The 72089-nt window shown below is 45.3% G+C and overlaps 2 protein-coding genes and 1 pseudogene across 3 annotated transcripts; 1 reads left to right on the top strand and 2 right to left on the bottom strand.

Moving 5' to 3' along the window:
* Positions 1-14091: 14091 nt before the first annotated feature.
* On the top strand, positions 14092-18906 carry LOC123143649 (RNA-binding protein L). Of its 2 annotated transcripts, none has more exons than XM_044562598.1 (6): positions 14092-14454; positions 14967-15429; positions 17982-18031; positions 18121-18251; positions 18334-18436; positions 18517-18906. In XM_044562598.1, the coding sequence occupies exons 1-6, from the start codon at positions 14188-14190 to the stop codon at positions 18724-18726; spliced, it is 1224 nt and encodes a 407-aa protein (XP_044418533.1). In that variant the 5' UTR covers positions 14092-14187; the 3' UTR covers positions 18727-18906. The 2 variants fall into 2 exon arrangements, with proteins under 2 accessions (XP_044418533.1, XP_044418532.1); XM_044562597.1 differs by having other exon boundaries at positions 18508-18906.
* A 3968-nt stretch (positions 18907-22874) lies between these two features.
* LOC123141128 (geranylgeranyl pyrophosphate synthase 7, chloroplastic-like) lies at positions 22875-24798 on the bottom strand. Its single transcript, XM_044560354.1, has one exon. It carries the CDS (start codon positions 24588-24590, stop codon positions 23538-23540), a length of 1053 nt encoding a protein of 350 aa, XP_044416289.1. The 5' UTR covers positions 24591-24798; the 3' UTR covers positions 22875-23537.
* Positions 24799-48295: 23497 nt separating this feature from the next.
* Positions 48296-52147, bottom strand: LOC123144545 (BURP domain-containing protein 4-like; annotated as a pseudogene).
* Between the last annotated feature and the right edge of the window lie 19942 nt (positions 52148-72089).

Raw genomic sequence — 72089 nt, 5'->3', positions numbered from 1 at the left:
GGGCTGCAAATCTTACAAGACGAGGAGAGCTTTCATTCGGCTGGCCGAGAAAATGGCCCATCAGTAATGAGAAACGCGTTGTACATTTTTAAAACACATCAAACTGGCAATTAGTTTCAAATATCTTTTTTTTCATTTCAAGATTTTAAATTACATTAATTTTATGCGTGGAGAATTTGTTGGAGTTTATATTGATATACATTTATTTTTAAAATCAGTTTGAATGTGATTCGAAATTTCGGGATTAAAAATAGTTCGGACCGCACCGAAATATGCAAAATTTCGTATAATTTTTTAACCGTGGCCACAATATGGGCTGTAATGCTAACAAAAAGAATACGGGCTCCAAAAAAACCTTAAGAATTAGCAAATGGGCTGTAAATTATTAGAAATAATGGCAGATGGGATGTATGCTGTTTTCCAAAGATTTGAGGCTTTTCTAAAAAAAAGGTTGACGCACAAGCACTGACTGTTGGATGTCCATCCAACGGCCGTCGTGCTTCTTCAATCTCTGCTCTTCCTGCTCCAGCCGCTCAAACAAGCGCCGGCGGGACTGCCTGCTCCCTCCTCCCCGCGGCCGGCTGTGCTGCCGCGCAGGCCTCACCGCCCCACCGTACTCCCATCGCTGGCCTAGCCATCCCTCTACTCACCCACACCTGCTGTTATTCTCCGGCGACGGCAGACGAACCAGTAAACCCTCGTACAGTCGTACTCCCCTCCACGTGGGAAACAACTGTCGAGTCTTCCCTGCCTTCGTGTCGTCCCCTTCCTAGGCCTCGCCGTCGTCCACCGCCGTGGTGCTCTCGGCGCGGCATGGACAACGTGGTCAACGACCGACTTCCATTGGAAGAGTACTGTGCGTGGAGACGCTGACAGCTGGGCCCACGGCCGCAGCAAGGAAGTGCCTCCTTATTACGCGCAAAATAATTATTCCTCCACCTGACAGCGGGGACCCATCGGACGGGCCATCGTATTTCATGAAAAAAATGTTTCCCCCTGACTACTGGGACCCACCAGCTACACCTTCGCACGCAAGGAAGTGCGTCCGGGCAAAAAAAGCGATTCGCCCCCTGACTGCTGGGACCCACCAGCTACATCTTCGCACGCAAGGAAGTGTCTGACAGTCGGGACCCACCTGGTCGAAGCGGACGTAGCATTGTCATTCTGGTCGTGAACGGGTACGTACATATATACTGGTGGATGTAGAGGCGTGCACGTGTCGTAGTAGAGGCGCGCACGTAGCATGTACACGTACGTACAGCGGCCAGGGTGCAAGAAAGAAAATACGGCCACGTATGTGTACATACGGGCGGGGTCTCGAACGCCTACTCACGCATACGTACGGCGAGGGCTCGTTGACATGGCTGGGTCGGAACGGAGAAACAGCGTCGTCATCCTGTTCATGGGGAGGCAACGGAATGCGTCGTGTTCATGGGGAGGCAATGGAATGCGTCGTGTTCACCGAGAGGCAACGGAACGCGTGGGAGCCAACCGGCTGGGTCGGAACGGAATGCGTGGTCGTGTTCATCGGGAGGGCTTGGACGGAACAGGCGATGGAAACGAGGCCTGGCGTACCGCAGAACGGAGGAAACGGCCTTGTGTTCGACCGGCCACGTTCGAAACGGGATCCTGTTCATCGGGAGGGGTCTGGCGTACCGCAAAACGGACGAAACGGACCTCCTACGGTCGAAACGAGGGTCCTGTTGATCGGGAGGGGTGTGGCGTACCGCAAAACGGACGAAACATACCTCCTACGGTCGAAACGGGGGTCCTGTTGATCGGGAGGGGTGTGGCGTACCGCAAAACGGACGAAACGGACCTCCTACAGTCGAAACGGGGGTCCTGTTCATCGGGAGGGGTGTGGCGTACCGCAAAACGGGACTCCACGGGATACTGTTCATCTCCACCGTTGACCTCCTCCAGCCTCCACGGGCTACCGTCGACCTCCTCCAGCCTCCACGGGCTCCTGTTCATCCAGCCTCCACCGTGTGCTACTCCACCGGCTACTGTTCAACCACCCCTCCACGGGCACCCCTCCATCATCTACTGTTCATCCAGCCCTCCACACCACGGGGTCCTGTTCAACCACCCCTCCACGGGCACCCCTCCACCGTCTACTATTCATCCAGCCCTCCACACCACGAGGTCCTGTTCAACCACCCCTCCACGGGCACCCTTCCACCGTATACTGTTCATCCAGCCCTCCACACCACGGGGTCCTGTTCATCCAGAGGCAACGCCACCGCTCACTGTTCATCCAACCCCCCCCCCCCCCCCCCCCCGCAACGCTCACTATTCATCCAATCGATCGGCTTCAGTTAGCAGCAGTAGCGAAGGAATCGCTCGATCGGGTTCAGTTAACAGCCATCGATCGATCGCTCGGGTTCAGTAACGCGTAGCCTGCAGTGCAATCGCTCGGGTTCAGTTAGAGCCCAACGCCTCGCACACACGTGCGTACGTGTACGAGAGAAACGCGCATCGCTCGGCCCCCGACCTCCCACCGCAACCGGGAACTCCCCGAAATTTTCCTCCCCCTCGCTTCTACCATGGTTTTTTCTGTCATGGACGGCCCAAAGAATGTCATGCAGCTGCGTCTCCGGCCCGCCCAGGACGAAAAGCCCATTTTCTGTCATGATTTTTTGTCATAGAAGTAGGAGCCCACCACATCTATGATGATACCGGGTTTTGTCACAATTATCGTTATAGAAGTGTCATATGTATGACAGAAAAAAATTCGTTCGGCCCAAAATGTCACGGATGTGTCTTTTTTGTGTAGTGCTACTCCCAGTGGGAGTAGGACTCCTCCTAGGGCACGCCATAGAGAGGGCCGGCCCTCCCCCTCCTCCACTCCTTTATATACGGGGAGGGGCACCCCTTGGAGACACAACAATTGATCCTTTGGATCTCTTAGCCATGTGCGGTGCCCCCCACCACCATAGTCCACCTCGATAATATCGTAGCGGTGCTTAGGCGAAGCCCTGCGTCGGTAGAACATCGTCATCGTCACCACGCCGTCGTGCTGAAGGAACTCTCCCTCGAAGCTTTGCTGCATCGGAGCTCGCGGGACGTCATCGAGCTGAACGTGTGCTGAACTCGGAGGTGCCGTGCGTTCGGTACTTGGATCGGTCGGATCGTGAAGACGTACGACTACATCAACCGCGTTGTGCTAACGCTTCCGCTTTCGGTCTACAAGGGTACGTGGACACACTCTCCCCTCTCATTGCTATGCATCACCATGATCTTGCGTGTGCGTAGGAAATTTTTGAAATTACTACGTTCTCCAACAGTGGCATCCGAGCCAGGTTTTATGCGTTGATGTTATATGCACGAGTGGAACACAAGTGAGTTGTGGGCGATACAAGTCATACTGCTTACCAGCATGTCATACTTTGGTTCGGCGGTATTGTTGGATGAAGCGGCCCGGACCGACATTACACGTACGCTTACGCGAGACTGGTTTTACCGCCGTGCTTTGCACACAGGTGACTAGCGGGTGTCAGTTTCTCCAACTTTAGTTGAACCGAGTGTGGCTACGCCCGGTCCTTGTGAAGGTTAAAACAGCACTAACTTGATGAACTATCGTTGTGGTTTTGATGCGTAGGTAAGAACGGTTCTTGCTCAGCCCGTAGCAGCCACGTAAAACTTGCAACAACAAAGTAGAGGACGTCTAACTTGTTTTTGCAGGGCATGTTGTGATGTGATATGGTCAAGACGTGATGAGATATAAGTTGTTGTATAAGATGATCATGTTTTGTTGAAGTTATTGGCAACTGGCAGAAGCCTTATGGTTGTCTCTTTATTGCATAAGATGCAAGCGCCAAATAATTGCTTTACTTTATCGCTATGCGACAGCAATAGTTGCAAGAGCAATAGTTGGCGAGACGACCATGTGACGACACATTGATATAGATCAAGATGATGGAGATCATGGTGTCATGCCGGTGACGATGGAAATCATGACGATGCTTTGAAGATGGAGATCAAAGGCACAAGATGATGATGGCCATATCATGTCACATATTTTGATTGCATGTGATGTTTATCTTTTATACATCTTATTTTGCTTAGTTCGACGGTAGCTTTATAAGATGATCTCTCACTAATTATCAAGGTACAAGTGTTCTCCCTGAGTATGCACCGTTGCGGAAGTTCTTCGTGCTGAGACACCACGTGATGATCGGGTGTGATAGGCTCTACGTTCAAATACAACGGGTGCAAAACAGTTGCACACGCGGAATACTCAGGTTAAACTTGACGAGCCTAGCATATAACAGATATGGCCTCGGAACACTGAGACCAAAAGGTCGAGCGTGAATCATATAGTAGATATGATCAACATAGTGATGTTCACCATTGAAACTACTCCATCTCACGTGATGATCGGACATGGTTTAGTTGATATGGATCACGTGATCACTTAGAGGATTAGAGGGATGTCTATCTAAGTGGGAGTTCTTAAGTAATATGATTAATTGAACTTAAATTTATCATGAACTTAGTCCTGGTAGTATTAGCATATCTATGTTGTAGATCAATAGCTCGCGTTTAGCTCCCCTGTTTTATTTTTGATATGTTCCTAGAGAAAACTAAGTTGAAAGATGTTAGTAGCAATGGTGCGGATTGGATCCGTGATTTGAGGTTTATCCTCATTGCTGCCAGAAGAATTATGTCCTTGATGCACCGCTAGGTGACAAACCTATTGCAGGAGCAGATACAGATGTTATGAACGTTTGGCTAGCTCAATATGATGACTACTTGATAATTTAGTGCACCATGCTTAAACGGCTTAGAATCGGGACTTCAAAGACGTTTTGAACGTGATGTACCATATGAGATGTTTCAGGAGTTGAAGTTAATATTTCAAGCAAATACCCGAGTTGAGAGATATGAAGTCTCCAACAAGTTCTATAGCTAAAAGATGGAGGAGAATAGCTCAAGCAGTGAGCATGTGCTCAGATTGTCTGGGTACTACAATCGCTTGAATCAAGTGGGAGTTAATATTCCAGATAAAATAGTGATTGACAGAATTCTCTAGTCACCATCACCAAGTTAGTAGAACTTCATGATGAACTATAATATGCAAGGTATAACAGAAACGATTCCCAAGCTCTTCGTGATGCTGAATCGACGAAGGTAGAAATCAAGAAAAGCATCAAGTGTTGATGGTAAACAAAAACCACTAGTTTCAAGTAAAGGGACAAAGGGAAGAAAGGGGAACTTCAAGAAGAACGGCAAGCAAGTTGCTGCTCAAGTGAAAAAGCCCAAGTATAGACCTAAGCCTGAAACTGAGTGCTTCTACTGCAAAGGGACTGGTCACTGGAAGCGGAACTACCCCAAGTAATTGGCGGATAAGAAGGATGGCAAAGTGAACAGAGGTATATTTGATATACATGTTATTGATGTGTACTTTACTAGTGTTTATAGCAACCCCTCAGTATTTGATTCTAGTTCAGTTGCTAAGGATAGTAACTCGAAACGGGAGTTGCAGAATGAACAGAGACTAGTTAAGGGTGAAGTGACGATGTGTATTGGAAATGGTTCCAAGATTGATATGATCATCATCGCACACTCCCTATACTTTCGGGATTAGTGTTGAACCTAAAATAAATGTTATTTAGTGTTTGCATTGAGCATGAATATGATTGGATCATGTTTATTGCAATACGGTTATTCATGTAAGTTAGAGAATAATTGTTGTTCTGTTTACATGAATAAAACCTTCTATGGTCATACACCCAATGAAAATGGTTTGTTGGATCTCGATCGTGGTGATACACATTTTCATAATATTGAAGCCAAAAGATGCAAAGTTAATAATGATAGTGCAACTTATTCATGGCACTGTCGTTTAGGTCATATTGGTGTAAAGCGCATGAAGAAAATCCATGCTGATGGGCTTTTGGAATCACTTGATTATGAATCAGTTGATGCTTGCGAACCATGCCTTATGGGCAAGATGACTAAGACTCCGTTCTCCGGAACAATGGAGCGAGCAACTGACTTATTGGAAATAATACATATTGATGTATGCGATCCGATGAGTGTTGAGGCTCGCGGCGGGTATCGTTATTTTCTGAACTTCACAGATGATTTGAGCAGATATGGGTATATCTACTTGATGAAACATAAGTCTGAAACATTTGAAAAGTTCATATAATTTCAGAGTGAAGTGGAAAATCATCGTAACAAGAAAATAAAGTTTCTACGATCTGATCGCGGAGACGAATATTTGAGTTACGAGTTTGGCCTTCAGTTAAAACAATGTGAAATAGTTTCACTACTCACGCCACCTGGAGCACCACAGTGTAATGGTGTGTCCGAACGTCGTTACCGTACTTTATTAGATATGGTGCGATCTATGATGTCTCTTACCGATCTACCACTATCGTTTTGGGGTTATGCATTAGAGACAGCTACATTCACATTAAATAAGGCACCGTCTAAATCCGTTGAGACGACACCGTATGAACTATGTTTTGGCAAGAAACCTAAGCTGTCGTTTCTTAAAGTTTGAGGTTAAAATGCTTATGTGAAAAAGGTTTCAACCTGATAAGCTCAACCCAAATTGGAGAAGTGCGTCTTCATAGGATACCCAAAAGAAAATGTTGGGTACACCTTCTATCACAGATCCGAAGGCAAGATATTCGTTGCTGAGAATGGAACCTTTCTAGAGAAGGAGTTTCTCTCGGAAGAAGTGACTAGGAGGAAAGTAAAACTTGATGAGGTAATTGTACCTTCTCCCAAATTGGAGAATAGTTCATCACAGAAATCAGTTCCAGTGATGCGTACACCAATTAGTGAGGAAGTTAATGATGATGATCATAAAACTTCGGATCAAGTTACTACAGAACTTCGTAGATCAACCAGAGCACGATCCGCACCAGAGTGGTACAGTAATCATGTACTGGAAGTCATGTTACTAGACCATGATAAACCTACGAACTATGAGGAAGCGATGATGAGCCCAGATTCCGCGAAATGGCTTGAGGCCATGAAATCTGAGATGAGATCCATGTATGAGAACAAAGTATGGACATTGATTGACTTGCCCAATGATCGGCGAGCCATTGAGATTAAATGGATCTTCAAGAGGAAGACAGACGCTGATAGTAGTGTTACTATCTACAAAGCTAGAATTGTCGCAAAAGGTTTTCGACAAGTTCAAGGTGTTGACTACGATGAGAGTTTCTCACTCGTATCTATGCTTAAGTTTGTCCGAATCATGTTAGCAATTGCTGCATTTTATGAAATCTGGCAAATGGATAAACAAAACTGCATTCCTTAATGGATTTATTAAAGAAGAGTTGTATATGATGCAACCAGAAGGTTTTGTCGATCCTAAAGGTGCTAAAAAAATATGCAAGCTCCAGCGATCCATCTATGGACTGGTGCAAGCATCTCAAAGTTGGAATATACGCTTTGATAAGTTGATCAAAGGATATAGTTTTATACAGACTTGCGGTGAAGCCTGTATTTACAAGAAAGTGAGTGGGAGCACTACAACATTTCTGATAAGTATATGTGAATGACATATTGTTGATCGGAAATAATGTAGAATTATTCTGCAAAGCATAAAGGAGTGTTTGAAAGGAGTTTTTCAAAGAAAGACCTCGGTGAAGCTACTTACATATTGAGCATCAAGATCTATAGAGATAGATCAAGACGCTTGATAAGTTTTTCAATGAGTACATACCTTGACAAGATTTTGAAGTAGTTCAAAATGGAACAGTCAAAGAAAGAGTTCTTGCCTGTGTTACAAGGTGTGAAATTGAGTAAGACTCAAAGCCCGACCACGGCAGAAGATAGAAAGAGAATGAAAGTCATTCCCTATGCCTCAGCCATAGGTTCTATAAAGTATGCCATGCTGTGTACCAGATATATTGTATACCCTACACTGATTTTGGCAAGGAGTACAATAGTGATCTAGGAGTAGATCACTGGACAGCGGTCAAAATTATCCTTAGTGGAATAAGGATATGTTTCTCGATTATGGAGGTGACAAAAAGGTTCGTCGTAAAGGGTTATGTCGATGCAAATTTTGACACTGATCCAGATGACTCTAAGTCTCAATCTGGATACATATTGAAAGTGGGAGCAATTAGCTAGAGTAGCTCCGTGCAGAGCATTGTTGACATAGGAATTTGCAAAATACATACGGATCTGAATGTGGCAGACCCGTTGACTAAACTTCTCTCATAAGCAAAACATGATCACACCTTAGTACTCTTTGGGTGTTAATCACATAGCGATGTGAACTAGATTATTGACTCTAGTAAACCCTTTGGGTGTTGGTCACATGACGATGTGAACTATGGGTGTTAATCACATGGTGATGTGAACTATTGGTATTAAATCACATGGTGATGTGAACTAGATTATTGACTCTAGTGCAAGTGGGAGACTGAAGGAAATATGCCCTAGAGGCAATAATAAAGTTATTATTTATTTCCTTATATCATGATAAATGTTTATTATTCATGCTAGAATTGTATTAACCGGAAACATAATACATGTGTGAATACATAGACAAACAGAGTGTCACTAGTATGCCTCTACTTGACTAGCTCATTAATTAAAGATGGTTATGTTTCCTAACCATAGACATGAGTTGTCATTTGATTAACGGGATCACATCATTAGGAGAATGATGTGATTGACTTGACCCATTCCGTTAGCTTAGCACTTGATCGTTTAGTATGTTGCTATTGCTTTCTTCATGACTTATACATGTTCCTATGACTATGAGATTATGCAACTCCCGTTTACCGAAGGAACACTTTGTGTGCTACCAAACGTCACAACGTAACTGGGTGATTATAAAGGTGCTCGACAGGTGTCTCCGAAGGTACTTGTTGGGTTGGCGTATTTCGAGATTAGGATTTGTCACTCCGATTGTCAGAGAGGTATCTCTAGGCCCACTCAGTAATGCACATCACTATAAGCCTTGCAAGCATTGTAACTAATGAGTTAGTTGTGGGATGATGTATTACGGAATGAGTAAAGAGACTTGCCGGTAACGAGATTGAACTAGGTATTGAGATACCGATGATCGAATCTCGGGCAAGTAACATACCGATGACAAAGGGAACAACGTATGTTGTTATGCGGTTTGAGCGATAAAGATCTTCGTAGAATATGTGGGAGCCAATATGAGCATCCAGGTTCCGCTATTGGTTATTGACCGGAGACGTGTCTCGGTCATGTCTACATTGTTCTCAAACCCGTAGGGTCCGCACGCTTAAAGTTCGATGACGGTTATATTATGAGTTTATGTGTTTTGATGTACCGAAGGTAGTTCGGAGTCCCGGATGAGATCGGGGACATGACGAGGAGTCTCGAAATGGTCGAGACGTAAAGATCGATATATTGGACGACTATATTCGGACATCGGAAAGGTTCCGAGTGATTCAGGTATTTTTCGGAGTACCGGAGAGTTACGGGAATTCGCCGGGGAGTGTATGGGCCTTATTGGGCTTTAGGGGAAAGAGAGAGGAGAGGCTGCGCCCCCCCCCTAGGCCTAGTCCGAATTGGACTAGGGGGAGGGGCTGCGCCCCCTCCTTCCTTCTCTTCTCTTTCCCCTTTCCTTGACTTCTACTCCTACTACTTGGAAGGGGGGAATCCTACTCCTGGTGGGAGTAGGACTCCACCTAGGGCGCGCCATAGAGAGGGCCGGCCCTCCCCCTCCTCCACTCCTTTATATACGGGGAGGGGGGCACCCCTTGGAGACACAACAATTGATCCTTTGGATCTCTTAGCCGTGTGCAGTGCCCCCCTCCACCATAGTCCACCTCGATAATATCGTAGCGGTGCTTAGGCGAAGCCCTGCGTCGGTAGAACATCATCATCATCACCACGCCGTCGTGCTGACGGAACTCTCCCTCGAAGCTTTGCTGGATCGGAGCTCGCGGGACGTCATCGAGCTGAACGTGTGCTGAACTGGGAGGTGCCGTGCATTCGGTACTTGGATCGGTCGGATCGTGAAGACGTACGACTACATCAACCGCGTTGTGCTAACGCTTCCGCTTTCGGTGTACGAGGGTACGTGGACACACTCTCCCCTCTCGTTGCTATGCATCACCATGATCTTGCGTGTGCGTAGGAAATTTTTGAAATTACTATGTTCTCCAACAAGGCATCAAACCTGGACAACGTTGAAAAACATTAGTACTTTGAGTGCACTTCCTTGGCTCTGTGTTGGTGATTTCAACGAAGTGTTACGTCCAGATAAGCATCAAGGTGTCGGCCAGCGAAGCAATGCTCAGATTCAGGCTTTCCGTGAGGTTCTAGATGTATGCATGCTGATTGACTTGGGATACAAAGGCAATTTCTGGACCTTCGAGAAGAAGGTGACGGGAGGAACCTATACTAGATGCAGACTGGACAGAGCTTTAGCGAGTGCTCCATGGTTGGCTAGTTTCCCTTCGGCCTCAGTAATTCACTTGTTGGGCGTCACATCTGATCATGCTCCGCTGCTGATAGAACGAGACGCAGGGATTGCCGCTCGCTTTCAAAAACCTTTCAGGTATGAGACGATGTGGGAAACACATGAAAGCTTCCGGGACATAATACATGAAGGATGGGGCGCGGGCCCTCCCTGTACAACGGTGCACGAACTGAGGAGCAAGCTAATAGACATAGCTAAGGATTTGGGGAGGTGGAGTCGTGATACTTTTGGGAGTGTGAGGAAAGAGATAAAGAAGCTCAAACAAATGCTTGAAGAACTCAAGAACGATCCTTTGAGGTCGGGGCCTTCTCATATAGAGCTTAAAATTAACGAGCGGTTAATAGAGATGTATCACAGAGAGGAGATCATGTGGCGCCAGAGAGCTAGGGTGGAATGGCTGTCAGCTGGAGACAAAAACACACAAAAAAATTCACTTAAGAGCTAGCCTTCGACGGAAAAAGAACATGATCAAGGCGTTGCAGAACTCTCTAGGCGTGGAAATATCTGATCCAGATGAGCTTAAAGCGTTAACTGATGCTTTTTACCAGTCACTATATACATCAGAGGGAGTACAGAACATGGAAGCGGCATTAGCCCACGTGCCCCGCAAAGTTACAGATGAGATGAACGCAAGCTTTGTGCGTGCCATACACTAAGGAGGAAGTCAAGATTGCTCTGTTTCAGATGTTTCCTACAAAAGCACCGGGACCTGATGGTTTTCCAGCCCACTTTTATCAGCGTCACTGGGAGGTTTGTGGCGATGAAGTCACCAACATCGTACTCAGAATTGTCAGAGGCGAGGAGAGCCCAGCATCGATAAATGACACAGTGTTGGTTCTGATTCCCAAGGTAACTAACCCTACATTACTTGCTTAGTTTCGTCCCATAAGTTTATGCAACGTTCTGTACAAGATTGCTTTGAAGGTGATATCAAATAGATTGAAAGTAATTTTGCCTGACATAATTTCTGAAGAACAATTTGCTTTTGTCCCGGGAGAATGATCACAGACAACATCATATGTGCGTATGAGTGTTTGCACTTTATGAAGAGGTTGAGAGCAAAATCCAATAGTTTCTGTGCTTTAAAGTTGGATATGATGAAGGCTTATGATAGACTGGAGTGGACTTACTTGAGAGGTATAATGACAAAACTGGGCTTCGATCATCGCTGGATAGATATTGTTATGGGCATGGTATCCTCAGTCTCTTTCTCAGTCTGCTTTAATGGTGAAAAACTCGAATCTTTTAATCCTACACGAGGTATCCGGTAGGGAGATCCGATTTCCCCCTACTTATTCTTGATTGCAGCAGAGGGCCTTTCGTGCCTCCTTAAATCAAGTTCTCAGTCGTCTTTGACAGGTATTCAGGTGGCTCCTACGGCTCCAACTGTTAACCACCTCCTGTTTGCAGATGATAGCCTGTTGCTTTTCAAGGCCAGTGGGGAAGGATCAGTCGTTGTGTCAAACCTACTTGATACTTATTGTAGTGCTTCTGGACAAAGGATCAACAATGAGAAATCATCAATTTTCTTCAGTAAGGGTTGTCCTGTAGAAGTGAGAGGAACTGTAAAAAACAATCTGCATGTTCACAATGAATCATTGAGTGAGCGCTATTTGGGTATGCCGACTGATGTGGTCCACTCGAAGAATGGTACCTTTAAATATCTTCGGGACCGTGTTTGGGAAAAGATTAAAGGATGGATGGAAAAGCTACTCTCTTCGGCTGGTAAGGAAGTACTGATCAAATCTGTAGCACAAGCAATCCCAGTATATTCCATGTCTTGTTTCAGATTACCTCGAGGATTGTGTGAAAGTATCACATCTATTATACGACAGTTTTTTGGGGATCTAAGCAGGGACGGAGGAAGCCGAGTTGGGTGGCATGGGACATCTTAACCATGCCAAAGCACTTGGGAGGTTTAGGGTTCAGAGATTTGGAGATTTTTAACCTTGCCCTACTAGCAAGACAAGCATGGCGGACCTTGACGGATAACTTATCTCTCAGTGCGAGGATCCTTAAGGCAGATTATTTTCCGGAGTGCTCGTTGCTTCAAGCCGAACTGGGAGCTCATCCGTCCTAGATATGGCGGGCAATTCTGGACAGTCGCGATATATTGGCTCAGGGGCTTATTCGCAGAGTAGGCGATGGAGAAACTACGGATATATGGCGCCACAATTGGATTCCAAGGGATAGTTTTAAGCGGACAATCACATCACTGATCCCGAATCCTCCTGGAAGAGTGGCACAACTGATTGATGCTACCTCAGCAAGCTGGAACGAAGGCCTAGTCCGGACAGTTTTTACTCACTTCGATGCGGAGGCTATTCTTCAAATTCCATTATGTACTCGTCGAGTCGCAGACTTTTGGGCATGGCATGAGGAGACCCGAGGAAGGTTTAGCGTGCGGTCGGCTTACCGCATGATACTCAGAACTAAGCACAACCGAGAGGCATGGTTGAATGAGGAGGGCGGGACCTCATACGATCACAGCGACACCAGCAAATGGACCATGATTTGGCATCTACAAGTTCCATCAAAGCTCAAGATGTTTGTATGGCGATTAGCACGACAATCGATACCGATAGGAACTGTTTTGGAGCACCGCCATATGACTACAGAGAACACGTGCTTGTTATGTGGAGCAGTCGACACATGGAAACATGCGCTGATAACGTGCCCAACGGCGGCGAGTGTTTGGGCTTTGGCTCCGCATGAGTTGCTCGAGCACATGCTAGATCAGGAAGAAGAAAGCCCGAGGGAGTGGTTGTTCGCTTTGCATGGAATATTGAAGAAGGATCTATTTGACTGTATGGTGGTTACTCTCTGGGCGCTATGGAGCGTGAGGCGCAAGGCTATACACGAGAATATATTTCAATCTCCATACTCGGTTGACAGCTTCATAACCAGATTCTTGAGTGAACTTCATGTGCTGAAGGCCAAAGCTTCAGTGCAGGCGGAGGTCATCATGCTGGATTCCCCTTTTGCCAGGCAACGCCAAGATGAACATTGATGCTGTTGTTTCTAAACGAGGGTATGGCTCGGTGGGGGTGATTTGTAGGGATCAAGTTGGAGCTTTCTTGGGGCCTTCGGCCTTTTTGTTTCAGGAACATCGTGGACCCTCCGACCCTCGAAACACTGGCCATCAGAGAAGCTCTTGCGTTGGCGGAGGATCTATATCTGAGACGTATTCAAGTTACGTCCGACTGCAAGCCAGTGACGGAAGACATACACAAGGAGAACCTGGCTAGTTACAGTGCTATTATACATGAAATAATAGAACACTCTTCGGGTTTTGATTTTTGCAATTTTAGTCATGAGTTTAGGAGCTCTAATTATGAAGCACACAACTTAACGAAGCATGCTCTTTCTTTCGGTGGTGGCCGCCATGTTTGGTTAAGACACCCTTGGAATTTACCATCCGTCCCTGTAAATATTGTGACGAATTAATAAAGCTTCGCGACGTTGTCTCAAAAAAGAATGATATTGTATCTTTTTTTATTGACGATGTAACCTTTATTTTCCGATAAATAAAGCTCATGTTTTGTTAAAAGAAACTGGTAACTCAGTTTTTCGTTTTGCAAAAACCAATCTTTCGTTATCCTCGGATTTGTTACCGTAACCAAATAGAACTTCACAAAAACCAATCACCGTAACCAAACAGAACAACCCCATAATATCTCGCGTTGGCCCTCACGCGCATACATCCCAATCTCTTCGCGCTAGGGTTCATCGTACCAGCCGCCATGATGCCCCAGCCGCAGCCCGGCGTCGCCCCGCCGCAGTGGGGCGCCATCCCACCGCCCATGCCGCCTCACCACCTCTACGCGCCGCCGCCCCCCCAGATGTGGGGCCAGCCGCTGCCGCCCCAGCAGGCCGCGTACTACGGCCGGCCGGCTGCCCCGACGCAGGCTCCCGCTGGGCACAACGAGGTCAGGACACTCTGGCTAGGGGACCTGCAGTACTGGATGGACGAGAACTACGTCTACAATTGCTTCGCGAGCACCGGCGAGGTATGTGCCTCTCGCTCTCCGCTCCGGTGCCATCTCCTCAGAATCCGCTGTATAATTGGTTCAACATGTCGATGTGGATTTTGCCAGTGATTTTTCGTGGGCCCTTGGGTGACGCTTGATGCAAACACGAATACGTATCCGTGATTGATGATGTAAAACACGTTTATGTGCGTCTGGCCCAGCTCCAAACCACTATTATTATTCTTCAGCTAACTGTTTATACTTTCTGAAAAGCAACTTGAGCCATGGGATCAGGCTCAGTTTTTTCCTTGGTTCTGTTATTAGTTTCTTATTACGCTTATCTGTTTCACAGTATAAGCTGAAACAAAATTATAGGAATGACTGTGGCCAAGGTATTTTGCGAACCTGAGTTGCTTTCCTATTGTAACTGGTTGACTGATTCAGATTTGTCATTATTTATCATCATGTGTTCTGCAAATTATACTCTCAGTTTGTGTCTATCGTTTACACACAGTATATTGATCTTTCGTATTGTCCTCTTCAATTTGTAGGTGCAATCTGTGAAGCTGATTCGTGACAAGCAGACTGGACAACTTCAAGGTTATGGCTTCATTGAATTCACAAGCCGTGCTGGCGCTGAAAGAGTTCTTCAGACATTCAACGGGGCAATGATGCCAAACGTTGAGATGGCATACAGATTGAACTGGGCGACTGCTGGTGAAAAACATGATGATGGCGCTGATTACACAATATTTGTTGGTGATTTGGCTGCTGATGTCACAGACTACATATTGCAAGAGACATTTAGGTTACGGTATCCCTCTGTTAAGGGTGCAAAAGTTGTAACGGATAAACTGACAATGCGCCCAAAGGGCTATGGCTTTGTGAAATTTGGTGATCCCACAGAGCAAACTCGTGCAATGACTGAAATGAATGGGATGCTCTGTTCTTCAAGGCCCATGCGTATCGGACAAGCTGCAAATAAGCAAAAAGCAACTGGAGTTCAAGAGAAAGGTAAGAACTAAATCCTTGTCGGCTAAATTTAATTTGTTTTAGCAGCGTTTTAAAGATTAGTACATTTGCAGTTGACTTGTAATTGATTTTATGTGTTGATTTTGCCCTTAGTTGTTCTTGCAGTTACTTGTTGTATTAGCCTTCTGTGGTTCAGTTTCCTTTACTACTAGTTGAAAATGTGTCGAAGCTTGGCTTGAGCAATAAGTTTGTAGATCCACAACAGTTCCTTCGTGAATTCAGATCATTTAATAATACATTAGGATTCTGAAGTATACTCATAAACTCCCATTGTGTCGAACCAGGATATCAACAGGCTCTCTACGACTGACATGAACAGCATTACATATCTTGTGTAATGCGTGGCCTCTGTTAGGTCAGTGTTAATCGTTTATGTCCTAAATTTGAACCTGGTTCTTTTGGTATCCAGTACTTCCTTTCCAGTTTTGTTCCTTCCACGTACTCGTTTTATTTCTTCCTGAATCTTTAATTAAAGCTGTCTCTTGAACTTCACAACCTTCATCGGTTGTAGGATCTGTGGCAGAACGTGTATAGTGTAATGTCTTGTAAAACAGTTATGGGTGTGAGTAGTCCTTACCTTTTTCTCCCTACTATTTTTAAATTTGTTGTGTTGGATGCTATGCTTAAATATCAGTGTCCTTGCCAATCAAGTTTTAGATTAATGCCAAAACAGCCTTCCAAACATGGGTTTAGTTGTACAGATTTCTTAGGAATGGTCAGAACCTTTTTTACCCGGAGGCTCTTTGTGCTAAGTTTATCCAAGAAATCATATATGATAAAAGCACGTGCACACATAACGTAATTTGCGGAGTCGTGACATTTCTATATACTACACATAATGAAATGTTTGGATCTGTGACATTTTTATATGCCACACATCCTCTGCCTGGGTGTTTAGTTTGTTAACCGATTATTTGCACCTTGTGATTCTATTTCCTTGCAACTGTATTAGTTAGCTTTGTCAATTTGAGATTTGGCGTCACAGCTAGTTGTTGAGTTCTAGTGTTTGTTTATTTGCTGATCAGCTTATTCTGTGGCATAATATTGCAAATACTCAGCTGTCTTATTGTCTTTCTGGATTTGAGTTTCAAAGTTTGTTGAGATCTATGTTTTTAAGGCGGTAAGGCGAGGCAAGGCGCTGGGGCGGCGCCTCACTGCCTAAGCGCTAAGGCATAAGGCAAGGCGACGCCTTAGAGAGTTCTAAGAAGTAGCATTGAGCAAAATTTGGTAGGCAACTACAGGAAAGGTGCTGGTTGCTTGCTGTTGCCTGCTGTCCTGAGAGGAGCAGCTGCAGGAGAGGGGGAGGAGGAACTGCAGGAGAGGAGGGGGAGGAGGATCTGCCGGAGAGGAGGAGGAGAAGCTGCCAGAGAGGAGGGGGAGAAGCTCAGATCCAGCTGCCAGAGGTGGGGGTGGGGGGAAACTGAAACTAGTTAGAGCTCTCTCCCCCCCTGCTAGTAACTGTTGGCGCCTAGACTCTGTTTCCCGCCCTTTTCTTCCCGCCCAGAGATCTGTTTCCTGCCTGAACTCCCAGCCCTGTCTAAGGCGTCTTCATTTGCCTAAGGCGGGAAGAATGGCGCCTAGGCGGACGCCTTGGACGCCTTATGGACTAAGGCGGACGCCTTAGGCATGCACGTAAGGCAAGGCCGACGCCTTGTGACCTGGGGACGCCCTGGCGCCTAGGCGTCGCCTAAGCGACGCCTTAGGGACGCCTTAAAACAATGGTTGAGATATTTTGAGCACTAATAACGACTTGAGTAGCTTTATAAACAACTTCATTTTTTGGGCATATGTTGGTTTTATAGCAACTCTAGTAGAGTCACCATATTAGCCTGATTGCCATAATAACTGTTCGTATGGCAATTTTTGTTGAAAAGGTGGGTCTAGCAAAATAACCATCCCGTGCTCCATCGGCATCTTTTTTGGAGGCTGCTGCAAGCTAGGTTTGCAATTGTCTGGGGTCCTGCAAGTTCCATTGATTGCATTGATCAGCAGGCGTTTAACATATGATTAATTATTTACTTGCATAGTCCTTAAGGTTGGCCTGAGTAATTTTCAAAAGCAAGCTCTGAAATTTAACATGTTAAAGTTTGTTATTCGTCTTCTCATTATTAGTTCTTTTGGCCATTGAGTACTTGTCCAAGGACTGAAGAATGATACACTATCTACAAGAACTACAATTTCGTCATTGCAATCTTGCAGTGTTATTTTGTTCTGATGTTCGGTGTAGTTTCTGAGATTTGATGCACAATGATATTTGATACGCCTGATTTGCCCTTTTTGTCTCTACATATTGTTTAATGAACAAGTTGTAATTCATTATGCTTGATACTGCGGTATATATTTGGCCTAGTTATTGCTAGATAGAATGTGTGAAGCATGACATGGCATTTGTATGAACAGTTGCATTTACCAAGCATTCCTTTTCAAGTCAGTTGAAAATTTATAACCTGCATGGCATACTTATTCATATATTTGTTTTTCAGTTCAATATCCCTCAAGCCTGACAGTATATCTTTATTTGTCTTTATTTACAGTACCAAGTTCTCAGGGGGTTCAGACTGACAATGATCCTAGCAATTCCACCGTGCGTTCTTTGTTCTATTTCCTTGAATGCAAGCAACTAGCCTACTGACTGGTTATGGTTGATAGATCATCTATCTTTGGTGAATGCAGATATTTGTTGGTGGCCTTGACCCCAACGCTACTGAGGATGTGTTGAAACAAGTTTTCACTCCATATGGTGACGTGGTCCATGTTAAGATACCTGTTGGCAAAAGATGTGGTTTTGTTCAATATGCTAGCAGGTTCACTATTTTTACCCTAGTTTTCTTGTACCAATCAGTATATTCATCTAAATTCTAAGCAGTCTGTTACTGTAAAATTCAGATTCTCTGCAGAGGAAGCCCTGCTAATGCTGCAAGGTACCATGATTGGAGGGCAGAACGTGAGGCTTTCATGGGGTCGAAGCCCATCAAACAAACAAGTTCAGGTGATTTCATCTCTCACATATTGCACTTGCTTTCATTACCCCTCCAACCAATTGAAGCTATATATTTTTAGTCTCAACAGGACTTCAACCACTGGGGTGGTGCTACTGCTAATGCTGGCTACTATGGCTACGGACAAGGCTACGGGGCTTATGGATATGCTACTCAACCTCAGGACCCAAACATGTATGGGTATGGGACATATGCTGGCTACCCAAACTATCCACAACAAGTAGCACAGCAGCCGCAGCAGGAACCTGTAAAATCTTCGTTAAGTGTAGATGCCGTCTGACTTAGGGCAGTCATGTTATATTGACATCATCCTGTTACATCAACATATGCTGCTTGAATGGTAGGTTTTTTTGTTTGTTTGGCATGGATGGGATATAGATACCAAAACATTTTTTTGGTTTATTAAAAGAATCGACTATATATTAAGGGAAAATAAATCCATGCTCTTATATTGGTATGATGAAGTGGCTTGGAGAATTACCACTGCACACAATTGGCTCATAATAAGTTGAGTAGCCAGGTTGAACAATTAAATCTCAGAGTCAAGACTCCTAATAGTCGATAAGATCTTTTGTACTTTGTAGTACGGTGTTGACGTCCGTTTTACCATGATCTACTACGTTTTATGAACATGGATACCATTTTACACCATTACGTTAGGTCCGGCTAGTCCAACATTTGTATATGTGCAAATGCTCCAGTATGTACGTGCACAATCAGAATCTGATCAGAGCCATTTTGTTGTTTCAACTGATCAGAGCTGATGGGCGAGATGCTGCTAGAGCAATTAGAGCTTCTGACGTGACTTGTGGTTTATATTATTACTTGCCATGTCTTGTATTGGCTATTTACGTCTTCTGTATAAGATACATACTAGAAGGGTTGAGCGCGCTTTGCCGCGCCGTTGAATTTGTTGGGATTCTTAAATTTCTTTGCTCACTCTATTTCAAAATATATGGTGTATTACTCTTTTGAAAAGTCTAACCTCTTTAAGTTTGATCAAATTTATAGAGAAATATATCAAAATTCATAATATCAAATCGGTGTTATTAGCTTCATCATGAAATGATTTTTTTTTGTTTAATACTGTGGATGTCGATATTTTTGGCTCTGAACTCGGTCAAAGTTAAAGAAATTTGACTTTCCAAAAAACTAATAACCCTTATAGTTTGAAACTAGTGGAATATTTAGTTTGACCAGTGGGGGAGATGATGGAGTGTGTTTTATGTTTATTTATAATGCGGTTATTTGGTGGGCCTTTCATGGCGTGATTCTGTGCTATCCGCTAATCAACCCATATTTATGTGGGGACATTTTTTCAACAGTGGTTGCATGTACTGTATTCGTGCTATTATGGTTGCGTTTTTTTCTAGGTGATGGGAGTCTTCGAGGGGTTGATATATTTTCATAGGCCGGTTACTGCTAATTGATTTGAAAAATCGTTGGCCCGATCAAAATCGTAAATCAAATCCAAAATTGAATACCTCAATCGAATGAAAGAGCTTTAAATTAGAGAACATAGAGAATTAAAATAATTAAATCGAAGAGCGCCTTGAGATATTGTTGACCTAGTCAAAATCGGGTGATCCAATTCTAAATTATAGCCTTAATTAATTGTGAAGATTTCAAAATTAGAAAGCATGATGTATTGTATAGAATATTAAATGAAAGAGTTTTGAGACATTGTTGACCTGGTCAAAATTGGGTGACCAAATCCCAATTGAAGACCTCAATTGATTGTGAGGCCTTCAATCATAGGGAGCTTAGTGTTTTAGTATATTCATGTTTGCAGATCGCCACTCCATAGTTTGCCCATAGGAGATTAGAAAATAATCAAAATCATAAGAAAGAGGGCAAATAGTTCAATGGGCAGATTGGTGCACCAGGAGGCCGGAAAGAATCGAGAAAAGAAGCAACGAATTGGAGAGTAGTAGAGAGGAAGGGGACGCAGCTTGTTCTGCACCCGAGCTCACATGAGCTTGAGTGAAGTAAAATCTAAAAAAATGTTAAAAAGATTCAAAAAATCTAATTTTTTTGCGAGAAACATTGATGTTTTTTAACATGTGTGCAAAATTTCGCTATGAAATCACATTCGTGTATGTGGGGGCAAAAAAACAAATTGATACTCCAAATAGCAGTCTTTTTGAAGCATCAATTTTGTTTTTTTGCCCACACCTACACGAATGTGATTTTGTAGCAAAATTTTGCATGCATGTTGAAAAAACATTATTGTTTCGTGCTAAAAATATTATATTTTTTTGAAAATTTTAATATTTTTTAGATTTGACTGTTCACCCAAACTCATGTGAGCTTGGTTGCAAAACAACACTTTCGAGAGGAAGGCACATATTCCTGCTTATTCACCTGTTGTGCTTTCGATTACAGCGGTGGACAGGCAAGGAACAAAGCGGACGAAGCTTGTGTTGCATCGAAAGCACCCTCCGAGACGAAGAAAACTATGGAGTAGTGTGCAGCCGGCCAGCCCGAAGCCCCATGGAACCACCCAACCCCTGTGGCATGACGCGCAGAGGAGTAAAATGCATTGGTGGTCACTGGACTTGTCGTGTACGCTCATTTTGGTCACTGTACTCAAGAGTACGGTCAATACGGTCACTATGTACATGTTATGGTGATTGTACGGTCACTGTCACACCGTATAGCTTCGTATTTTGTTTAGTTGACCGGTCAAATGATGTCTTGTCAGCTTAGTTTCTCTCTCGGTCCTACTTGCCAGTTGTGGAAGAAAAATAAAATAAAAGCAACACCAGAATTATAACACGGGACCGCACGCTGGCAGAAGCCATGTGGAATAAGACGGGTTTTGTTGCATTCCAAGCAGTGGTGGAGGACGAAAACTAATTAAGGTAGGGCGCACTTTGATGGAAAACCACGTTCCATCAACATGAAAATGCCACCAAAATCACTGTATTGTAGATTATCAAACTATTCTCTATAATACCACTAATTTTTTTTAAAAAAATCCTGACCTAACCCCTTTCCCTTCCTGCCTATTTTCACCGGCAAGTCAGCACAGACGCCGCCTCACCCGTCGAGGCTTCCTCACCGGAGACCACCTCCTTTGCTTAGCTCCGGTCACGTGCCATGGTGCTAGCCTCGTAACGCAAAGTCAATTTAGAGGATACGGTAAAACGGTTTTGACACATTTTTACGGTATGGCATGTGTCCGGACAGAATAGATCCCGTAAAAACCATGTCAGATGTGGAGCCCACATGCCAGTAGTTACATTTATGATAGGGTCCTTAAAAGGTAGCATAAAACACCCTCAAAATGAAATTTAGATTACAATTGGGTCCTGGAGCGGCCATGGCAATGGAGCCCGCCGTCCGCTGCCTGGCGGACCCGAAACCCGCCGAGGCGCGTCACCCTCCCCACGCCGTCGGCTGGACCTGCGGCTCACTGGCCTGCAGCGTCAGCCACCTCGACTAGCTGCTGCTCTGGCCTGCCCGCGTTCATCTCGCTCCAGATGCGCGAGGTCGAGCAGCCGGTGGACGCGCCGCCGGTATGACCTGTGGCTGTGGGCATTGACCGCTGCTGTCCGTGACCCTGCGCCCCGCTCCTGCTGGGTGCTAGCAGTCGTGACTCGTGACTTGTGTTGTGCGTGTGGACGAAGGAACAAAGCTATTGACTCGACCGTGCTTGAGATCCTCCGGCTGGCTGGCTGGCTGGCTTTGTGTGTTGGATCGATCTTCTTGTGATGCTCACGACCCAACAATACAACAGCACTCCTCGCCCAAAAAACAAAAAGTAGTGATCAATCTGTACATAACTACGCTGCATATCTAGCACTCCACCGCTACACAGAAGCACCGTCGAGACGCAATGAGCGGCGCAGGTGATGGAAGCAGCAGCGCCCACCACGTTCTGGCTATGGGCAGCCCGTCCCGAACGGCCCGACCAGACCCGACGCTGCACCCGGGCCGGGCCTGGACCTAGATTTTGAGCCCGAAGACCAGACCGGGCCCAGCATTTTCACGACTTACTGAAGGGGCCCGTAGCACGGCGGGCTTTATCACTTTTGAACCGGGCTTAGGCCCAAAGGCCGAGCCGGGCTCGGGCCTAGATTTTCTGCCTCGGGCTTTGGTAGGCCCGGCTCGGCCCGGCAGATGGCCAGGTATACCCACCACCAACTTTTCTCCTCTTCACCTAGCAGTCAAAGCAAAAATCCTACGTACACGGAGCTTTACAGGCTTCCCACGAACTCCTGATTTTCATGAGATGGGCCCGCTTCACCCCTAGCTCTAGGTCCCAATCACAACTGTCCATGTCAGCAAGCCTGTAAACATCCGTAAAATTCTTCCGTGTATCTAGCAAAGCAGCGGTGCGTGACCAACATAAAACCACCACGCTGGTAATGAGCGACACAGGTGCCAAGCATGTGGGCAGATGCGGTGTAAACCATCTACACTCCCTAAGCTGGCCTCCGACCAAATGGGCCCACCAGTCACCCTAGACGAAAATCGTTTTTTGGAAAAGCTTCTAAAAAATTACATGGTAATACAACGAATACTAGAAATAAAAATTACATTCAGACTCATAGACCACCTAGCGATGATTACAATTACTAAAGCAAGCCGAAGGTGCGTCGCCGTCATCGTCCCTTCCTTGTCGGAGCCGGGCAAAATTTGTCGTAGTAGACAGTCGGAAGTCGCCGTGCTAAGGCATCGATCCAAACATGCCCTTGGTGAGTTAAAGATTTGGTCAAACTTAATGACATACTTCACGTTCCAGACTTGTTCTAGATTTATTCCAATCTTTTTGTGATGTGTGTACAGTGGGAGGAGACGTTCGTCGATTATGAAGGCGCTTGTGACAACTTCGTCAATCTCAAGATGAAATGCCGGCTCAGTCTCTCCGAGGTGCTCATAGGGATAGTGTGTGAGTGCGTGTATTCATAGGGGTGAGTGTTGATGTGACGGCTCAGTCTCTCGGAGGTACTCATAGGGATAGAGTGTGAGTGCGTGCGTTCACAAGGATGAGTGTATACTCGTGTATGTGACCGACTTCGATAGTGCTGACAGGGGCACAAGCATTTTTTTACAACCAAATTGTGATAATCTTGCACTAATTAATTAGTGCTGCCGGTACGCAATGAAGCGTGCGAGGTGACGCAGGGGTTCTGTACGAGCAGCGTCGAAGCGGTCTAGCTCTGCCTCGGCGCTCGCCACAAGCTCGGCGGCGTACGCGCGCGCCCCGTCCACGCCCATCAGCTTCGGGTACGTTGCCTTGTCGGTCGCCACGTCCTTCCCCGCCGTCTTCCCCAGCTGCTCTGACGTGCGCGTCACGTCCAGCACGTCGTCGACCACCTGGAACAGCAGGCCGACGTAACGCGCGTAGCGCCGGACGCCCTCGACCTCCTCGTCGTCCCCTCCGGCGACGATGGCGCCGCACACCGCCGCGGCCTCCAGGAGCCGCGCCGTCTTGTGCACGTGGATGTACTCCAGCGTGGCGAGGCCGACGTCGGCGCCCTCGCTGGCGAGGTCCACGACCTGCCCCGCCGCGAGCCCGCCCGCGCCCACGGCGCCCGCGAGCTCCGCCACGGCGCGGAGCGCGCGGTCGGCCGGCACGCCGCGGTCCGCGCAGCCCCGGGCGAGGTGCTCGAACGCGAGCGCCAGGAGCGCGTCCCCGGCCAGCAGCGCGGTGCTGACGCTGAAGGCGACGTGGTTGGTGGGGCGGCCGCGCCGGAGGTCGTCGTCGTCCATGCAGGGGAGGTCGTCGTGGACGAGCGACATGGCGTGGACCATCTCGACGGCGCAGGCCACGGGCTCGGCGGCGGCCTCGTCGCCGCCCACCAGCGCGCACGCGGCGAGCGCGAGCATGGGGCGCACCCGCTTGCCGCCCGCGAGGAGCGAGTAGCGCATGGACTCGAGGAGGCGCTCGGGGTGCCCGGGCGGCAGGGCGCGGTCGAGCGCCTCGTTCACGGTCGCCGCCTTGGACGCCATGTACCGCTCGAGGCTGAAGGGCTCCTCGTCCTGCAACACGGTGGTGGTGGTGGTGGTGGCGCACCGTGCGAGGCCGGGCGTGGAGTGCCTGGCATGAAGTGAGGTGCTTCTTGGAGGAGTATGGAGCTTGAGGTTGGGCAGTGGCGTCGCATGGTGGAGGAGAAATGGCGCGACCTTGGCCATCGATCGGGGCAAGCCGCGAGCGTGCGTATGTGTGAGTGTGACCGTGAGCCGGGGCAGAGGATACTCGTGGATGTCTGCTATAAATAGTGTTGTTTATTACTAGCATTTTGGCTGAGATCAAATTAGATTATATGGTTCCGGTGACTGGAGGATCTTCCGAGGGAAGATGCCTCGTTTCTTCCTCACTGCATGATTTGTATGGTTTCTCATTGTACTCTTCGCACTACTACTTAATTGCCAATGGTTTACATCACGTCAGCGAATTAAGATGCCATCTGGAGGAACCTATGGAACAGACTTGATATTCGCTCAGGAGCAGTTCTGGAACCATGTGATACTGGATCTTGCGAACTTTGTCTCTTTCCGGAGCCTGGGATGTCCGGAATCTGATTAGTGAATCATGCGTGCGTGTGAAAAATGTGATCCTACCAAATCGGACCACTGAGGGAGAAACGACTCTGAGCATGACCCGCTACGAACCACGGCGTGCTTAGCGGCCTACTTCTCGTTGCCGACGACGGCTTTAAGCTCATCGCCTTCCACTGATCAGTCGACTGGCCTCTCCGCTACGCCCTAGGGCTCCCGTCTGTCAGGAAACCAAACCTGCGCGCTTTGGTGCTCCTTGTTCAGTTCTCGCGCGCCGTATCTGCCCTGTGCTTCTGCCACGTCTCTGGCCGGCGAGGCATCCGCTCCTCCTCCTCCGGCGGAGCCCGGGTTGGTCAGTCATGGCCGAGGGTCCGAGGGGCACCACCACGTTCTCGTGTACTTCATCAGGTGGTAGTGATACACTTATCTTTTTTCTTTTTGATGGGTAGTGGTACACTTATCTGTTACTCCCTGCGTCCGAAAAAAGCTGTTCTTGTATTGGGATCTCCGTTCTTTCTTGTGAAGGGATAATTGTACCCCTATTGCTGGCTCATTCTTGCACGGCTGCACCCATGTTTTTGAAACAAAATGAACATAGAAGAGCATGAAAATCAAATCTATAGCGAAGGTTTCCAAATTCTACAGAATTCGCAAACAAGTTGTTAAAGGACTGTCAGCCTTTTTCTTTTTTGCGAAAAAGATCAGATCTTCTATAAAGATTCACCGGAAGTGCAAAGCACCTTAAACATAATAAAAATTAAACAAGCACCGAACGACCATTGCCGCCGCCAGAACGAGGCGCCGACGCGCCGCTTAACATTAGAACGGTCTCATTCATGACATTATTCCAAGTTTTTCGGATGATGATTAAAAAACATTGTTTGTGATTAAAGTTGGGCTGGTGGCGGCGAGTCTCCTCATACGACGCGCATTAATACTGGATTCCCTATTTGCCGCACGTTGCGGCAACCAGTCGCTGAAACAGAGTGAGCAATTGGGTTGGGCCATTTTAGCGGTAGGCAAAGCCCTTTTCGTTCCAGTTTTGAGAAGGTTCCAACCCAAGATTTTACTGGTATAGATAACCTTCTAGATGGTTCCTGAACCAGTTATTTTCATTTGCTAGTTCTTTTTGGTTTTTTCAGTTTCTATTTTTTCTTCTCTCTTTACACAAATTCGTAAATTTAAAAGATGTTCAAGTTATTGTTTGGAAACATGTAAAAAATAATTATTCTTAAAAAAAGCTTTTTAAAGAATGTTTGGAAATTCAAAAAATTGTTCGTTTTCTTAAACATGTTCCGAATTTCTGAAATTGTTCAATTTTTGCAAAAAGTTGTCTGAGTTATAAAAAAGTTCACAAACTTAAAAAAACCATGTTTTACAAAATGTTCACTTATTCGGCCCCCGCTCAGGCGACTCAGGTGGCGGCGGCGCCCATCCTTCTTCCTCCCTCGAACCTTCTTTCTCCCGCTGACGCCGTCGGCCGGAGCCACCAGGGCAAAACTCTTACCGGGGGGCATGCAGGCAGAGATGAAGTCGCGGGACAACAGCTAAGCTAGCTAGCTAGCGGGATATGGATGGAGGTATGTTTCTGTTGAGCATAATTGGTTAGGTGTTCGTTTAGCTATACATTTGTTGGAAGGGGATCGATTACTGGGGAACCTATTAACTGGTTGAAAGAACTAGCTAAATCAATTTTTTTGAGAACTAGAGTAGGAACTACTCTACAGGAGACACAGAATCAGACAGCAACACAGGCCGGAGCAGAGTATTTAACCAAAAACTACCACATTTCACGGAAACGTGACAGAAAACTATCATTTTTGTCCTAATCCGTGGCAAAAAACTACCAAGTCTCGAAACCGGTCGCTTTGCCCGCGCCAAGCACCAAACTAACCAGCCGGTCCCACGTTTCAGGTGCCACGGTGGCCAATCGACGCCCGCCGCGCGTTAACGGCGCGTCCGCGGTCGGAAACGGCGTCGTCAGAGGATCAGCATCAAATGGCCGGTCCCACGTTTTGGTGCATTGAACGCAAACTGACAGCCGCCGTTTCCGACCGCGGACGCGCCGTTAACGCGCGGCGGGCATCGGCTGGCCACCGTGGCACCTGAAACGTGGGACCAGCTGGTCAGTTTGGTGCTTCGCGCGGGCGAAGCGACCGGTTTCGAGACTTGGTAGTTTTTTGCCACGGATTAGAACAAAAGTGGTAGTTTTCCGCACAAAATCATAAAGTGGTAGTTTTCTGTCACGTTTCCGTGAAATGTGGTAGTTTTTGGTTAAATACTCGCCGAGAGCAAGTCCGGAACATTAGCGATGATCTCCTGATCGCCAATACTTCTGGTCGCCGCCGCAAGCCCATGAGCCGGCAAAATTGACAAATTTGACCTATGGACGAAATCAAATCACAGAATGAACTGTCTGTGAAACTATTTCACGCGGCTGACCTTTTTGTGTGACGCCCGACACGAAGGCGCCACACTATACTGTGCAACGCCTCACAGATAGGCGCTACACGCCTGGCCAGCGTCGCACCCGTGTGATCCAAAAATTACTAAGTCAGTGTGCAGCGCCTGAGAGCTAGGCGCCACACTGTACAGTGTAGCGCCTAACTTCTAGGCGTTGCACTAGTGGTTGCTTCATTTTGTAGTGCAACCACTAGTGCAGCGTCTGAGAGTTAGGCGCCACACTATACAGTGCAGCGCCTAGCTCTTAGGCTCTGCACAATGACTTAGCAATTTTTAGGCAGTCTGAGGTGCAACGCTGGCCAGGCGTGTAGCGCCTATCTGTGAGGCGTTGCACAATGTAGTGTGGCGCCTTCGTGTCGGGCGTCACACAAAAAAGTCAGCCGCGTGAAATAGTTTCACGGGCAGTTCATTCTATGGTTTGATTTCGTCCACAGGTTAAATTTGTCAAATTTGCCCCATGAGCCAGGGCGTTGCATTTTCTTCCCACATGGATCACCTCGTATGCCGGGAAGGCCGAGAGAGCTTCTCTAATATCCTTGATCAGAGCGTAGCATGGGGAGCGGGATTGGTAACCTGCAGTCACTTCTTTGACGATGGTTTGGCAGTCTATTTCCAGAATCAAAGGCCCGGAGTAATACTCCCTCCGTCCCATATTACTTGTCGCAGGTATGAATGTATCTAGATGTATTTAAGTTCTAGATACATCCATTTCTGCGACGAGTAATTTAAAACGGAGGGAGTATTTCGTTAGAGCCTGCAGTCCGGCAAGTGCAGCTTTTGCCTCGGCTTCCTCCACGCTCTGGCAGAGGGACAGATTTCTGCAAACCGACACCACCACAAGGCCTCTGCTGTCCCTGGCAACTGCTCCAGCAGTAGATTCTCCAGTCTCTGTCTGAAAAGCAGCGTCGGTGTTTAGCTTGACTGTACCTCGTACAGGACACGACCACTGTATCTGTTGCTTTGTGGGACAGCGTGGTCGGTCAACTGCACCTGCATTGAGTACATCCCCAGCCATCGTTGCCATTTTTAGCTCCTCTGCATACTTCTTCAGGAATTGCACCGATCCCGAAATAGATTCTTTACCATCATTTCGTATGCTGTCTTCTCGTAGGTGCCAACATCTCCATAGCAGCAGCAGAATTTTTCCACGTATGTCCTCTGGTACAGTATCCAACAGCACCTGCAGCCAGTCTCCTCCTGTGTTTCTGAAAGATTTCTCTGAAGGTAAAGCCCACTCCTTCCTCATGGCCTCTCGAAGTGCTCTGCTCTTTGAACATGTGACCACTGCATGGTATTCATCTTCCTCGCCGTTACCGCAGATGCTGCATATCGAGTCTAGCTCAATTGTTCTCTTGAGTTTATTTTTTTTGTGGCCAGAGTATTAGTGGCTACTCGCCAACCAAAAATCCTAACTTTCTCGGGTACTTTTGCTTTCCATATAAGATCCCAAATGATGCGGTCTCCCGCCTCTCTGGACGAGCTTGAAGGGTTTGATTGGTCGTGATGGAGGGAGGAGGCTGCTAGCTTATACGCACTCCTAACAGAGAAGATCCCATTCTTTTCAGGGTGCCACGCAATGCAATCTTTTGTATCCGACCTCGGGATGGGTATCTTGCAAATTTCGTCTGCATCAAATTGGTGAAAGATTTGACGGATCGGGCCCACATTCCACTCATTCTCCTCTGGTTCCATGAGTTGGTTGACCCAACGCAGCCGAGACCTCCTAATGAACGAGGCTGTCTTGAGGCCTTGCTTCCTGGGGATCCATTGATCTCTTTGAATCTGAATATTTTTACCATCGCCTACTCTCCATATTACTCCCTTTTTTAGCAATCTAAGCCGAACTCAATCGCCCTCCACAACGGAGAGGCATCCGAGGCAAAGACTGTGTCTAAAAGGTCGCCATTGGGATAATATTTTGATTTCAAGACTCTCGCACATAGGCTGTCAGGGTTTTGGATTAGTCTCCAACCCTGCTTAGCAAGAAGGGCTTGGTTGAAAAGATGCATGTCTCTGAAACCAATACCTCCATCCCGTTTTGGCTTGGTCATACGCTCCCAGGACATCCAATGTACCTTCCTGTGGCCTTCTTCATCCCCCCACCAGAAGTCTCTAATCATTCTTTCATACTTCTCGCAGAACCCTTTCGAGAGCATAAACACACTCATAGTGAAGGTAGGGAGGGCTTGAACTATGGATTTGACATGGACTTCCTTGGCCGCATAAGACATGAATCTTTCCGTCCAATCGTTGCAACGCTTTCCAAACCTATCCATTATAGGTTGGAAATGGTCGTCCTTCATCCTTCCTTCCGGTGTAGGTAATCCCAGATATTTACTTTCAAATACATCTGATTGTACCTCAAGTATAGCCTTAATCCCCTCTCTTATTTCGGTTGGGCATTGTTCACTGAAAAGGAGCGAGCACTTGCTCGCACTTAGTAATTGTCCCGTGCACTTCTGGAAGGTATCCATCACCCTTTTTATTGTCTGGGCTTGCTCAATAGTAGCCTTGAAGAAAATCAAACTGTCATCCACAAATAAAAGATTGGATACTCCCGGGCTGTTTCGGGCAACCTTGATGGGATTCAGCCTATCTACCAGTATCTCCTTGTTTATGAGTTTTACCAAACCTTCAGCCACAAAGAGAAAGAGATATGGACTAAGAGGATCCCCTTGTCGAAGTCCTCGGGATGGTATGAATGGTTCCAATAATTCACCATTGCATCTGACTGAATATCTCACCCATTGGACGCATTGCATCACCCAATTTGTCCATTTGCTACAAAATCCACTTTTCAACAAAACACCTTCCAGGAAGCCCCAATCAACCCTGTCATATGCTTTGGCTAGGTACAGCTTGTATGCACAATAGGTGTCCCGAGTGTTTTTACCGTGTTGTATCTTATGGAAACACTCAAATGCAATGATAGCATTATCAGTAATCAGACTGCCCGGAATGAACGCACTTTGTGTCTCTGAGATGAGTTCATCCAGAATAGGGCGTAATCGATTTACAAGACACTTTGACACCACCTTATAGATTACATTGCACAAACTGATGGGTCGGTAATCTTTCAGTGACTGGGGATATTTCCCTTTCGGTATGAGCACTATAACGGTGTCATTTGTGCCTTCAGGTAGCAGCTCACTCTAAAAAAAATCCTGGACAACCTTAATCACATCTTCTTTTATCGTTGCCCAATTTCTTTGATAGAAACGAGCTGGGAATCCATCTGGTCCAGGCGCCTTTAGTGGACCAATTTGGAATAAAGTATCACTGATTTCCGAAGCAGAGAAAGGTTTTGTCAGTGACTCATTCATACCTTGTGTGACCGTTGTCTGGAACAACTCCATAATTTCATGCGGTGCCACCCTATCCTCCTTCTCATATAACTTTTTGAAGAAGCAATTTGTCATCTCTTCTAGACCCTTCTTGTCCTCTATCCAAACACCACTGGAATCTTTCAGTTTTGTAATGTCATTCTTCTTCTTCCTCCAAGTAGCTTTCCTTTGAAACCATTTTGTGTTTCTGTCACCTTCTCTGAGAAAAGTCACTCTTGATCTCTGTCTCCACATTAATTCCTCATGTAGCAGAAGTTCATCAAGATCTTCGGAGAGTTTATTAACCTCCCTTTGCTGTACTTGGGAAGGAGGGAGGCTCCACAAAACACTCAGCCGTTTTCTGATTTCAGCGGTCTGTTTCACCACTGATCCAAAGTCTTTCTGCGCCCAATCACACAAGTCTTTTTGCATTGTAGCAAGCTTCACTCCAATCTGTTGCATGCTCCCAGCCGGGCCACTCCTACCCCAAGATTTCTCTATAGTGGGCTGTAAAGTATTCACTCTTTCCCACATCTGCTCGTATCCGAATATTTTTGGTCCATTTTCTCCTTTTGGTCTCCACTCCTTCCTCTTTCCTAGCCGCAATTGGATGGGTAGATGGTCTGAATGAGATGAACATATATGTTCCACAGTGGCATTCTTAAAATGATCAGACCACTCCGGGGTCGCTACCGCTCTGTCCAACCTCGCCCGCACATTATTTTTGCCCTCTTGCTTGTTGTTATAGGTCCATACCGGGCCTTTAAAACCCAGGTCAAAGACGTTGCAATCAGCAAGCACTGTGCGAAAATCACTCATATACTTCTCAGATCTTTTAGAAACAGAGAGGTGCTCAGACTGCCACATCGTTTCGTTAAAATCACCTACCATGAGCCATGGCACATTTGTTGTATCTTTTATTCTCCAAAGTAATGTCCACATATGGTGATGCTGATGGGCCTTCGGTTCCCCGTATACAATAGTGCATCGCCACTGTAAGCCATGCAGGTTAAGCCTGATCAAAACATCGATGTTTCTCGCCCCCACGGCAATCTTCTTTATTTCAATACTCTCATCATAAAAGAGGGCAATGCCGGCACCTTTTCCGATACCGGGTTGCGTGATACAATGACGGAGGCCTAACCTCCACTTAAGATTCTTGACGCACTTATTGTTTTGCCGGGTTTCAGAGAGGAAGACGAGCTTGGGCTTGTAAGTGTGCATGAGGCACACGAGTTCCTGAACTGTGCGAGGCTGCCCGAGGCCTCGACAGTTCCAACTAAGGAGCATCATGGCTCCTGGCGGGCGCCATCCTCGGCGTCCGCCAGTTGACCGGTAGCCCTTGTGCCGGTTGCTTCCTTGTCCTCCCCAGGTCCTCCCGCTGCCATGTCCTTTTCAGTTGCTGCACCTCTGACCTTTTTCTTCTGTTCCATATCATCCCCCTCTATGGTCTTTCCAGCTGTAGCCTGCTCTTCCAACTCACGGTCGCCCCTCTTTCCAAGTACTGAAGCTGGCTGTTCTGGAACCTTTCCCAACTTCTTTGCACCCTTCTGCTTCTTTGGAATCACATGTCTATCCGAGGAGCCAATTGCCGTGGTCGTCCTGACCTGCTGTAGCTCATGCCCCAATGGTGCAGCCCCCACGAAAGTTGGAGTGGAGGCGGCAGCCCGCCATCTGCTGGTTGTGCCACCGGTTCAAAACCCGGCGGGTACAGAGGGTTTTCCTCATGATCATCCTTGGTTGACTGTACCTGTTCCGACCGCTTCAGAGCGTCCGGTGGAGTTTGGTACTTATCAGCAGCTGGACTCTGCAGCAGGCTAGCATGAGGGACCGAGGTTAGCCCAGCCGACTTCTCACCTGCCCCACCAGTGTCTAGTCGTATGGTGCTCACCGCTGCAATGGCCTCCTGGACCAATGGGTCTGCCAATATCTCCTTTGGAATTCTGCCATCCCTCGCTGCTACGGCCTTCGGAAGTTGTGTGGCATGGTCCCCTTTGATCTCCGGTTCGAAGATGAGGAAACGATGCGCACTGCTTGCCTCTGGGACGACGATGCCGCCCCTACTGCTACTTCTCTTGAAAGGGGAAGCGCGCAACGCTGCCGAGAATCTCATCTCTTGGAGATCCTCAGGCAGCTTACAATCGCACTGGCCATGCCCTAGGTGGCCACATGAGCTATAGAATCTAGGTAATCTTTCATACTTTACATTCAGCTTATACAACTTCCCTTCAGCAATGTCATATGACTCTATCTTGCTACGGATCGGCTCATCAACATCATGGTTCACTCGAACACACATGTAGTCACCCCAAATTCTTCCTTCCCTATCGGCATCCACCTCGAGCACCTCACCCAGCTCTGCTCCAAGTCCTCTGGCCACCGGCTCAAAGAGCATAATCGGTGGGGCGTCGTAGATGCGAGCCCACATTGGCATGTGGGCGACTTCCACGTCGCCCGGACGCGCGCTCCCGTCCACCGCCACCATCAGGAACGCGTCGCCCTTGTGGGTCCAAGGGCCGTTGTTGAGGATGAAGCGAAGGTCTCCCTCCCGCTCGAACTCGAGGAGGAAGCGGTTGTTCTTCAGAGGGGTGTAGTTGAGGCGTCCTCGGAGGCCCCACTTGCTCTTGAGCTCATTGAACAAGCCCACGCAGCTGAAGACCTGCATCGAGAAGAACAACCCGATGGCGATCCACCTCGAACGCATGGCCTCTCTCTCCCTAGCCAGGTCCAGCTGCACAACCTTTGGCGCCTGCATCTCCATGCTGACAGGAAATACAGGAGTCACCACATGCTCATTTTCATCATACCTTGTGGCCTGAGTCCCGATCGCACCACGACCACCCCGCGGGGGGGAGGGGGGGGGGGGGCGGAGGTTGTCCTCCCGGCCCCTGGAGGAGCCGCCCCGGAGCAGGGGTCCATACCCCAGTCCTGGATTGCCATTGGATGCCACCTCTTCAGCCGATTTCATCGCCCCCTTGCTCTTGCGTTGATCATGCTCAGCCATTGCAGTTGGAGCACTAGGTTTTTCAGTTTCGTTTGCACGGTGTGTGGGAAACGACTCCCCAACCTGAATTTTTATACCCTCCCGGTCTTTCCTGACTTGTGGATCTTGATTCTGGTGGATCGGTTCATGGAAACCTTCCTTAGATACGGATTCCATCCCGTCATCGGTCTGATTTCCTTCTATCTCTTTATCAGGCGGCTCCGATTTCTCTGTATCTCCTTGCTTGCTTTCCTTAGGAATATGGATTTCGGCCCCATTACCGATCCCCAGATCTTGCCTTGCTCTTTCCATCCTGATTCTGATCTTGTTAACGCTGATACTAGAGGGATTGGGTCGATTACCTGTGATCTGATGTCGGGTGTCCCTTCTGGCCTTCTCTTTCTCTGCAAATCTCTGGACCGCAGACCTCGCCTTGATCCACGCATCACGCAGACCCAGCGGGTCGTTCCGATCTTGCAGCCCTACCCCGCTGCGGGGTGGACCGATCTCTCGCTTGGGAGCGGATCCTCCCGTCGCGTACTCGGTGTCGCCGGCGGCGGCAGGCGATCGCCTCGGGGTTGCCCTAACCGGGGCTCCGTAAATCTCGGTCATCTTTTTCCGGAAGCCTCTCCGACATTATAACACATTGGCTTAGAAATATCACTCATAATGAAGGCACTACACTCAGGGTTGCTTCATGTACCCGAGAGGGTCTGGGCAGTGTCATTGTTTTATAGTTGAGTTCTTCACATTCAAGAGATAAACGAGTATTGGATTGGAATGGATACCCTACAAATAAATGGACATCCTCCTCTAGGTTTGTTTAGGATTACTGGTGGGAGCATGTTGCTAAATCTAATTATGATATATGCTTCGATCTTGTGTTTTTCCTCTCGCCTGCCTTGGTAAGCCCAACTTTGAGGCAATTTGTAGATTTCTTGACACTGATGTCGTTTATATATCATGCAAATGCCAAGTAACAGTATATTGACATAGATGTTGCCTTTTTTTATCAATAAACAATTTTTTTGTGATTGTAAGATCATACTTCTATACAGTTGTTCTTTGAACTATACGCAATACTTGTTGAATACTATATATCAGTTTGCTTATTAGATTTTAGTATTCTGCTCTTTTTTGCTTTGCTTTCGGTTATTGGATTAAAAGGAACCTTAGCTAATGCAAGAAAAAAAATTACATTTATCTCTATGAAAAATAGTACCTACATTTCTCTATGCGTATTTCGAAGAACTCCCTTTCTCTGAAACTAAAAGCACTTCATTGCTGAATGGTGAAGTAGTAATAGCATTTTGTTCCAGCAAGATCTGGGGTTCAATTCAACCGAACTACTGATCGGTATGCCGTCTACGTTGGTGTCTATTAGACTATTACCATGAACAAGATTTGCAGAACATCCTTTTTTAGCAACTACAGGTGGTTGGCGCCTTTGCTTTGCTGCTAATGGTACACATGTCTAAAGTGATTAATTGATTTAGTAGGTACATGTGGTTGATGCATACTAAGTTAGGGCAGAAAATGTTAGCAGCCACTAGGTTAGTGGGCTGAAATCACTATTCTGACCCTTTCAGCAAACTTTGTCACAAAGTGAACTCGACATGAAAGTATTTCACAATCTGACCTTTTTAGCAACGCCATTGCCCGCGGCGTTTCTGCCCAAAATAAAAACGCCGAGCTAGCTAGCGTTCCTGTCCAAATAAGAAACGCCGAGGTAGCTCGTGTCGCAGACCAGGTAAGAAACGCCATAGGGCTTGGCGTTTCTTCGCTGGCACCCAGCCAACCCGCTGCCCCATCGGAGTCTTTCCCCTCAGCCACCAGAGACGCTAGGCTAGAAACGCCAAGGTCGGCGACGTTTCCGGCCTTCTTAGAAACGCCAAGGTAAAAAACTGCTTCATAACCAGGGTCTAAACGCCAAGCCTTATGGCGTTTCTTACTTGGTGACAAACGCCATGAACTTTGGCGTTGCTTACCTGGTGAGAAACGCCGAGCTACTTCGATGTTTTCTTTGGTCAAAAATGCTGGCTAGCTCGGCGTTTTTATGTTGGGTAGAAACGCCGCAGGCTATGGCGTTGCTAAAAGGGTCAGATCGTGAAATACTTTCATGTCAAGTTTATTTTGGGACAAAGTTCGTTCAAAGGATCAGAATAGTGAAAAAGGCCAGGTTAGTGCTAGTAGTATCTTAGTCGAAGGCAAGTTGTAGCAGTGCAACCAGAAAAGACTATGAGTTTGGTAAGACAAGCATACAAGTAGTAAAAGTGACAAGAAAAGACTAGGTTAGTATGCTGCAATTCTTTTCAAAATATAATCTGTCTTGGAAACGAAAGCATCCTCCAGTCATCCATTCATTAGTACCAAAATCCCATCTCACCATTGTTTCCACCACAATAGCGAAAAGGAAGTCTGAGCCATACGACATAACAATCTACACAGTCAATTTCCCACTAACAAGTTGCGATGGTGAGTGCGACACGTCGGCATCTTTGTCTGGTCCTTGACAACCCGGGCAACTCCGGGGGAAACCCTAGATCTCCATGGGATCGAGCGATGGCGGTGCTCATGCGCCGTAGTCCCTCTTCAGGGCATTGTTTTGGAGTTTGCTACGGTCCAAGGAACCAGCGAGGCCGGCGCCGTACGCCTGGTGGCGCAACTGTCGATGAAAATCGCGCCGACTACGATCATGGCGGACGATGGCAACGTCTTTGATGTCGTTTCCTTGTCGAGGCATCGTTGTTGCAGTTGGCGTCATCAGGCTCGGGATGCTCCGGGGGAAACCCTAGATCTGGGTCTCCCGGATCGAACGATGATAGCGTTCTTAGTAGCTCTTTTCCTCATGGGGGCATCGTTTTGGAGCAAGTGATGGCTGGAGGTAACAAGAGGAGGAGCGGTGCTTCATCACACACATTATGGTGTCGGATCTCGATGGCATGGCGCTCTGGAGATTAGGCGTCTGATGTGCGATGATGGCATTGGTGGCAGGTGGCTGCGGCGGCCTCATACCCGGCAAGCATCCTGGATGAGGAGCACGCCGGACTGGTGGGTGCCCATACCCGGCAGGCGTCCTGGTTGGGACCTCAGGTCTTAGATGTTAGGTTTGGCTGCGAGGTCTGTTTGGTATTAGGCCACTGGTAGAAAAAGAGGCTTCCATACGCCCCCATTAGTCCCCAAAACAATCGAACCGCGACCAAAGGGGTCTTTAGTCGCGGTTCGGGAGAAGACCCGCGACCAACTATCTGGGCCCAGCGCGCTCGGTCGACAGCTGGCGGACGGGAGGGGCTTTAGTCCCGGTTGGCCTGGCCAACCGGGACTAAAGGTCCCCGAAGGCCTTTAGTCGCGGTTGGCCAGGCCAACTGGGACTAAAGGCCCATCCAGCTGGCGGACGGGAGGGGCTTTAGTCCCGGTTGGCCTGGCCAACCGCGACTAAAGGCCCATCCCTATATATAGGACTCAGCTCACTTCACTTCACTCAGCTCACTTCACAATTTTCAGAAGGGGGTGGTGGGTTTGCTTTTGGTTTCTCCTATGCACACAAGGTGTTTGATGAAATGCCCGAGAGCCTGAAACAAACATGATATGAAGTGTCCGAGCCACACTTGAGCTTTCTCATTTATTTTTCCTCCGCGATCGCGGTTAGCAACTTGAACCTTTCATGTGTCATTGATAAAATATGCATGTGTGTAGTTCATTGTTTAATTTGTATTATTTCTAGCTAGTTAGTTTAACAAATGCATGATGGTTAATTATATACTTTATATAATAATAATGCAGATGAATCGACAATGGATGTACGGTCCCCGACTCTCCGGCGAGTTCACTACGGGTTTGAAAGATTTCCTCGTAGTGGCAAATGCGAACAAGCAGCAAGGTTTTATTATCTGTCCATGTGCTGTCTGTAAGAATCAGAAGGGTTACTCCTCCTCAAGAGACGTTCACATGCACCTGCTTCGGCACGGTTTCATGCGAAGCTATAATTGTTGGACCAAGCATGGAGAAAGAGGGGTTAGAATGGAAGAAGATGAAGAAGGGGATGATATCGATGACAACTATCATGATCATTTCGGTGATACTTTCATGGAGGATGATGCTGAAGGTGGGGAAGGGTTAGGTGAAGGTGAAGAAGAGGCACATGATGAGCCCGCTGATGATCTTGGTCGGACCATTGCTGATGCACGGAGACGCTGCGAAACTGACAAGGATAGGGAGAATTTGGATCGCATGTTAGAGGATCACAAAAAGTCGTTGTATCCAGGATGCGATAATAGTCTGAAAAAGCTGGGCTGCACACTGGATTTGCTAAAATGGAAGGCACAGGAAGGTGTAGGTGACTCATCATTTGAAAATTTGCTGAAAATGTTGAAGAATATGTTCCCGAAGAATAACGAGTTGCCCGCCAGTACGTACGAAGCAAAGAAGGCTGTCTGCCCTCTAGGTTTAGAGGTTCTGAAGATACATGCATGCATTAACGACTGCATCCTCTACCGCGGTGAATACGAGAATTTGAATGAATGCCCTGTATGCACTGCATTGCGTTATAAGATCAGAGGCGATGACCCTGGTGACGATGTTGAGGGCGAGAAACCCAGGAAGAGGGTTCCCGCCAAGGTGATGTGGTATGCTCCTATAATACCACGGTTGAAACGTCTGTTCATGAACAAAAAGCATGCCAAGTCGTTGCGATGGCACAAAGAGGACCGTAAGTCCGACGGGGAGTTGAGACACACCGCTGATGGAACGCAATGGAGAAAGATCGACAGAGTGTTCAAAGATTTTGCAGCTGACGCAAGGAACATAAGATTTGGTCTAAATACTGATGGCATTAATCCTTTTGGCGAGCAGAGCTCCAGCCATAGCACCTGGCCCGTGACTCTATGCATCTACAACCTTCCTCCTTGGTTGTGCATGAAGCGGAAGTTCATTATGATGCCAATTCTCATCCAAGGCCCTAAGCAACCCGGCAACGACATCGATGTGTACCTAAGGCCATTAGTTGAAGAACTTTTACAGTTGTGGGCCAGACCTGGTGTACGTGTCTGGGATGAGCACAAAGGAGAGGAATTTGACCTACGAGCGTTGCTTTTTGTAACCATCAACGATTGGCCTGCTCTCAGTAACCTTTCGGGACAGACAAATAAGGGATACAATGCATGCACGCACTGCTTACATGAGACTGAAAGTGTACGTTTGGTTAATTGTAAGAAGAACGTGTACCTGGGTCATCGTCAATTTCTTCCCCGAAATCATAACGTAAGAAAGAAAGGCAAGCATTTCAACGGCAAGGCAGATCACCGGCCGAAGCCTGCGGAACGTACTGGTGCTGAGATATTTGATATGGTCAAGGATTTGAAAGTCATCTTTGGAAAGGGTCCTGGCGAACAATCAGTTCCGCGGGGAGTTGACGGGCACGCACCCATGTGGAAGAAGAAATCTATATTTTGGGAGCTAGAATATTGGAAAGTCCTAGATGTCCGCTCTGCAATCGACGTGATGCATGTTACGAAGAATATTTGCGTGAACCTGCTAAGCTTCTTGGGCGTGTATGGGAAGACAAATGATACAAAGGAAGCACGGCAGGACCAGCAACTTTTGAAAGACCCAGATGACCGGCATCCGGAATGGTTTCAAGGTCGTGCCAGCTACGCTCTTACCAAAGAAGAGAAGGTCATTTTTTTTGAATGCCTGAGCAGTATGAAGGTCCCGTCTGGCTTCTCGTCGAATATAAAGGGAATAATAAACATGGCGGAGAAAAAGTTCCAAAACCTGAAGTCTCACGACTGCCACGTGATTATGACGCAATTGCTTCCGATTGCTTTGAGGGGGCTCCTACCGGAAAATGTTCGAGTAGCCATTGTGAAGCTATGTGCATTCCTCAATGCAATCTCTCAGAAGGTAATCAATCCAGAAGATCTACCACGGTTACAGAACGATGTGGTCCAATGCCTTGTCAGTTTCGAGTTGGTGTTCCCACCATCCTTCTTCGATATTATGACGCACCTCCTGGTCCACCTAGTCGAAGAGATTTCCATTCTCGGTCCTGTATTTCTACACAATATGTTCCCCTTTGAGAGGTTCATGGGAGTATTAAAGAAATATGTTCGTAACCGTGCTAGGCCAGAAGGAAGCATCGTCAAGGGCTATGGAAATGAGGAGGTAATTGAGTTCTGTATTGACTATGTTCCTGACCTTAAGCCGATTGGTATTCCTCAATCGCGGCACGAGGGGAGACTAAGTGGAAAAGGCAAGATCGGAAGGGAATCCACGATATGTATGGACGGTCATTCTATGACTGAAGCACACCACACAGTTCTGCAAAATTCCAGCTTGGTGGCTCCGTACTTCGAGCAACACAAGAATATTTTACGCTCGGACAACCCGGGGAAGCCTGAATCCTGGATTAGAAAGGCCCACATGGAGACTTTCGGCAGTTGGTTGCGAAAACATTTAATGAATGACAATGATGTTGGAGATCAGCTGTACATGTTGGCCAAGAAACCATCTTCGACTATAACGACTTTCCAAGGGTACGAGATAAATGGGAATACATTTTACACCATCGCCCAAGATAAAAAGAGCACCAACCAAAACAGTGGTGTCCGCTTTGATGCAGCAACCGAGAATGGGCAAAAGGTCACATATTATGGTTACATAGAGGAGATATGGGAACTTGACTATGGACCCTCCTTTAAGGTCCCTTTGTTCCGGTGCAAATGGTTCAAGCTAACAGGAGGTGGGGTAAAGGTGGACGAGCAATACGGAATGACAATGGTGGATTTCAACAATCTTGGTTACCTTGACGAACCATTCGTCCTTGCCAAAGATGTCGCTCAGGTTTTTTATTTGAAGGACATGAGTAGCAAACCGAGGAAACGGAAAGATAAGAAAACGATCAGTACATCATGCGATGATCCAAAGCGCCACATTGTTCTTTCAGGGAAAAGAAACATCGTGGGAGTGGAGGAGAAGACAGACATGTCAGAAGATTATAATATGTTTGGTGAAATTCCGCCCTTCAAAGTGAACACTGACCCAAGCATTAAGTTAAATGATGAGGATGCTCCATGGATACGGCACAATCGTAAGCAAGCAGGGACACAAGGGAAGAATTGATGTGTAATAATTTATTGTACCAAACTTTGTATTTGGTCGATGAACTGAATGATGTATCAAACCTTTTGTCAAACCTTCAAGGGATTTTAAAATGAATTAGTTTTATTTTTCTGATTTTTTTGATATATAATTGTATTTTTAAGATTTTAAAATGAATTAGTTTTATTTTTCTGATTTTAAAAGAAAAAGGAAGAAGAAGAAAGAAGGAAAAAGGAAGAAAAAAACAGAAGAAAAAAAAACAGAAGAAAAACATAAGAAAAAAACAGAAGAAAAAAACAAACAGAAGAAAAAACAGAAGAAAAAAGGAAAAAAGGAAGAAAAAAAAGAAGAAAAACAAAACAAAATAAATAAAGCAAAAAAGAAAGAAGGAAAAAGGAAGAAAAAACAGAAGAAAAAAAACAAACAGAAGAAAAACATAAGAAAAAAACAGAAGAAAAAATAAACAGAAGAAAAAATCAGAAGAAAAAACAGAAGAAAAAAGGAAAAAGGAAAAAAGGAAGAAAAAAAAGAAGAAAAACAAAACAAAATAAATAAAGCAAAAAAGAAAGAAGGAAAAAGGAAGAAAAAAACAGAAGAAAAAAACAAACAGAAGAAAAACAGAAGAAAAAAACTGAAGAAAAAACAGAAGAAAAAAGGAAAAAGGAAAAAAGGAAGAAAAAAAAGAAGAAAACAAAACAAAATAAATAAAACAAAAAACAGGCAAAAAATAAAAAATATGCCACCTACTGGGCCACCACGGCCTGAATACGACTAGAAACCCATTAATGGGCCAGGATTCAGGCCCGCAGAAGGCCCAGTAGGCCCACAGGCACACAGTGACAGAATAGGCCCGTAAGCCTGCATTTGAGAGGAGCTCGAAGTGGTGAGCGCAGCCGCGCTTATAAACCACTGTCGAAGCCTCTCGGCTAGCGAGGTGGGACTAAACATCCCACCGCACCGCGCCAGTTCCAGCACAGACCCTTTAGTCCCGGTTGGGGAGGCGGACCGCGACTAAAGGGTACCCTTTAGTCGTGGTTGTTGTCCCCAACCGCGACTAAAGGGTCTTTCTGCGCGGGAGCGAAAGCGGCGCCAAAACCCTTTAGTCCCGGTTGGGGAGGCGGACCGCGACTAAAGGGTACCCTTTAGTCGCGGTTGGTGTGGCCAGCCGCGACTAAAGGGTACCTTTAGTCGCGGTCCGCCTCCCCAACCGCGACTAAAGGTGCGTCTATAAATACTGCACTTAGCAGTTTCGCCACTTCCCATTCTCCTCTCTCTCGACGCCGAAGCGCTGCCCCGACGCCGATCGACGCCGAAGCCCTGCCCCGACGCCGACGCCGACGCCGAAGCCCTGCCCCGACGCCGATGCCGACGCCGAAGCCCTGCGCGCCGCCGTCCCCGTCCCCAGTGAGCGCCGCCTCCGCCCGTGCCCTGCCCTTGCCCGCCGCCCGTGCCCTGCGCCCTTGCCGGCCCGCCGCCCGCCGCCCGACGCCCTGCCGCCCGCCGCCCGACGCCCTGCCGCCCGCCGCCCGCCGCCCGCTGGCCCTGCCTGCCGTCCTCCGCGCGCCGGCAGAAGAAGAAGAAGGAAGAAGAAAAAGGAAGAAGAAGAAGAAAGAAAAAGGAAAAAGGAAGAAGAAGAAAGAAGGAAGAAGAAAACAAAAGAAAAACAGAAGAAAAACAAGAAAAAGGAAGAAAAAAGGAAAAAGGAAGAAAAAAAGAAAAAGGAAGAAAACAACAGAAGAAAAACAAAGGAAGAAGAAAAAAAAGGAAAACAAACAGAAGAAAAAAACAAAAGAAAACAAAAAAACAGAAGAAAAACAAAGGAAGAAGAAAAAAACAAAAGAAAACAAAAAAACAAAAAAAAAGGAGGAAGAAAAACAAAGGAAGAAGAAAAAAAGAAAGAAGAAAACAAAGGAGGAAGAAAAAAAGGAAGAAGAAAAACAAAGGAAGAAGAAAAACAAAGGAAGAAGAAAAAAAGAAAGAAGAAAAAAAAAGGAAGAAGAAAAAAAGAAAGAAGAAAGAAAGAAGAAAGAAAAGGAAGAAGAAAAAACAAGAAAGAAAAAGGAAGAAGAAAAAGAAAGGAAGAAGAAAAAAAGAAAGAAGAAAAAGGAAGAAGAAAAAAAGAAAGAAGAAAGAAAGAAGAAAGAAAAAGGAAGACGAAAAAACAAGAAAGAAAAAGGAAGAAGAAAAAAATGAAAACCAAATGAAAACCAAAAGAAAGAAGAAAGAAAAAGGAAGAAGAAAAAAAGAAGAAGAAAGGAAGAAGAAAGGAAGAAGAAGAAAGAAAGAAAAAAGAAGAAGGAAGAAGAAGAAAGAAATAAGAAAGGAAGAAGAAGAAAGGAAGAAGAAGAAAGAAAGAAGAAGAAAGGAAAAAGGAAGAAGAAGAAAGGAAGAAGAAGAAAGAGGAAGAAGAAAGGAAGAAGAAGAAAGAAAGAAGAAAGAGGAAGAAGAAAGGAAGAAGAAGAAAAAAAGAATTTTTACTTAAACAATATTATTTTTTAATTCCTCCTCCTCTATGTCCCCTTAATCTTATTTTTTAATTCCTTTATACTTAAAGAATTTTTACTACATGCAGGAGTGACATATGGCGGACGATAGAACCGAGCCGCTTAGGGATCCGGAGGCTGAACGTTATTTAATGGGCATCATCAACAACGAGATTCCTTATGTGCCGGGCTCAGAATATGAGCAACAAGAGGATGTAGTCTCTTCTTATCTGAACCTTGACGGTGGAACAGAGATTGTCGATGATCAAAAAGGTGAAGGAACGGACATTGTCGACGGAGGTCAACCGTCAACAACCGACGATCTCGAATTGCAAGTAGCAACCACCTCCGGCGAGGTATATATATACATTGAGAGCCTCTCGTGATACAAACTTACTGAAATGTGAATACATATGTATTAACGCGCGCGACTCTCTTTCTTTTTTTAGCCCTCCGGATCGAGTATGACAAAGCGTGGCAAATCCAAGGCGATGAAAACAGGAGAAACATATGCCATTGAGTTTGTCAGTGAAACCGGCAAGCCCCTACAGCACACCTCAAAGTTTATCAACCAATGCGGAGTCGTTGTTAGAGACAACGTCCCGATCACCGTCCAGGAATGGAAGGAGCCAAAGAAGGCACATCTTGGTTTCAGTTTTGTCGACAAGAGAACGAAAAAGGATTGCTGGAGAAAGCTTATGGAACATTTCATTCTACCTCCGGAATACAACAAAGTCGATGAATTCGGTAACGAGGTTCCGGGTGGACGTCAGAGGAGGAGGCTAGTTAAAGAGTTCGCTCTTCAGAAGATGGGCGAAGCATTCCGGAACTTCAAGAAAAATTTAACCCGTGACTATGTCAACAAGGGCAAGACTCCGGATTTCAATGGACAACATGAGAAACTGAAAGATGATTGGCCAGAATTTGTGAGGCAAAAGCAATCGGAGCATTTCAAGGAAATATCGAAAAAAATAAGGATAATGCGAGTAAGAAAAAGTTCCATCATATTATGGGGCCAGGAGGATAACTTGCGGAGGAGGCTTAGTCCAGAAGCTCGCTTCCGACCAATTCAAGAAGAATTAGCAGGATTTTTCATGAGGGAAGTCATCAATCCTAAAGGAGAACACTATACCGAGGACGAAGAAATTTATATGCATACCCGAGATTGAAACTTGTACGAAGTTGTATATGGTCATCCATCCTAATTGTGTATGGAAACTTGTTCGAAGTTGTATATGGTCACCCGAGATTGAATATATATTATATATTCCTCTTGAATTCTTCTTGTTTGAAATTTCATATGCATGTATATAGTAGCGTAAAATATGTGTACTGAAACTTTATCAAAATTAAAATAAAACACAAAATATAATATAAAAGAAATAAAACACTCCAAACTAAAAAGAAACCAGGTTTAGGGGGGCTAAAACCCTAAACCTGCGGAGGAGCCCTTTAGTCCCGGTTGGCCACGAGAACCGGGACTAAAGGTCCTCCGCCCCGACGGACCACGGGCGCCCACGTGGACGGGCCTTTAGTCCCGGTCAGCCACAAGAACCGGGACTAAAGCCTTTAGTCGCGGTCCGTAAGAGGCGCGACTAAAGGGGGGGGGGGTCTTTAGTCGCGCATATTTAGTCCCGGTTGCACAGCCGGGACTAAAGGCTGTTGCGAACCGGGACTAAAGGGCTTTTTTCTACCAGTGGGCCCAGACTATCAGCATCCCTTCATCAATTGGATAGGAGTAGCGACACTTTTGTTGCCTAGACGGTGGCTTCAGTCCTACTGTTGTATGACTTTATAAGGTCTTGTGTGAATAATTAATAAAGTGCCTGCGTGTATCGTCCAGATGCAGAGGCCAGGGGTCCTCCTCCATTTCTAAAAAATTAAAAAACTAACAAGTTGTCACTACCAATTTAGAAGGATGCCAGCTTTGTTGCATGCAGCTCAATAGGTAGATACTAATATACAAGGGAAGAAGAAAGTTGCAAACCAAATATGTTGGGTTCATTTAGTTCTAAAACCTCGTCCTGAGAAATGTGCCATAAGAGTGGCGGTAGTCGAGTAGCGATAGAAATTAGCGAATGCCATCAGCTTGATCCTGTTCAATAATCAAGGGGAACAAATGGTTTTCCTAACAAAAAAGAAGAGTGGTCTGAACAAATGCCTGTTTAACAAATGACCTCATCTGACTGGTGCATTGTAGGAAATACAAACACAAAAGAGAAGAGTGGTCTGAACAAATGCCCGGTTAACAAATGACCTCATCTGACTCTGGTGCAGGGCAGGAAAAACAAACACAAAAGATAAGAGTGATCTAAAAAATGCCTGGTTAACAAATGAGCTGTTCTGACTCAGCGGTAGGGCAGGAAAAACAAACACAGAAGAGAAGAGTAGTCTGAAACCCAAGCATCAACACCAACACCCAATGTCTGATTTTTTCAAACCAAATGTACTACTATATCTCAAAGTGCATGCAGCAGCCATCAGACCTAAAACTCGTACCCATTCAACTTTGTTGCATCGGTTCTAAAATTAAAATGATTAGCGGAGGCGTTATAATATGAGTCTACAACAAACATTTGGTTAGTAAGTACCTGTGTACTTGTGAAAATCAAACACCCAGCTTGAACTTGGTTGTAGTTCCAAACAAACACAAGAGACTAGCTAGTTTGAACCCTGCAAACCAAATTGTGTACCATACTTAATTTAGAACCCCCAGACACTATCTTGAAAAATGATGTCACGGTAAACAGGGTCTTAGAGTCACCCCAAGCACCAGCACCAAAATCAGCAGCAACACATTTTACTCTATGAGTGAGTTATACAAAGAACACTGCCATAGCTAAGTTGTGTTGCACACCACAATTCCTTTTGAAATAATCTAGCTAGTAATAATTCCATAGGTAAGATCCACCAAAAAACCACATAATAGAAGGTGTGGCCGTGGGGCGATTGTAGGGCCGCACCACTATGCATGTTGCGATTCTTACCAAAGCGTTCTGCTGCAGAAATTTTCGTCGAAATTCTGTCCGACTTGTCAAAAGTTTGGTCTTGTTTGTAAGGAAACAGAAAGATTAGGGTGCTTTATGCAAAATTTTAGAGACTTGTTTGTAAGGAAACAAAAAGATCAGGGTGCTTTTTGCAAAATGTTAGGGACTTGGTTACAAGACTTTGTTATTTGTGCATACAAAAAAGGAATTTTCCTTTGTCGGAAGGATAGAAAAGGAATTATTCGTTGAAAAGAAGAGAGAGAGTGAGGGATGGAGATCACGGAAAAAGGGAGAGCAACTAGTACAGGGCGGTGTGCTAAGGCGGCGCCGGACCTCCACTAACACAGTACCAATCAGACGGTCCGGAGTGGAGTAATCTGGTGCCGTGCCGGTCGGGTGAGAGCTAGAGAGAATCCCGGGTGAGAGCTAGAGCTAGTGGTTCTAACACAATCGCACAATCCAGTTTTCACACTAGTTAATAGGTTTGGACGAACCTTTTTCATGAAAAAACCGAAAACCCTCCAAAAAACAAACTCCGCTAAAAACAAAACGAAAAAACAAATAACAAAACAAGAAAGGAAAAACTGCTGCCTGAATGCACGGTTGTGTGTGTGTGTGTGTGTGTTTTTTTTACCTTTTTTGTCCTGTTAAGCATTTTTTAACCTTTTTTCTCGTGAAAACAAAAATCGTGGTGTAAGAAAAATCTCAATTTCAAAAAATTCTCGCATTTTTTGAAATATTTTTAGACATTTAAAATGAAATTCATGTTTTCAAAACATGTTCAGAATTTTATAATTTGTTCTTTATCAAAATTTCTAAAGTTATTCAATTTTTTTAAACATTCGTTCAGGTTATCTATTTTTTTCTTCAGAAACTTTGGAAAAGTTGTGTTCTAAAAAATATCTATTTTTCTTTATTAAAAGTCATCTTTTGAACGCGTGCTACAATAAAATCTTTCGCTGCAGTGCCCATAAATCTTTGAGGGGGCGAAGAAGATAAGTTATGCATGAACTTGGAGAAATATTTGATATTCAACCTTAATAATTAGGCGTATACTAAAAAGTTTTCCTACAGTGGGGGGGGGGGGGGGGGGGCACTTTTGCTCTATCATCACTAGCTGCGCGTTTCTAGCCGAGTCGCAGAAGAACCACGTCGATCATCTCCCGGCACCAGGCGGCACGGGCATCTACCGCCCGACCAAGTCGGCATGGCCCGTCACATGCACTATGAAAGCCGCAAGCGTGAAGCCGAATTGAGGATCAACATCACGACCGTTGCTACCACAAGAATCCCCAAGACAGCCACGTCAATGATCTCGAAAATCTCCTGCAACCACATGACTCTGTTTAAAATACAAATGTTCAGATAATTTTAAAAAAATTCATGTTTTTCAAAAAAATTTGAAATTTGTTTGTTTTCTATAATTTGTGCACAAACGTTGAATCTTTTTGTATTTTAAACCGTCTTAACTTTTTAAAGCTTAATAATTAAGGGTACACTTAAGAGTTTTTGTAGAGTATGAGGGGGGAGGGGCAATGACCCCCCTTATCCCCTTGAGCGGCTAGTTCATGACTCCATTTGCGAGTTGCTCGGATAATTTCACTCCTCCACTAGCTGCACGCTTCTAGCCGAGTCATCCCTTCTCCTAAAGTCATCTCTTCCAACGGCAGCAACTAGGATGGCGTGGATATGTCTTTCCTTCACTAGAGACGACCGAGATGGCACGGATCCACCTCTGCTCGACCATCGGCAGGGTGGTAGAAGCCAACAACGGTTCGTCCGAGTGGCCGAGATCCAAAAATAATAATGCTCAAGTGCATCATCATAGGTAATTACTTAGAGTTACTTGGAATGTAATAAAAGAAAATGTTGGTCGGCAGCAGTACAAAGACTCCCATAATCTGGCGGTGATTCAACATTTTTTAACAGGAATGTGGCCACTCGACATGATTTATTGATCAGGTAACAAGATTACATAGTTCAGCAGGAACTTTCAATATATCTAATAAAACATGATATAATTGGTAGGCATGTAGTGGCAAATAGGTTCACCACGCTTTCCATCTAATAGCTCAAAGTACTGGGTGTCCCAATTAGATGTGTTCATGTGACACATAGCTATTGCCGTCACGTGCGGCATGCCATCTTTCAAACCCTTGAGTTGCACCCTCAAAGACTGCACCTCTTTCGGCAGATGGCAATAAAAGACCTCATACGGAAAATCCATAGGATGGCATGGCACCACGTTATTGTTGAGTTGGGTGACCTGTTCCACAACGTACATGGAGTTGGGGGTCTCATTTCCATGAATCCTTGTAATGGCTGCTCGTGCGCCGCTGACCCCTAATTCTCTGGTGGCGAACCTTGACATTGCTTCACGAGATGAGAAGCACATGTGAGGCTCCTCCTTGTCAACCGGTTTGCCGCATGAACAAAGGGTGTCAGCTACCTGCTTTGCCTTCGTCGAGCCGTGAGGTATCATGAAATGCGAAAGGATGGTTGTCAAGTACTTTGACTCCAGTGGAGTAGAGGCAAAATGAACAGACTTTGGTGCACCATCTCGTGCAAACATGGTTCCTTTAGGAAGTGTAGTGCCGATGTGCAGATTCTTCTTCAGGAATAACATGCCGGTTTGAACTTTTATATGCCTATGTTTTGCTGGTGCGTCAGTAATGGAGGAAGCTGCATTTTTATTAATTAAAACAACACTTTAGCAGAAATATTGACATAGTAATGTTAATTTTGGAGATGAAATACATTTTTTTTCATGGGTATTAATAAACTAACACATAATATTAGAAAAAATCTCAACTTGATATGGTAGCACAAGTACTTACGAGAGTGTGCATGATTTGGATCCCAATGTACCGCATAAGCACTTGCGTCAAAACCCTTTTTTTCTACAGGAAATAACAAACTATGAGTTACTTCAAAATGAACACATTCTTCCACTTGATAAGAAACGTAGCACAAGTACTTAACAGCAGGAGGATGATCTGGATCCCAATGTACCGCGTAAGCACTTGTACCAAATCCTTTTTCTTCTGAGGGAAATAATATATGAGTTGATTCAGAATTAACACATTCTCCACTTGCTAAGATAGCACAAGTACTTACCAGAAGGTGCACCATCTGGGCTCCAAGATACCTTATATGCACTTGCCCCAAAGCCTTTTTGTTTTGCAAGAAATAACAAACCATGAGTTGATTAAGGAGTAACACATTCTTTACTTGGTAAGGTAGCACAAATACTTACCGGAATGTCCATCTTCTGGGTTCCAATCCACCTTGTAATCACTAGCCCCAAAACCTTTTTCTTCTACGGGAAATAACAAACCATGAGCTCATTCAGGACTAACACATTATCGAATTGGTAAAGTGACACAAGTACTTACTCGAAGGTGCATGTTCTGGGTTCCAGTCCACCTTATTCGCACTTGCCCCAAAACCTTTTACTTCTGCGGGAAATAACAAACCATGAGTTCATTCAGGACTAACACATTCTCAACTTGGTAAGGTAGCACAAGTACTTACTCGAGAGTGCATCTTCTGGGTTCCAATCCACCTTATAAGCACTTCCCCCAAAACCTCCTTCTTCTGCATGAAATAACAAACTATGAGTTTACTCAGAATTAACACATTCTCAACATGGCAAGGCAGCAGAAGTACTTACTTGAAGGGGGTCCCCAATGTATGGCATACACACTTTCACCAAAACTGTCTTTTTCTAGAGGAAATAACAACCTAGGAGTTAATTCACAATTAACAAATTTCTCTAGTTGGAAAGGTAGCACAAGTACTTACGAGAAGGAGGATCCCAATGCACCGCATAAGCACTTCCACCAAAATTGTCTTTTTTTAGAGGAAATAACAACCTAGGAGTTATTTCAAAATTAACAAATTTCTCTAGTTGGCAAGGTAGCACAAGAACTTATGAGAAGGAGGATCCCAATGCACCGCATAAGCACTATCACCAAAACTGTCTTTTTCTAGAGAAAATAACAACCTAGGAGTTAATTCACAATTAACAAATTTCTCTACTTGGCAAGGTAGCACAAGTACTTACGAGAAGGAGGATCCCAATGCACCGCATAAGCACATTCACCAAAACTGTCTTTTTCCAGGGAAAGTAACAACCTAGGAGTTAATTCACAATTAACAAATTTCTCTAGTTGGCAAGGTAGCACAAGTACTTACGAGAAGGAGGATCCCAATGCACCGCATAAGCACTTTCACCAAAATTGTCTTTTTTAGAGAAAATAACAACCTAGAAGTTAATTCACAATTAACAAATTTCTCTAGTTGGCAAGGTAGCACAAGTACTTACGAGAAGGAGGATCCCAATGGACCGCATAAGCACTTTCACCAAAACTGTTTTTTTCTAGAGAAAATAACAACCAAGGATTTAATTCAAAATTAACAAATTTCTCTAGTTGGCAAGGTACCACAAGTACTTACGAGAAGGAGGATCCCAATGTACCGCATAAGCACTTTCACCAAAACTGTCTTTTTCTAGAGAAAATAACAACCTAGGAGTTAATTCACAATTAACAAATTTCTTTAGTTGGCAAGGTAGCACAAGTACTTACGAGAAGGAGGATCCCAATGCACCGCATAAGCACTATCACCAAAACTGTCTTTTTCTAGAGAAAATAACAACCTAGGAGTTAATTCACAATTAAGAAATTTCCCTACTTGGCAAGGTAGCACAAGTACTTACGAGAAGGAGGATCCCAATGCACCGCATAAGCACTTTCACCAAAACTGTCTTTTTCTAGGGAAAGTAACAACCTAGGAGTTAATTCACAATTAACAAATTTCTCTAGTTGGCAAGGTAGAACAAGTACTTACGAGAAGGAGGATCCCAATGCACCGCATAAGCACTTTCACCAAAACTGTCTTTTTCTAGAAAAATAACAACCTAGAAGTTAATTCACAATTAACAAATTTCTCTAGTTGGCAAGGTAGCACAAGTACTTACGAGAAGGAGGATCCCAATGGACCGCATAAGCACTTTCACCAAAACTGTTTTTTTCTAGAGAAAATAACAACCAAGGATTTAATTCACAATTAACAAATTTCTCTAGTTGGCAAGGTACCACAAGTACTTATGAGAAGGAGGATCCCAATGGACCGCATAAGCACTTTCACCAAAACTGTCTTTTTCTAGAGAAAATAACAACCTAGGAGTTAATTCACAATTAACAAATTTCTCTAGTTGGCAAGGTAGCACAAGTACTTACGAGAAGGAGGATCCCAATGCACCGCATAAGCACTTACACCAAAACTGTCTTTTTCTAGAGAAAATAACAACATAGGAATTAATTCACAATTAATAACTTTGGCTAAGTGACAAGGTAGCACAAGTACTTACGAGAAGGAGGATCCCAATGCACCGCATAAGCACTTTCACCAAAACTGTCTTTTTCTAGAGAAAATAACAACCTAGGAGTTAGTTCACAATTAACAAATTTATCTAGTTGGCAAGGTAGCACAAGTACTTACAAGAATGAGGATCCCAATGCACCGCATAAGCACTTTCACCAAAACTGTTTTCCTCTGCAGTAAATAAGAATTAGGCGTTGACTCACAATTAAAAAATTTGTCAACTTGGCAAGGTAGCACAAAGTATTTACTAGAATGTGCATGATCTGCCGCATAAGCATTCGCACCAAAAGCATTTTCTTCTGCAGGAAATAACAAATTATATGCGGTGATTCAAACTTGACGCACCCTCAACTTGGTAAAGCTAGTACTAGTACTTATGAGAAGATGGAGGTTCACCCCTGTCGCTGGACTCGGCAAAGGCCAAGACGAGCAAGAAAAACACTACTCATTTAAGCTTGATCGCCATGTCTAGATCACTATGAATAGAATTTCGTTGGACGAGGAGGACGGAATGGTCTAGTTGCCTATTTATACAGCACAACCATTCTTTGGTAGTGGTAGGTAACAAACACCCATTGTCTTAGCATTTATAGCGTTCCATATATAGTTGGAAACCATATATGGAAAGAATTTAAATATTACCTATCTTAGTTCCTAAGGAAACGTTGTACTCCTCCAATTGCCATAATATCTGCCCGAAGATAATTTGCGAGGAAACGTTTTACTCCTATTCCTTAGTACTAATTAACTGCCATAATTTCTACCATTAAAAACTTACCATAATTTCTCTCCCCAAAATCACTGGCTTTAATTAATTGCCATAAAAAATGGTTTTTTTTACCTCGCACGCTAGCCTTGATTGCAACGTCTTGAGCTATATCTGCCTAGCTTATTATTTCCGTAATTTTTCCATACATTGAGTCTTCAAAATATTTATTAAAAGGAGTCTTCCAAATGTAGAATTTCAAATCGATTGAACATACACAAACCCTTCTTATAGCCTTTCTCCCCCAAACTCTACTACTTTTCAAGTCATGAGTCATGACTGAAGAGATAGTGATGTTCTTAGTTTTAGTTAGCCGGGGTCTAACACTGATGCTTTTGTGGCATAACTCAGGGCGGCGAGGAGGCCATCAACCTGGCAGCTGAGCTGGGAGCCATGCGACTCATGATTCAAACAGACGCTCAACCGATCCATGACGCATTACAGTAGCTTACACTACAAGAAATATGTCAACTAGTGACCTTCTGTCAGTGACCCTGGAAGAATTGGTCATAGATCTATGACCATTTCAGACCAATTGGTCAAAAGCTGTTCGGGGGGCTCCAAACCCTAAACTATAATGACCATTTTGGTCAGAAAGGTCGTAATTTCCTTACACGAAATGGTCATAAAGCAGATAGCACTGGTCCGCTGCCTTATTTCTAGCTGATCACGACCAATATAGATGGTCATAACCTTGTAAATTGTGGTGGGTTGCTATGACTATGCGCCACCTCATCAGTTTTGCATATGTGTCATGTCCATGTGGCAATTTTTGCCCCAGGTTGTGAAGCAACCTATATTTCTGTCATTCCCAAAATTCCCAAAAAAATCTCGTAATTCTTTGGGTCATATCTTCGTCAAATATGTAAAAAACCTTCCTTGCCTAGTTCAAAAATAATTCAACAATATTCATTTTCCTATTCTGTTCAGAACAACACTTTGTGAAGGAAGTACCACTTTGGCATGTCCAAATAGTATCTATTTTCTACGGTGCTTTCCTATGCCCAAATAACCATCCTCCACCAAATGCCAGCTCAATCCATTCAATATTTTGAGCCCAGCTTCAACATTCGTATTTATGTCCAGTGTGGTACTTTGCAAAGCAAGTACCACCTAGGCTCCTCCTTTTGAGCTGAAAATTTGTGAAGACGGTCTTCTTAGTAACTGATCATCCTCAGCCAAAACTCACGCCCATTAGCCATGTACATTTCCCGTACCGCTAATCAAACACCTGGCTGCTAATTCATGTTTGAGCATCGATCGGTCTCCTCGTGAGAATCTTAGGTTGTAATTTTCTTCCTAGCACCTACCTGGGGAGTGCCCCACCCACTAGACATGCCTAGGCCGCCCAGGACACATGGCAACGCCACGGTCACGCGACGGGCATGCGAGTTTACGCGCTCTAGAGCTGGGGCCCTTGGCCACCGCCCAAACCTCGACGTATCGCCACCAAACCATGTATTTATGATTAAATAGGTACTTCTGTAACTAGAAATGATTTTTGGAAAAAAATAAATAGCAAACTATGAGGCAGCTGCAGTTCAAATTTGACCCGCTTCCAACTGAATCGGCGGAAATTTGTCTTTTTCACGAGAGGTGGATCAAAACTTTTTACACCCAACCATTTTGCCAATTGTGCATTAAATATGTCCTAGTATTTTAGAAAATTGATTTGGTCCAATTTTGCAACAATTATTTGGGAGGTCCTTCACAAAAAAACCTCCTTTTGGGCACTCGAAAAATGGAAAATGGTTTTTTCGTCCAAAGAAAATGAAAACTTCCTTAGGCAACGTTGTTTGCCATTCCAATATGCACCCTTGTGCACAATATGAGATCATTTGAACAAACTATGCCATGAATGTGGCAAAAAGATTGATCATTTGGCTTAAAAGCCATTGATCTTCACATGTGATAGCTCGTTTCTGAGAACACTTTTAAAAAATAATTGCCGTATTACAAGTTTGTTATTTTTCCTGAGAACTTGTCCACATATAGTGACACAATGCGAAGGTTTCCCGTTTTTTGATTTTTTTTGAATTTTTTATGCCCGTTTCAAAATGCGGTCAAAACGGCGGGAATAATCGTTCCTAGCTAGTGGTTGAATCTTGGAATTTTTTTGGTGTTTCTCTGACTAAATAGATACTTATGTACCTAGAAATGATTTTTGGAAAAAATAAATAGCAAACTACAAGGCAGCTACAGTTCAAATTTGACCCGCTTCCATCTCAATCGGCGGAAATTTGTCTTTTTCACGAGAGGTGGATAAAAACTTTTTACACCCAACCATTTGGTCAATTGTGCATTAAATATGTCCTAGTATTTTAGAAAAATGATTTGGTCCAATTTTGCAACAATTATTTGGGAGGTCCTTCACAAAAAACCTCCTTTTGGGCACTCGAAAAATGGAAAATGGTTTTTTCATCCAAAGAAAATGAAAACTTCCTTAGGCAACATTGTGTGCCATTCCAATATGCACCCTTGTGCACAATATGAGATCATTTGAACAAACTATGCCATGAATGTGGCCATAAGATTGATCATTTGGCTTGAAAGCAATTGATCTCCACACGTGATAGCTCGTTTCTCAGAACACTTTTTTTAAAATAATTGCCGTATTACAAGTTTGTTATTTTTCCTAGGAACTTGGCCACATATAAGACACAATGCGAAGGTTTCCCAATTTTTTGTTTTTTTTGAATTTTTTATGCCCGTTTCAAAATGCGGTCAAAACGGCGGGAATGACCGTTCCTAGCTAGTGGTTGAATCTTGGATTTTTTTGGTGTTTCTCTGATTAAATAGATACTTATATACCTAGAAATGATTTTTGGAAAAAATAAAGAGCAAACTACAAGGCAGCTACAGTTCAATTTTGACCCGCTTCCACTTGAATCGGCGGAAACTTGTCTTTTCCACGAGAGGTGGATCAAAACTTTTTACACCCAACCATTTGGTCATTTGTACATTAAATATGACCTAGTATTTTAGAAAAATGATTTGGTCCAATTTTGCTACAATTATTTGGTAGGTTCTTCACAAAAAAACCTCCTTTTGGGCACTCGAAAAATGGAAAATGGTTTTTTCATCCAAAGAAAATGAAAACTTCGTTAGGCAACATTGTTTGCCATTCCAATATGCACCCTTGTGCACAATATGAGATCATTTGAACAAACTATGCCATGAATGTGGCCATAAGATTGATCATTTGGCTCTAAAGCCATTGATCTCCACACGTGATAGCTCGTTTCTCAGAACACTTCTTTAAAATAATTGCCGTATTACAAGTTTGTTATTTTTCCTGGGAACTTGGCCACATATAAGACACAATGCGAAGGTTTCCCAATTTTTTGTTTTTTTTTGAATTTTTTATGCCCGTTTCAAAATGCGGTCAAAATGGCGGGAATGACCGTTCCTAGCTAGTGGTTGAATCTTGGATTTTTTTGGTGTTTCTCTGATTAAATAGATACTTATCTACCGGAAATTATTTTTGGAAAAAAATAAAGAGCAAACTACAAGGTAGCTACAGTTCAATTTTGACCCGCTTCCACCTGAATCGGCGGAAATTTGTCTTTTCCACGAGAGGTGGATCAAAACTTTTTACACCCAACCATTTGGTCAATTGTGCATTAAATATGACCTAGTATTTTAGAAAAATGATTTGGTCCAATTTTGCTACAATTATTTGGTAGGTTCTTCACAAAAAACCTCCTTTTGGGCACTCGAAAAATGGAAAATGGTTTTTTCGTCCAAAGAAAATGAAAACTTCCTTAGGCAATATTGTTTTCCATTCCAATATGCACCCTTGTGCACAATATGAGATCATTTGAACAAACTATGCCATGAATGTGGCCATAAGATTGATCATTTGGCTTGAAAGCCATGGATCTTCACACATGATAGCTCGTTTCTGAGAACACTTTTTCAAAATAATTACCGTATTACAAGTTTATTATTTTTCTTGGAAACTTGGTCACATATAATGACACAATGCGAAGGTTTTCCAATTTTTTGATTTTTTTTGAAATTTTTATGCCTGTTTCAAAATGCGGTCAAAACGGCGGGCATGACCGTTCCTAGATAGTGGTTGAATCTTGGGAAAATTTTGATGTTTCTATGATTAAATAGATACTTATGTACCTATAAATGATTTTTGGAAAAAATAAAGAGCAAATTATGAGGCAGCTGCAGTTCAAATTTGACCCGCTTCCGGCTGAATCGGCGGAAATTTGTCTTTTTCACGAGAGGTGGATCAAAGCTTTTGACACCCAACCATCTGGTCAATTATGAATTAAATACGTCCTATTGTTTTATAAAAATGTTTTGGTCCATTTTTGCAACAATTATTTGGTAGGTCATTCACAAAAAACCTCATTTTGGGCACTCGGAAAATGATTAAAAATAGCTAGAAAGATAAAAATGCATGCAAATTGGCGATGATCCAAAAAATGTGGTCTAACTTGAGAGAAAAATTTAGTTGTGCTGTTTTGCAAAATATTTTTTATAGCTGCTTCACAAAACACCCATAGTTTTAGTACTTAGAAACTATTTTAAACCATAAATTTTCTGAACCAATCAGGGCTCTTCCCACGGATCACCCCAGTTAGCCGATCTGAACCGTCCACCTCTCTGCAGCCCAATCCAAACCCTAAGCAGCCCGCGCCCGCCTCTCTCTCCCCCTCTCCGCCGCCTCTCTCTTTCCCCTTCTCCTCGATCCAGATCCAACCCAAGCGCCGGTGCTCTGCAGTCCTCCACCGCCGCCCCGTCCCCCGCCGCAGCTCCTCGTGGGAGCCACGCCGGTGCTCTGTGCCGTGCAGAGCCCCATCTCGCAGCCGCCGTCGGCCGGCGCGCCCACCGCGTCCCCGCTCCTCCGCCCCGACGCCGACTCCGAAGACGGCGACAACGGATCCGCTGCGTCCCCCTCCCTGGCTCCCGCCCCTACGAGCTCCCCCGGCGAGGACAAGGAGGAGAAGGCGCCCGCCGATACCTTCGGATCCCTCCGCCTGCTCGCGCCCTTGCTCCCTCTCCGCCTGCGGGGCCGCGACGAAGCGGGCGGGCGTGCGGGCCTTTACTTGCGGGGCTCGTCCAAGTGGCGGGCGACCGGTGGTGGCGGCACCAGCGTCGTCGCGAGGGGGCCGGAGGAGGCATCTTCCTGGCCATTGCCTACTTCGACCACTTCTTCCTGGTAATCAATCACCGCACCGCTGCTGTAAAACAAATTTAGTCTCTCTACTTCTTAGGAACGGGAGGATGATGTGGTTGTGTGCGTGCAGAGGACGGCCATGCCGTGGGTGGCACGGCTCCTTTCCATGGCATGCGTCTCCGTGGCGACGAAGATGGAGTACTGCGCGCCGGCACTGTCGGAACTCGACGCCGGCGGCAGCTACAAGTTCTGCTCCGCCTCCGTCCGCCGGATGGAGCTGCTCGTGCTGTCAACCCTCGGCTGGCGCATGGACGCCGTTACTCCCTTCCATTACCTCCCCTGCTTCTCTTCCCGGCTTGACCGGCACGACGACTGCGGCGGCGGCGGGCATGACCCCGCCCGCGTGGCCCTCAAGTCCATCGGCTTTATCTTTGCCACAACCGAAGGTGCATCTTCATCCTGCACACCTTCTTAACTGAATATGGATCTTTCTTGCATTTTGTCTGACTGATATGTGCTGTGTTCATGCAGCCGGCAGTGTGCTGGATTACAGGCCATCTAGTATGGCTGTAGCTGCAATCCTGGCTGCATCCTATGGAGCTCTACTGACCAAAGAAGCACTAGAGTCCATGAAACACTGTTTTTTAGACTACTAGGCATGACTGCTTCTTCTTGGCCATGTCTGTTGGGAATCGTAGCATAATTTTAAAATTTTCCTACGCTCACCAAGATGCATCTATGGAGTATACTAGCAACGAGGGGAAAGGAGTGCATCTACATACCCTTGTAGATCGCGAGCGGAAGCGTTCCAATGAACGTGGATGACGGAGTCATACTCGCCGTGATTCAAATCACCGATGACCGAGTGCCGAACGGACGGCACCTCCGCGTTCAACACACGTACGGTGCAGCAACGTCTCCTCCTTCTTGATCCAGCAAGGGGAAGGAGAGGTTGATGGATGTAGCGGGTCTCGGCAGGGCTTCGCCGAGCTTCTGCGAGAGGGAGAGGTGTAGCAGGGGAGGAGGGAGGCGCCCAAGGCTGTAATACTACTGCCCTCCCTCCCCCCTTTATATAGGCCCCCTGGGAGGGGGGGCGCCGGCCAGAACCCATCTGGTGGGGGGGGGGGGGGGCGGCGGCCAGGGGGGTGCCTTGCCCCCCAAGGCAAGTGGGGCGCCCCCCACCCTAGGGTTTCCAACCCTAGGCGCAGGGGGAAGGCCCATGGGGGGGGGCGCCCAGCCCACTAGGGGCTGGTTCCCTTCCCACTTAAGCCCACGGGGCCCTCCGGGATAGGTGGCCCCACCCGGTGGACCCCCGGGACCCTTCCGGTGGTCCCGGTACAATACCGGTAACCCCCGAAACTTTCCCGGTGGCCGAAACTTGACTTCCTATATATAATTCTTCACCTCCGGACCATTCCGGAACTCCTCGTGACGTTCGGGATGTCATCCGGGACTCCGAACAACTTTCGGGTTTCCGCATACACATATCTCTACAACCCTAGCGTCACCGAACCTTAAGTGTGTAGACCCTACGGGTTCGGGAGACATGCAGACATGACCGAGACGCCTCTCCGGTCAATAACCAACAGCGGGATCTGGATACCCATGTTGGCTCCCACATGTTCCACGATGATCTCATCGGATGAACCACGATGTCGAGGATTCAATCAATCCCGTATACAATCCCCTTTGTCAATCGGTATGTTACTTGCCCGAGATTCGATCGTCGGTATCCCAATACCTTGTTCAATCTCGTTACCGGCAAGTCTCTTTACTCGTACCGCAATGCATAATCCCGTGACTAACGCCTTAGTCACATTGAGCTCATTATGATGATGCATTACCGAGTGGGCCCAGAGATACCTCTCCGTCACACGGAGTGACAAATCCCAGTCTCGATCCGTGCCAACCCAACAGACACTTTCGGAGATACCCGTAGTGCACCTTTATAGTCACCCAGTGACGTTGTGACGTTTGGCACACCCAAAGCACTCTTATGGTATCCGGGAGTTGCACGATCTCATGGTCTAAGGAAAAGATACTTGACATTGGAAAAGCTCTAGCAAACGAAACTACACGATCTTTTATGCTATGCTTAGGATTGGGTCTTGTCCATCACATCATTCTCCTAATGATGTGATCCCGTTATCAATGACATCCAATGTCCATAGTCAGGAAACCATGACTATCTGTTGATCAACGAGCTAGTCAACTAGAGGCTTACTAGGGACACGTTGTGGTCTATGTATTCACACATGTATTACGATTTCCGGATAACACAACTATAGCATGAACAATAGACAATTATCATGAAAGAAATATAATAATAACCATTTATTATTGCCTCTAGGGCATATTTCCAACAGTCTCCCACTTGCACTAGAGTCAATAATCTAGTTACATTGTGATGAATCGAACACCCATTGCGTCCTGGTGTTGATCATGTTTTGCCCTAGGGAGAGGTTTAGTCAACGGATCTGCTACATTCAGGTCCGTATGTACTTTACAAATATCTATGTCTCCATTTTGAACACTTTCATGAATGGATTTGAAGCGACGCTTGATATGCCTGGTGTTCCTGTGAAACCTGGGCTCCTTCGCAAGGGCAATAGCTCTAGTGTTGTCACAGAAGAGAGTCATCGGGCCCGACGCATTGGGAATCACCCCTAGGTCGGTAATGAACTCCTTCATCCAGACTGCTTCCTGTGCTGCCTCCGAGGCTGCCATGTACTCCGCTTCACATGTAGATCCCGCCATGACGCTTTGCTTGCAACTGCACCAGCTTACCGCTCCTCTATTCAAAATATACACGTATCCGGTTTGTGACTTCGAGTCATCCAGATCTGTGTCAAAGCTAGCGTCGACGTAACCCTTTACGACGAGCTCTTCATCACCTCCATAAACGAGAAACATATCCTTAGTCCTTTTCAGGTACTTCAGGATATTCTTGACCGCTGTCCAGTGTTCCATGCCGGGATTACTTTGGTACCTTCCTACCAAACTTACGGCAAGGTTTACATCAGGTCTGGTACACGGCATGGCATACATAATAGACCCTATGGCCGAGGCATAGGGGATGACACTCATCTTTTCTCTATCTTCTGCCATGGTCGGGCATTGAGCCGTGCTCAATTGCACACCTTGCAATACAGGCAAGAACCCCTTCTTGGACTGATCCATATTGAACTTCTTCAATATCTTGTCAAGGTATGTACTCTGTGAAAGACCAATGAGGCGTCTTGATCTATCTCTATAGATCTTGATGCCTAATATATAAGCAGCTTCTCCAAGGTCCTTCATTGAAAAACACTTATTCAAATAGGCCTTTATACTTTCCAAGAATTCTATATCATTTCCCATCAATAATATATCATCCACATATAATATGAGAAATGCTACAGAGCTCCCACTCACTTTCTTGTAAACACAGGCTTCTCCATAAGTCTGTGTAAACCCAAACGCTTTGATCATCTCATCAAAGCGAATGTTCCAACTCCGAGATGCTTGCACCAGCCCATAGATTGAGCGCTGGAGCTTGCATACTTTGTTAGCATTCTTAGGATCGACAAAACCTTCCGACTGCATCATATACAACTCTTCCTTAAGGAAGCCGTTAAGGAATGCCGTTTTGACGTCCATCTACCATATCTCATAATCATAGTATGCGGCAATTGCTAACATGATTCGGACGGACTTCAGCTTCGCTACGGGTGAGAAAGTCTCATCGTAGTCAACCCCTTGAACTTGTCGATAACCCTTAGCGACAAGTCGAGCCTTATAGATGGTCACATTACCATCTGCGTCTGTCTTCTTCTTAAAGATCCATTTGTTTTCTATGGCTCGCCGATCATCGGGCAAGTCAGTCAAAGTCCATACTTCGTTTTCATACATGGATCCTATCTCGGATTTCATGGCTTCTAGCCATTTGTCGGAATCCGGGCCCGCCATCGCTTCTTCATAGTTCGAAGGTTCACCGTTGTCTAACAACATGATTTCCAGGACAGGGTTGCCGTACCACTCTGGTGCGGAACGTGTCCTTGTGGACCTACAAAGTTCAGTAGTAACTTGATCCGAAGCTTCATGATCATCATCATTAACTTCCTCTCCAGTCGGTGTAGGCACCACAGGAACATCTTCCCGCGCTGCGCTACTTTCCGGTTCGAAAGGGGTGACTATCACCTCATCAAGTTCCACTTTCCTCCCACTCAATTCTTTCGAGAGAAACTCCTTCTCTAGAAAGGACCCGTTCTTGGCAACTAAGATCTTGCCTTCGGATCTGAGGTAGAAGGTATACCCAATGGTTTCCTTAGGGTATCCTATGAAGACGCATTTTTCCGACTTGGGTCGAGCTTTTCAGGTTGAAGTTTCTTGACATAAGCATCGCATCCCCAAACTTTTAGAAACGACAGCTTAGGTTTCTTCCCAAACCATAATTCATACGGTGTCGTCTCAACGAATTTCGACGGAGCCCTATTTAAAGTGAATGCGGCAGTCTCTAAAGCATAGCCCCAAAATGAGAGCGGTAAATCGGTAAGAGACATCATAGATCGCACCATATCCAATAGAGTGCGATTACGACGTTCGGACACACCGTTTCTCTGAGGTGTTCCAGGCGGCGTGAGTTGTGAAACTATTCCACATTTCCTTAAGTGTGTACCAAACTCGTGACTTCAATATTCTCCACCACGATCTGATCGTAAGAATTTTATTTTCCTGTCACGTTGATTCTCAACCTCACTCTGAAATTCCTTGAACTTTTCAAAGGTTTCAGACTTGTGTTTCATTAGGTAGACATACCCATATCTACTTAAGTCATCAGTGAGAGTGAAAACATAACGATATCCTCCGCGAGTCTCAACACTCATTGGACCGCACACATCGGTATGTATGATTTCCAATAAGTTGGTTGCTCGCTCCATTGTTCCGGAGAACGGAGTCTTGGTCATCTTACCCATGAGGCATGGTTCGCACGTGTCAAATGATTCGTAATCAAGAGACTCCAAAAGTCCATCTGCATGGAGCTTCTTCATGCGCTTGTCACCAATGTGACCAAGGCGGTAGTGCCACAAGTATGTGGGACTATCGTTATCAACTTTACATCTTTTGGTATTCACACTATGAATATGTGTAACATCACGTTCGAGATTCATCAAAAATAAACCATTAACCAGCGGGGCATGACCATAAAACATATCTCTCATATAAATAGAACAACCATTATTCTCGGATTTAAATGAGTAGCCATCTCGAATTAAACGAGATCCAGATACAATGTTCATGCTCAAAGCTGGCACTAAATAACAATTATTGAGGTTTAAAACTAATCTCGTGGGTAGATGCAGAGGTAGCGTGCCGACGGCGATCACATCGACCTTGGAACCATTCCCGACGCGCATTGTCACCTCGTCCTTCGCTAGTCTCCGTTTATTCCGTGGTTCCTGTTTTGAGTTACAAATATGAGCAACCGCACCGGTATCAAATACCCAGGAGCTACTACGAGTACTGGTAAGGTACACATCAATTACATGTATATCACATATACCTTTGGCGTTGCCGGCCTTCTTGTCCGCTAAGTATTTGGGGCAGTTCCGCTTCCAGTGACAACTTCCCTTGCAATAAAAGCACTCAGTCTCAGGCTTGGGTCTATTCTTTGACTTCTTCCCAGTAACTGGCTTACCGGGCGCGGAAACTCCCTTGCCGTCCTTCTTGAAGTTCTTCTTACCCTTGCCCTTCTTGAACTTAGTGGTTTTATTCACCATCAACACTTGATGTTCTTTTCTGATCTCCCCTTCCGCTGATTTCAGCATTGAATATACCTCAGGAATGGTCTTTTCCATCCCCTGCATATTGAAGTTCATCACAAAGCTCTTGTAGCTTGGTGGAAGCGACTGAAGGATTCTGTCAATGACCGCATCATCTGGGAGATTAACTCCCAGCCGAGACAAGCGGTTGTGCAACCCAGACATTCTGAGTATGTGCTCACTAACAGAACTATTCTCCTCCATTTTACAGATGAAGAACTTGTCGGAGACTTCATATCTCTCGACCCGGGCATGAGCTTGGAAAACCATTTTCAGCTCCTTGAACATCTCATATGCTCCATGTTTCTCAAAACGCTTTTGGAGACCCGGTTCTAAGCTGTAAAGCATGCCGCACTGAACGAGGGAGTAATCATCAGCACGCTGCTGCCAAGCGTTCATAACGTCTTGGTTCTCTGGGATTGGTGCTTCACCTAGCGGTGCTTCACCTAGCGGTGCTTCTAAGACATAATCTTTCTTGGCTGCTATGAGGATGATCCTCAAGTTCCGGACCCAGTCCGTATAGTTGCTACCATCATCTTTCAGCTTGGTTTTCTCTAGGAACGCGTTGAAATTGAGGACAACGTGGGCCATTTGATCTACAAGACATAGTGTAAAGATTTTAGACTAAGTTCATGATAATTAAGTTCATCTAATCAAATTACTCAATGAACTCCCACTCAGATAGACATCCCTCTAGTCATCTAAGTGAAAACATGATCTGAGTTAACTAGGCCGTGTCCGATCATCACGTGAGACGGACTAGTCAAGATCGGTGAACATCTCCATGTTGATCGTATCTTCTATACGACTCATGCTCGACCTTTCGGTCCTCCGTGTTCCGAGGCCATGTCTGTACATGCTAGGCTCGTCAAGTCAACCTAAGTGTATTGCGTGTGTTCCGAGGCCATGTCTGTACATGCTAGGCTCGTCAACACCCGTTGTATGCGAACGTTAGAATCTATCACACCCGATCATCACGTGGTGCTTCGAAACAACGAACCTTCGCAATGGTGCACAGGTAGGGTGAACACTTTCTTGAAATTATCATAAGGGATCATCTTACTTACTGCCGTCGTTCTAAGCAAATAAGATGCAAAACATGATAAACATCACATGCAATCAAATAGTGACATGATATGGCCAATATCATCATGCTCCTTTGATCTCCATCTTCGGGGCACCATGATCATCTTCGTCACCGGCATGACACCATGATCTCCATCATCATGATCTCCATCATTGTGTCTTCATGAAGTCGTCACGCCAACGATTACTTCTACTTCTATGGCTAACGCGTTTAGCAACAAAATAAAGTAATTTACATGGCGTTATTCAATGACACGCAGGTCATACAAAATAATAAAGACAACTCCTATGGCTCCTGCCGGTTGTCTTACTCATCGACATGCAAGTCGTGATTCCTATTACAAGAATATGATCAATCTCATACATCACATATATCATTCATCACATCTTCTGGCCATATCACATCACATAACACATGCTGCAAAAACAAGTTAGACGTCCTCTAATTGTTGTTGCAAGTTTTTTACGTGCTTTGTAGGTTTCTAGCAAGAACGTTTCTTACCTACGTATGACCACAACGTGATTTGCCAATTTCTATTTACCCTTCATAAGGACCCTTTTCATCGAATCCGTTCCGACTAAAGTAGGAGAGACAGACACCCGCTAGCCACCTTATGCATCTAGTGCATGTCAGTCGGTGGAACCTGTCTCACGTAAGCGTACGTGTAAGGTCGGTCCGGGCCGCTTCATCCTACAATACTGCCGAAACAAGAAACGACTAGTAGAGGCAAGAAAAATTGGCAACATCAACGCCCACAACTTCTTTGTGTTGTACTCGTGCATAGTAACTACGCATAGGCCTGGCTCATGATGCCACTGTTGGGAATCGTAGCATAATTTTAAAATTTTCCTACGCTCACCAAGATGCATCTATGGAGTTTACTAGCAACGAGGGGAAAGGAGTGCATCTACATACCCTTGTAGATCGCGAGCGGAAGCGTTCCAATGAACGTGGATGACGGAGTCGTACTCGCCGTGATTCAAATCACCGATGACCGAGTGCCGAACGGACGGCACCTCCGCGTTCAACACATGTACGGTTCAGCGACGTCTCCTCCTTCTTGATCCAGCAAGGGGAAGGAGAGGTTGATGGAGATCCAGAGGCACGACGGCGTGGTGGTGGATGTAGCGGGTCTCGGCAGGGCTTCGCCGAGCTTCTGCGAGAGGGAGAGGTGTAGCAGGGGAGGAGGGAGGCGCCCAAGGCTGTAATACTACTGCCCTCCCTCCCCCCTTTATATAGGCCCCTGGGAGGGGGGGCGCCATCCAGAACCCATCTGGTGGGGGGGGGGCGGCCAGGGGGGTGCCTTGCCCCCCAAGGCAAGTGGGGCGCCCCCACCCTAGGGTTTCCAACCGTAGGCGCAGGGGGAAGGCCCATGGGGGTCGCCCAGCCCACTAGGGGCTGGTTCCCTTCCCACTTAAGCCCACAGGGCCCTCCGGGATAGGTGGCCCCACCCGGTGGACCCCCGGGACCCTTCCGGTGGTCCTGGTACAATACCAGTAACCCCCGAAACTTTCCCGGTGGCCGAAACTTAACTTCCTATATATAATTCTTCACCTCCGGACCATTCCGGAACTCCTCGTGACGTCCGGGATCTCATCCGGGACTCCGAACAACTTTCGGGTTTCCGCATACACATATCTCTACAACCCTAGCGTCACCGAACCTTAAGTGTGTAGACCCTACGGGTTCGGGAGACATGCAGACATGACCGAGACGCCTCTCCGGTCAATAACCAACAGCGGGATCTGGATACCCATGTTGGCTCCCACATGTTCCACGATGATCTCATCGGATGAACCACGATGTAGAGGATTCAATCAATCCCGTATACAATCCATTTTGTCAATCGGTATGTTACTTGCCCGAGATTCGATCGTCGGTATCCCAATACCTTGTTCAATATCGTTACCGGCAAGTCTCTTTACTCGTACCGCAATGCATGATCCCGTGACTAACGCCTTAGTCACATTGAGCTCATTATGATGATGCATTACCGAGTGGGCCCAGAGATACCTCTCCGTCACACGGAGTGACAAATCCCAGTCTCGATCCGTGCCAACCCAACAGACACTTTCGGAGATACCCGTAGTGCACCTTTATAGTCACCCAGTTACGTTGTGACGTTTGGCACACCCAAAGCACTCTTACGGTATCCGGGAGTTGCACGATCTCATGGTCTAAGGAAAAGATACTTGACATTGGAAAAGCTCTAGCAAACGAAACTACACGATCTTTTATGCTATGCTTAGGATTGGGTCTTGTCCATCACATCATTCTCCTAATGATGTGATCCCGTTATCAATGACATCCAATGTCCATAGTCAGGAAACCATGACTATCTGTTGATCAACGAGCTAGTCAACTAGAGGCTTACTAGGGACACGTTGTGGTCTATGTATTCACACATGTATTACGATTTCCGGATAACACAATTATAGCATGAACAATAGACAATTATCATGAAAGAAATATAATAATAACCATTTATTATTGCCTCTAGGGCATATTTCCAACAATGTCCAGTCAAAATCCATGACAACAAGCTAGCTAGCTAGCAACCATATCCCTGGCCATGTCCATATATATATATATATATATATATATATATATATATATATATCCTTCTCCATTGTAGATCCATTGTATTTGGATGCTGCTATATTATGTCAAGTTGAGTGAAGCGAACATATCCTCATGTGTGTGTGTGTGTGTGTGTGTGTGTGTGTTATTATCTCCTAATGCTCCTACCAACTTTCTGACTGTGGCAAATGATTTTACTCCTCTCACTTGGCCTAGGAGCAACACCACTGCTGATGAGAGCAGATCCTTTCCCTCAATACACTAGCATCATTCCATTCTTGCTCTGTAGTAGAATTGGTAGTGATAAAGTGGGTGAATCTATGTGATGTAGAGATACACTAAGATCATGCAAAATATATATTAGTTCTGCTAATGCTTACCAGTGAATTCAAGTCTGCTTAATTTGAAGGTCCAACACTTGTGCATACTGATTTGTGTCCTTTTGAGTGAATTGTATTTTTAGACTGCAATTATGTGCTGTTGGTGAAGTGTTTTCTGAGTGAACTAGGAACGTTAGAAGGATATGATGTGGTTGTATCAGTTTCAGCATAATGATTCTCATCAACTTGCACCTGGTCATAGTCCAGTAAATGCATGGCAGTGTTTTGTTCAATTATATTATATAAGAGTGACTCGTGTAGTATAAATTGTCATGGTCAAGTAGCTGCGTACAGCTGCATGCCATTATCTCATAAGAGTGACTCGTGTAGTATGAATTGACAGTGTGATCTAAGTATCATGTGTGTAATTGTGTATGCTTATATGATTTCTGGCACATTTCCTGTACCTACAATACAAATTTGTGAGCATAGCTTCTGTTGTCAATGCAAAAAACCGTTCCTTGTAATGTACATACTCATACTGCATCTTTTGGATTGTTCATTTCTATTTATCTTGTGCCGATGCTACTTAGTATGTACTCACATCTTCATGCTGGAAGTATAATACTGTAGGTAGACCATTTGCTATTTTTTAATTTTTGAATATGGCTAACTCTGCTTCCCCCAATCTGCATATCCTCTGTTCTGAGCATAATTTTTTTGCCATATCCATTTCACACCTGGCATCTGCCATTGTAACTTCATACTGATGTAACATGTGAATTTGTTGGTCCTGCTTATTGTCTTTAAAAAAGTCAATGTACCTACCTATTTTTGTGCTATGTTATTATCTTTGATCAGTATCAGTTGTGTCTCTCTTAAGAGACTCTACCTTTTCTGATTCGAGTTGTTAACAATTGTTCCATACTTTTGTTAGCTACAACAATTTTTTTTGAATTTGGTACTGCATGAGTTTTTACTTCTGCTAACACAGAGTATTTGCTACTAGTAAAACAAGGATTTTGTATAGTTTTTACTACTGCTAACACACAGAGTATTTGCTACTAGTAAAACAGGGATTTTGTATGCACTGCTACCTGATGAGTGCTTTCTTTGTACTATTTCATCTTGGCATGCATATGTTTATTTCACCTTAGACGGAAATGAGTGTTATCAAGGAAATGGTTTTAGGTAAACCAGCACCTCTCATCAGTCTTTCTTACTCAATGTTATCATCTGCTTGGTTTTAGGTGATGGACTCATTTCCGGTGGTGGTTCTGCTTGGGTTTTCCTGATGTTGTTTCACGTTGGGTTCTGATTCGTTTTGCTGCTATTGTTTCTGTGGTGATGCAGACTTGTGGTGAAGAAGAGCAAGGCCAAGAAAGAATCCAACAAGCGCAAGCGTCGTCTTAGTCCTCATGTGAGCCCCGGATTTGATTTGTTGTGTGGTTCGATTCACGTTGTTTCTGTGGCGTGGTGACGCGTCCTGACCGGGGCCCATTTTGGTTCTATTTTTGCAGGGACAGCTTCAGGAAGGACTCCAACATCAAACAGGTCTCCATGGTAAGCATCCCGGTTCCCTTTGCTCCCGCCCCTATCTCCTTGTTCTTATTCGAACTCGTGCTGTGATAGTTTTTCTTGCAAATCCCGTGTCCTGATTTGTGTTTAAATCGTAGGTTTGCAAGGTCGATGGTGAGAAGTGGAAGTATCTTTTGTGATGTTGTAAGTTACCCGCTCCCCCATCCCCTCTCTGTTACCGCTCTACTCAGTGTTGGTCTCTTCCGCCTGATCTCAGTGTTTGCTCGGTGATGCGATGAAATTTTGGCGGACTTTGTGTTGGTTTCCATGTTTCTGTGTCGCTGCACCGCGTCATTTGGGTATTGTTCGAACCAGTTGGTCAGCGATATTTAGAATTTAGTTGCTATGCAATTGTTGATCTACTCCTATTCTCAATTTGGTTGTTCAAATTTATGGTTTCTTGTGTTCAAATGTGTAGCCTTGTAGCCTTGTTAGAATCTGTATGGTCTGCTCATCGATTCAAACTGCTGCTTGAATGTTACTTTCCAAATCCACCATGCCATTTTGCACGATTTTTTCAACGAGTCTTCTTTTGTTAATATTTAATCTTGTAATCTGTCGCCTTGCACCACACTAACATTTGCTCCATGATTCCCTAACTGCTCAACATGTTGATATGTTTTGAACATCTGAATTTTGTGTGTGTAGGGGGACTTGTGATGCAGCACGCCAAGCAACAGCAAGGGGAGGGCGTCTCTGAAATGTCGCCGCTGGTGGTGATGGCTGGTTGCTGCTGGTGGTGGTAGTACCTCCTTGACTTTCAGGCGGCTGTTGCTGCTGCTGGTAGAAATGGTAGCTACTTGGTAGCTACGTGGATGCTTGAATGTACATGTTTGCTGTTAGTACATGTTTTAGCTCCTTGGTAGTACTTCCTGTGCTTGAATGTACCTACTGTTGTACACGTGGCTGTTTAAGGAATCTTTTTGTGTTGAAAGAAATAAAATTGTCACCCGTGGCTGTTTAAGATACATGCTTGTTTGAATTCCCTCTATTTCACTGTCGCTGGAACTATTTTGTTATGGAGGCCCAAAATTGAAATCGACTATAAAAAGTTTGAGGCCCAAAAAAGAAATGAACTGTAGAAGGCCATGTCCTAGAAAATAAAAAGGCCAAATTCTTGGTCTCGGCCCATGTAGTTGACACAAATTGCTAGAAAAATAATAATTAATGGGCTTGGCCCATATAGACGCCGAACTGGACCGGGCTCATTCTAAGTAACGACCTTTTCAATTGGTCGCAATTTTGCCACGTCGGATCCGACGTGGCCTGGGCAGACAGCCAGTGACCAAAACAAAAGGTCATGTGTTCAACGACCTTCTGTTTTGGTTGTAAACGCCTACGACTTTCTCACAGAGAGGTCGCTAATTTCAGTTTACGACTGCCAGCTTTTGACCTTCTGTTTTTGGTCACAAAAAGGTTGCAAATGAAAAACTATGACCTTTCAGCGGCCAATAGTGAGGGTCACAAGTTGACATATTTCTTGTAGTGTTAGGTCTGAATCTTCCATATTTGCAATGTCAATGGCGTATCACATGCTCGTATTGGCTGGACTGGGGAAGTGATGTACAAACATAAAGGCATGGTAAGCAACCTGGACTAGCCTAAGTACAGGAAAAACGTACCGATTCAGCTAATGGATTACTGGATTAGATGCCAAACATAACAAAGTGAGAAAAATGGCAGATCTTTACAAAACAATCCTAAATTATGGCACAAACTCTTCAAACAGAAAAGTCATAGCACATTAAGAAGCAGAAGCAACACATTATCCAACTATGTGAAGGAAATATGCCATAGAGGCAATAATAAAGTTATTATTTATTTCCTTATATCATGATAAATGTTTATTATTCATGCTAGAATTGTATTAACTGAAAACTTAGTACATGTGTGAATACATAGACAAAACAGAGTGTCCCTAGTATGCCTCTACTTGACTAGCTTGTTTATCAAAGATGGTTATGTTTCCTGACCATAGACATGTGTTGTCATATCATGAACGGGATCACATCATTAGGAGAATGATGTGATGGACAAGACCCATTCGTTAGCTTAGCATTATGATCGTTACAGTTTCATTACTACTGCTTTCTTCATGACTTATACATGTTCCTCTGACTATGAGATTATGCAACTCCCGAATACCAAAGGAACACTTAGTATGCTATCAAACGTCACAACGTAACTGGGTAGTTATAAAGATGCTCTACAGGTGTGTCCGATGGTGTTTGTTGAGTTGGCATAGATCGAGATTAGGATTTGTCACTCCGATTGTTGGAGAGATATCTTTGGGCCCTCTCGGTAATGCACATCACTATAAGCCTTGCAAGCAATGTGACTAATGAGTTAGTTGCGGGATAATGCATTACGGAACGAGTAAATAGACTTGCCGGTAACGAGATTGAACTAGGTATTGAGATACCGACGATCGAATCTCGGGCAAGTAACATACCGATGACAAAGGGAACAACGTATGTTGTTATGCGGTTTGACCGATAAAGATCTTCGTAGAATATGTGGGAGCCAATATGAGCATCTAGGTTCCGCTATTGGTTACTGACCGAAGACGTGTCTCGGTCATGTCTACATAGTTCTCGAACCCGTAGGGTCCGCATGCTTAATGTTAGGTGACGATCGGTATTATGAGTTTATGTGTTTTGATGTACCGAAGGTTGTTCGGAGTCTCGGATGTGGTCACGGACATGACGAGGAGTCTCCAAATGGTCGAGACATAAAGATCGATATATTGGATGACTATGTTTGGACATCGGAATGGTTTCGGGTGAGTTCGGGCATTTACCGGAGTACCGGGAGGTTACCGGAACCCCCCGGGAAGTATATGGGCCTTATTGGGCCATAGTGGGAGAGAGAGGAGAAGGGAGCCTAGGAGGAGGCGCGCCCCCCAAGCCCAATCCAAATTGGGTGGGGGGCCGGCCCCCCTTTCCTTCCTCCTTCCTCCCCCTTCCTTCCTCTCCTAATCCAACTAGGGAAGGGGGGGGGGGATCCTACTCCCGGTGGGAGTAGGACTCCCCTTGGGCGCGCCATAGAGGGCCGGCCCTCCCCCTCCTCCATTCCTTTATAAACGGGGGAGGGGGCACCCCATAGACACACAAGTTGACATTGTTTAGCCGTGTGCGGT

Source organism: Triticum aestivum, chromosome 6D (genome assembly GCF_018294505.1).
Source record: "Triticum aestivum cultivar Chinese Spring chromosome 6D, IWGSC CS RefSeq v2.1, whole genome shotgun sequence".
NCBI classification, from domain to species: Eukaryota; Viridiplantae; Streptophyta; class Magnoliopsida; order Poales; family Poaceae; genus Triticum; species Triticum aestivum.
The sequence above is the reverse complement of the archived record's forward strand: the minus strand, read 5'-3'. Positions and strand labels throughout refer to the sequence as shown.

Coding starts and splice junctions, on each gene's coding strand:
- LOC123143649 (XM_044562597.1), top strand. CDS start 14,188: ATGATGCCCCAGCCGCAGCCCGGCGTCGCCCCGCCGCAGTGGGGCGCC. Junction 15,430..17,981: donor AACTGGAGTTCAAGAGAAAG/GTAAGAACTAAA, acceptor CTTTATTTACAG/TACCAAGTTCTCAGGGGGTT. Junction 18,252..18,333: donor TTTGTTCAATATGCTAGCAG/GTTCACTATTTT, acceptor TGTAAAATTCAG/ATTCTCTGCAGAGGAAGCCC.
- LOC123141128 (XM_044560354.1), bottom strand. CDS start 24,590: ATGGCCAAGGTCGCGCCATTTCTCCTCCACCATGCGACGCCACTGCCC.